The sequence below is a fragment of the Aricia agestis genome, chromosome 13, assembly GCF_905147365.1.
Source record: "Aricia agestis chromosome 13, ilAriAges1.1, whole genome shotgun sequence".
Classification (NCBI taxonomy): Eukaryota; Metazoa; Arthropoda; class Insecta; order Lepidoptera; family Lycaenidae; genus Aricia; species Aricia agestis.
Window position 1 is genome coordinate 299,775 of NC_056418.1, and position 72,089 is coordinate 371,863.

A 72,089-nucleotide genomic window follows, 5' to 3' on the forward strand; every position below is an offset into this window, starting at 1 on the left:
TTTCTTCTGTGTTTCAACTTCTATAACGAACGTATACAAAGACGGCGTGCGTTCTTTTCAGAGCGCGTTGTTTTCGTTGTTTCATCGGCGAACGAACGTAGGTACTGCTACACTATCAAGCGAATTTTTTGTGAGTAGGTTCATATTGATCAGATGAACAACATTTTTATTTGCAATAAATCTCGAAAGTGGTAGCTAACACAGATAGAAAGGATTTCATACTTTGTCCTAAAATATGGACTGTTTTATTTGTAGGACAATGTTACTCCTAAATTAAATGATTATTAATCTATCAATATACAAAAAATGAGCTCGTTAGGGGTCCGTTATAGGTTTCTGTAATCAAAAAAACTTAGTAGACTACTAAACCCTAAAACGGAACCCTAACAAGCAGATTTTTGACTGATCGTGCTCTACAAGCTACGTACGTCGTCTGTCGTACTGCGTACACTAATACCACTAACATGTTTCGTTGTGTGAGTGCAATGCGTAGGTATAATAATCACTCGGCGCTGCTTCACCATTTTTGATACGCTTGACTTTACGTATAAATACGTTTCGCTGGAGCGAGCGATGATGGGTGGCGGCTAGGGTCGCCAGCTCGGTGGTACGGTCCTCAAATGTAGGGACTCGTCTCCATCCAAATACGAGTAGAGTTTGAGAGAACAGAGAAAGATAATAATTGGTGACTTTCTAAAATTGTTTTTTAAATTTGAAGACATATAATTGGCTCAATTAGGTGATCTGGTTCCCTCTTGTTTTGTTTGTATTTTGTTTTGGTCGCTGCTTTCAGTAACGAAAATTGGTTGAAAATTATCATGGTCGTCTACAGCTCTACTCTCTAGTAAGCGAGTTCGTAACATGATGTTGGCAACACTGGGGAGTGTGTGCGCGCGCGGCGGCCGGCGGCAGTCGGCACACCGCCCGTGCGGGCGCCACACGACCGGAATCTGCGCGAGCGAACGGCGACGCGAATTATTATTTCAGTGAAATAAACGCGATAACGCCAACGACCAACCCGGCAGCGCACGATTCTGGTGAGTAACCGCGCGATCTAATATTAGTGGCGGTATTTTCGACAGCGAAATTCATTTCCGTCCGAATTTTCACACACGAACCTGAAAGTGTTATGCATCGCGGCTCGTTAGCGATTTCCAGTCGACTAATCGGTTTAAGATAAAATAGACTGCTCCGTCGACCGCTGGCCTAAATACCGCGCGTCTTGAGCGCGCATTCAACTATTATATTCCGGCCGCGGCACAATAGTCCGGCGGTAACCTTGTCTATCACTCCGTTTCGATCCACCCAAACTTTGTATGGGTGGCTACAACGCTACCAATTTAATATACTTAATAATTATTATGTTACGAATTCACAGCGTAATACAGTGGAACCTAGGTCAATTTGTTTCCAATACTTCATTTTGCGCAGAGTAGGTAACACGTTTTTAATTCCCACTGTCTAGGAAAATTGACGTCTATTTTATCTTCTAGAGGGGCGGAGGGGGGGCAGCTGCGCCTCCCCTTGCCCCTACCTGGGTACGCCCATGGATGGCTGTAATTATTATTGTTTACAATCATGATCGGTGAATTGAAAGGGATTATAGCTGTGCCGTGTGCCAGTGCGGATGCTACACGCTGCACGCATGAGTGGCTGAACTGGCTGTGGGCTGTGGGCTTGCAACAAATACTTCGCTGATTGGATGTGTAATTGTGTATTCACTTCATACCACTATTACTTAATACATACAGATTACAGTTGTACAATGTACTGTACATAAATACATATCTAGTATTCTCTGTTTCGACTAATTTTGATCTAAACGTAAACATTAAACTCGAGCAAATAGTGTGCAATATTTAAAATTTTAATCGACTTTTAAAAAAGGAGGTTATCTATTCGACCCGTATAATATGTAATAATTAATATATCCGGAACTACCAGGTATAGTTTTTATGCTTTTAATATACCTCTACAACTTGTTGGATATTATCCGTTCATAGTCCATGCTGAGATTTGTTTGACTCTACATCGAAGTGAATTTCAAATAGAAAGTATGAAAGAGTTTCAAAAATATTTTAATAGAAATTAATAATATATAGCAGAGCAGGCTACGGGTTACGGGCTACCGCGGGCTACGAATTACGGTCTACGGAAGGGCATATAATATTATCATATAGAGCAAGCTGCACTCAGAGGCATTTAAACATCAATTTAATGAAGAGTTTGACATAATATAATATTATAATAATATGGGGCTTCGTCGCGAAAACTTCATTTAATAATTACAGTTTTGTAATTAAGTACCTACATAATATTCGTCTCTAAATTCTGATGTGCGGCGGTAAGTGACTGAAAGTGGCGAAGATGATTATATCTTAAAGAAGCCAAAGTCAATAGAATAATTACTAATTATTAAGTTTAAAATAACATTTCCACTGTTCACAAATAGTACATAAACATAACCTTCTAAAAGATTGCACTTACAAGAAGACAGATAACTTATTACTTATTATTAGGTAAGTACTAACTCTAACTTACTAATTCAGTTTTATTAGAATTTAGCTTAAATTGCTAGTAACCTCAAAAAATCTATGACAGTTAACTAAAAACAAGGTTTATTAATAATCCGATGAACATCATCGCATAATTTTGGAAATATTTTCCGGCATTATAATGTTGACTTTGCGTCATGCTCATACCTACAGCGACTAATCAAGGACAGCTCACATCTAGATGACACATAAGATGCATTATGTATGTATGTACAGCCACTTGTGTGTTTATCAATCCATACTAAGTAATATAGTAATATTATAAGTTAGTCTGTCCGTCTGCCTGTTACCTCTTCACCGCCAAACCGCTGAAGTGATTTTGCTGACATTTGGGATGGAGATAGCCAGGAAAGGACAAACTTAATATTATACTTTTTATCCCGGAAAAATTTACGGTCCCCACCCACGTGATAAACACATTTTGGCGCAATGGAGTTACGGGCTTCATCTTTTTAATTAATGTCAATTTGGAACTAAGATAAGTAAAAAAATAGGATTTTGGTGCGATCTCGGCAAATGTATGGTCAAGGTCGTTTGCTCGGGGGATGGTCTTAATATGAAAACTAATAATCATTAAATCCAGAGACATTTTCCGCCGTAAATACACTATAATATTTCATTTGACTGTACATTCACACGTATATATCTGTTAATGTGATTTTAATGTAAAGTTGGTGTTATTATATAGGAGATTTTCACGAGGCTTTGTTAGTTTCCATACTAATTATATATTAAAATGTGTCTGTCTGTCTGTACTAGCTGTCTGTTACCTCTTGCACCCATCACGTTCTTTAAACCAAACACGGCTATAATTCAAAAAATATCCATAGCCGAACGTATAACCTCTTCCTTTTACGAAGTCGATTAAAAAGAGATACTTTGAGTCCCGGGAATGGGCAAGCCAAATGTACGATACCCGCGCTATAATTGAGTTTCAACCAAATTGCGGATAAGATCTCGTTATAAATTAATATTTTCGATTGCTCTATCTGCTGAAACTTAAAAGATATTCGAGCGTAGAATTTCTTATATTATAATGTACCTATAACCTAAGTATATTTATTTGATTTGTAAAAAAACATTTGTTTCAAATGTCCGACTAATATACTTACCTACAGATTTTACAAATCCATACTAATATTATAAAGTCGAAAGCGTGTCTGTCTGTCTTTCTGTTACCCTCTTGACGCCCAAACCGCTGAACCTATTTTGCTGAAGTTTGTATAGACTATAGAGATACTCGAGTCCCGGGAAAGGGCATAAGGATACATCGGGGAAAAATGTACGGTTCCTTGGACTATTTCGGGGCAACGAGTTGCGGGCGTCATCTAGTTATAATAATAGCTCCCACACCGATTTCGGTGACGGTGGCCGGTTTCATTGAAACCAGGCCAGCTACGCAGGAGTAATTTTATAGTGCCCAAGTGTGTGCGCAGTACACAAGAGCACTCTCTAATCCTTTACTCTCATAACCCAGTGGGACGGAAGACCGACACGACTGGCGAGAGATCAGGCGCAGGACCGACTTTTTACATGCCCATCCGACGCATGGATCATCTTACTTGTCAGACAATCAGGTGATCAGCCTGCATTGTCCTAACCAAACTTGGAAATAACATGTTTCCAACGCGGGAATCGAACCCACGACCTCCGAGTCAAGAGCCGCGCTCTGTACCACTAGACCACGGAGGCGTGTAGTTATAATATACAGTGTGTTCGGTCAGGTATACTAGCATGGTACTAGCATGGTACTAGCATGGTACTAGCATGGTACTAGCACGGAGCTAAGGTACTAGCGATATTTTAAGCAGTCATGTATATGTACTTGTTATGCAAAAAACACTAACTACTAAGGTCTAGCCCCCTTCGCCTCTGTGTGGCAGGCACTTTATTATTGACTCTACCCGGTTAGCAAAAAACATTCTTTCTTTGCGAGGTTGAATGAAAGGTTATTAGATAGCCTACCATAAAAAAAACACAAAAAAGGGTTTTTTTATGAAAAAAGTTTAAATAAGTCATAAAGTTTTTTTTTATGAAAAAAGTTTAAACATATTATGTATTTTTAACAGAAATAGGCTGTTTCTGTTAAAAAATACATAATATGTTGTAAATTTTTTTAGAAAATTTATGACTTATTTAAACTTTTTTACGGTGGGTTACGGTTTTAAGATGGCGACATTCAGCGACTCATTTTTATATTATAGATTATATCCAAAGAAGCTTCAATACAACAATTTAATTACGTCCATCCGTATGTCAAATACTTTTAAGAGCTATTGTTCTTTGTACATTGGTTGAGCGCGAGCGCAAAAGGTTTTTTTGAGCATTTTGAACAAAATTTGTAAATTAAGTCTAATTAGACAATAAAAATACTTATTAAAATGTGCAGTGTTTTTTTTTATCATGACTTCGTTTTAAAGTTGCGCACAATCGTTTTTACTGCTTACTGCTTAGGTACTGCTTACTGCTTACTGCTTACTGCTTACGCATGTTCAAAGAATAATAACTTTCGAGGAATTTGATTTGACATACAGACAATAAATTAACCATTGTATTGTGCAGCTTAACTCAAATTCTTTGGATACTACAGTAAATAATAAAAATGGGTTATGGGGGCTTTTTCTGTAAAAAATACAATAGTTGTAAAATTTGCACTTGTTTTCTCAATTTTTTTTTTATAAACTATGACTTTTTTAAGCTTTTTGAATAAAAAGCACCCTTTTTATGGTAGACTATCTAATTACTTTTCATTTAAGGCTATTTTTATGACAATAGGACGAAACCTCGCAAAGAAAGAATGTTTTTTGCTAACCGGGTAGAGTCAATAATAAAGTGCCTGCCACACAGAGGCGAAGGGGGCTAGACCTTAGTAGTTAGTGTTTCTACTTTTTTTGCATAACAAGTACATAACATAACAAATACATGACTGCTTAAAATAATTATCGCTATTACCTGACCAAACACACTGTATATTATTTCTCTCGCACAAATTAAGAAACACACGAAGCTAGCTGCTAGCAGTTAGCACATCAAATTAAGAAAAGTATTATAGTTAATTAGCAATTACTGTCACCTTAATAATCTCGTACTTCATAGAATAACACTCATCACATTTTAATGATGAAACTAATGAGTTTAAGAGTCGGAGAAATATTTATAATTTATATTATATAGTTTGTTTTTAAATACAGATTTTCCTAATTTGTGAAACACAAAATAATAAATGATAATAATATTTCTATGGACGCTTCACACCACGTCAGTCCGGCCCCGTGCTAAGTACCTGAAGGACTTGTGTTACGGGTACCAGACAACGGAAATATGTATATTTAATACCATACATATATTTAAGATTTTTATTATATTATACATATATTTAATACACATACAAGACCCAGGAACATTGAAAACTTTTTGTTCCGTCGGCGGGATTCGAACCCGCGATCCCCGGCTTGAGCTACCAACTCGCTCACCAACTGAGCCACCAAATGACACACATACATATTATATAATATGCTTTCTCTGGGATTGATAACGTATATTTCTCTGGGTTGTGACTTGCGACCCCAAAGGAGCTATGACTATGAAAAATCTAATATCTGTTGTTAAAATTTTATAAGTTACTTATAATAAATAATATTATATTTATTATTTATTATAAGTAATAACTTATAATAATATTATTTTTACAACTAGAACCTAGTAAACGGAGGACCCTACTTATATAAATTGTTGCAAATTATTCGTAATATTAACCAAAAAATAAAAATTGAAAAGTTGCGCACAGGAAAACTTCTTGCATAAAATAAAATTATCACCAGGCAGAAGCACATAAGTACATGTCGTTACTCGTTATGATAATGTAGTTTTAAGTACGTACTTAAGTATGTCACGAGAACTATAATACTAATTAGTAATTACCTAGGTAATAGGTATGAACAGCTAAGATTAAGGCCAGCGACATCAGGCGACCCAACTGCTCGTTTATGTACTGTCTGAAGATGACTGTCCAGCAAAACGAACTCTATGTATGCTCCGTAAACAAAGTGATATTGGTAGCCACCAATATCAGTTAGGTATATCACAGATAATCCTACCAATTTAAATGTAACGCTTACAGTAACGCACAAAATATGACCTAGGTAGGCTAGGTAGTATATTATAGGTATGTAAATAGCTGGAGTTATAAAGCTGATTTATTACTTATTATTAACCGTGCAATACAGAAAGGGCTTATCTTAAACAGCTAGTTATATCTTTAAACGAGCAATTCTTGTACATATATATAATAAAATTATATATAATTGGAATCTCGGAATCGGCTCCAACGATTTTCATGAAATTTAGTATATATAGGGGGTTTCGGGGGCGATAAATCGATCTAGCTAGGAATCATTTTTAGAAAATGTCATTTTATTCGTGGTTTATCGAATACCGAGCAAAGCTCGGTCAAATAGCTAGTTAGTTATTATGTTATTAATTTGGTAAAGTTTAAATTATCTTTTACATTTCAAATAAAGGTAAGTATGCTTTCCCTAAAGGCCGAGGTGTGACATGTTACAATGCAATCCTACTTCCTACTAATATTATAAAGACGAAAGTTTGTTTGGATGTATGGAATTATGGATGTTTGTTACTCTTTCACGCAAAAACTACAGAACGGATTTTAATGAAACTTTACAATAATATAGCTTTATACATCAGAATAACACATAGGCTACAATTTTAACCGACTTTCAAAATGGGGGAGAATTTTAACTGACTTTCAAAATGGGGGAGGTGTTATGTTCGTTTTTTTATGTTCAACGATTACTCCGCCGTTTGTTAACCGATTTTCAAAATTTTTCTTTTGGTATATAGGATATCATCCCAATTTGGTATTACATTCACAAAAGTGGTGATCTGATGAAGGATCGAGGGAACTCCTCAAAATTTATCGGGTAACGTGTGGTGACTTTGGTTTCGTGAGAAGTAATCTAAGCACATGCTACCAACAAGTAAGATTTTGCACCGAGATATACCTGGTATACCGTGGTTCGGAAGGTGCTGAGAGAACTCCTGATTCTTTATAGATGTTACGCTCAAAGACCGAAATCGCTCAATGAGCGAAAAAATGGCTCACAACGCGTTGTGGTCACAGTGAAACAGCCACGACGCGAAATTCGCGTCGTGGCTCTGATGAAAACGGCCACGACGCGTTCTGGCAATCACAAAAAGACCATAACGCGAAATTCGTGTCGTAGCTGATATGCTATTCGTTTTTCTTGATTTGTTCTTGATTGATTAATCGTCCATAGGTATGGAAGATTATATTTGAATTACCACGCGTACTACAAAATATTTTTTCTTTTACTAAATCACTGCATAACGTCTTTATCATAATTAATAAAGTATCCATAGTTCCATACTATCCGTACTAATATTATTACTGTATGTCTGGCGCAACGTAGTTGCGGGCATCAACTAGTAGTAATATATTTAAATCTATACATATAATAAAACTGTAGAAATGACAATTCTGTACATTAAAGATATCCAAAAAATAACAAGCGGGGGCTGTTACTACATCGATATAGAAGCCAAAACTGTGGTTAGTTTTTTGTCTGTCTGTCTGTCTGTCTGTATGTTTGTTCCAGCATCACACGAAAACTACTGATTTAGTTTTCGACCGAAGCAACTCAGGAAAATGTGGGAAAACGGGGGAAATATTAAAAAGGGTTTATCTCACGAACTACTAGAGAAATTTTTATGGCAATATTTGGCACAGATATAGAGTAGACCACGTGAAGGGAGTAGGGGCATAAGCAATTTTTTATGGGAAAATGTACGGTTTCCGTAAAATTCCTAATTTACTCGGGCGAAGCCGCGCGGGACATCTAGTAAACTATAAAGTATGTTTATATTGCGTTCATTGGATTGACCCTTAATGTGGCACAGATGTGGAAGCCATTTTATTTCCCTACAGTCACTGTGTCAGATCATTTTAGTGAACCAACAACGGTTTATTGAAGACTAGCTGTTGCCCGCGACTTCGTCCGCGTGGACTTCAGTTTATAGCGCGCGATGTCAACAAAATTGGTGTCAAAAGCTTTTATAAAAAAACCCTGGTACCCCTTAAATCAATACAGCTGTGCAGTGTGCAAACAATAAGTACTTCATTTTTGTATGTTAAACTTTATATATTATGCCAAATTTTAAAGCTTATTTAGCCCCCCAATTACACAACTTTACCCATAAACTATTTATCATTGATAGGTTTAGCCCCAATTTCACCAACGTCTGTTAGTGTTAACAGCTTGTTAAAATATCCTGTCTTCTCTTTCATTCATATGAAAAACGAAACAGCTAACGTGATACTAATTCGAGCATTAACTTTAACAGTCGTTGGTGAAATTTGGTCTTAAGGTTACGTCACTGCCTGCACAGATAAAGTACTGAGTTATTTAATACCGTAGAATAGATATAACAATCGATAAAAATCGAGACTTAAATGTAAGATGATACCACCTCTTATAGAAAGACTTTTGAGCAAGCGTCAGCGCGATGTAGAAGACGCACGGCGCCATCTATTATGAATTTTTTGAACAAATTTACGACCCTTACAACCCTTTTTTCCAGTAAAAAAGTAGCCTATGTCCTTTCTCAGGCTTTAGACTATCAGTATACAAAATTTCATTACAATCGGTTCGGTAGTTTTGGCGTTTGGCGTGAAAGCGAGACTGACAGACAGACAGACAGACAGAGATACTTTCGCATTCATAATATTAGTACAGATTATGTGCACACTGCACAGCTGTTTTTGGGTATTTTGATTAATTAAGGGCCGCGCTACACCGGCGAGGCGAGCACTTTCAGCGCTGCCATTCCGGTGTAGCGCGGCCCTAAGAGGGGTACCACTTACCAGGGTTTTAAAAAGTTTTTAAATTTGACACACATTTTGTTGACACCGCGCGCTATAAACTAAAGTCCACGCGGACGAAGTCGCGGGCAACAGCTAGTTATGAATAAAAACAATAATATATAATAAAGTAGGTATGATTAGTTCTGTTATAATAATGAAGTAAAAAATAAAGCGCCATCTGTTTTCATATATTAGAATTAAAATGTAAAAATATTTTCTGGATGGAATATAGGCCAACACAACACACTCGAACTCCTTAGAAATGCAGTAGGATTTCTATAAGATAAGATAGATTGATTATTATTATAGCAAGTGATAATATTATTAAACATAATATTCTAACGTATTAAAAACTATAAACAAAAACATAATAACTAATAAGTATGATTAGTTCTATGTTACAACGAAGTAAAAAAAAGCGCCATCTGTTGAATCGTATTAGAACTAAAATGTTCATTGCATCGCGTCGATATATTTCTGGATTTTTTATAATATTATACATAAAATATATTTAAGATTTTTGAAATATTATTTAATACACATCCAAGACCCAGGAACATTGAAAACTTTTTGTTCCGCCTGCGGGACTCGAACCCAGGACCCCCGGGATGAGCGCTGGCCACGCGCAATGCGAAGTAATTTTCATCGATATTTTCATGGAAATAAGATATTTTCCCACATCAAAATGTAGCCTATGTCCTTTCTCAGACTCTAGAATAACTGTGTACAAAATTTCATTGCAATCGGTTCAGTAGTTTTGGCGTGAAAGCGAGACAGACAGACAGACAGACAGACAGACAGACAGACAGACAGAGATACTTTCGCATTTATAATATTAGTATAGATTAGTATAGATGGCCACATTAGGTGAAAAGAACTACTTAAAAAAGTGATAAATTCCATAAAGTTTAATCAGAGAAATGAAGGACTTTCTTATTGCATATTTTGGATACATTATTTCCTGCCCTCGTCTTAAAAATTTTAGCAACCATTGCGTAACTCTCTCTACAGGTACAAGCTACAGCAGTGGTTCATATAAAATATTAGCAGCAACCGATTTTTTTCTTCTTACACTTATGACTTACATTATAAAACATAATACTACCTAAACCAAAAGTAAGACATTAGAAAACAACGCGGGCTTTGAGCGCGGCGACCGAAGACTTCGACTTCGGCACGGTATTTGTGTGTGTGCGACTAGACGTATGAGAATTATAATAATTTTAATTCGCATATGTTAATAATAATAATCGGCCAAGTGCATTTCTGATTGTGTATTTCTGTTGCCGCTATAATAGGCTCGCATACAACAAATGTGATTTTTTACTATTTTTTGCTCGATATCAATAGTTCGGCAACACATAGGCACTTGAAATATTCACGAAACACTCAGTTGTATTTGCACTTTAATAATGAATAATAAAATTTAAATAAATTTAATCAGAATTGTCAGCCTTTTTTCGCTCTATTTTGGTAGGTACGGAACCCTTCGTGCGCGAGTCCAACTCGATTCCAATTTTTATACATAGTTAGTATCGTATTCTCTTTTTGAATGTCAAGTCCTAGCCTTATTAATCAAAGTGAAGTAGTACCAGTATATATTATGTCTATGAGTAGTACCATAAACCTATATATTATGTCTATGAGTAGTACCGACAATAAGTACCAACTACCAAGTAATAACAGCAAATAGTGCACAAATTACTGACCAGCCAACAGCTAGCTCGAGAAATGCATGTCAGTCGTCAGCCTGCGATTGACGTCCAACTTTCTCCTCTATTTGCTTTGATACGGCTTTGTTCGTATAATCCAATACCGAGTACGGCTACTTGTACTATTATCTATTCTGTTGTACGGCCAACATTATAGATACGGGGGAAATTTTCACTTATAATACGTCGTCAAGTTTTTCAGGAAAAATCACTCGCGCTTCGCGCTCGTGATTTTTTAACCTGAAAAACTTGACTCCTTCATTTGTTTGCAACGAACCTATCGGGAAATACCCCATAATTTTAAAGCTCGTGTGGTATTCGGGGGATTATTTTTCCGTCCCAAATGTCGGCCAATAGAATTAGAATTTGTTTTTTATATATAGCAACTACCAGAGAAAATTGTCAAAAAATTATCAGTATAATAACATGAAGGTATGTATATGTACCACGTGACGTCGAATGGTGCAATTCTATTGGTCGATATTTGGGTCGGAAAAATAATCATTAAAATTGACATGTTCTAAGTTTTATTGACACTCGACGAAGTATATAAGATAGAAAGAATGAAAAACATTTATACGTGCCTCTAGAGTCTAGCCTGCGAATGTGTAATGTATGTTTACTACTTACGCTTAAAATTATATTTTAGATTTTAACATACATCTAAGACTCACGAGGAAGTATAATAGCTCCCACACCGGTTTCGGTGACGGTGGCCGGCTTCATTGGAACCAGGCCAGTTACGTAGGAGTAATTTTATAGTTCCCAAGTGTGTGCGCAGTACACAAGAGCACTCTCTATTCCTTTACTCTCATAACCCAGTGGAACGGACGACCGATTGGCGAGAGATCTTGTACATGATCGACTTTACATGCCCATCCGACGCATGGATCATCTCACTTGTCAGACAATCATCTGCCTGTTGTCCTAACCAAACTTTGAAATAACATGTTCCAACACGGAGATCGAACCCACGACCTCCGAGTCAAGAGCCACGCTCTAAACCACTGGACCACGGAGGCGTCCACGAGGAAGTATATTATAATATTATCATGTAACATGTTTCCCCAAAAGATAAACTGTATCCCCATAAACGAATTTTTGTTACTGGCAACATCTAGCTTTACCTATAGAGCTCGTGCCTATTTCATAACATCCTCTTTATTTGTTTAAGAGTTGGGCAAGCTAGTGTTTTCAGTGAGCTAACACCTACCTGTCTGTAGGCTATACTCGAGGTCACTCACCTCGCGCCTAATTACACTTTTCAATTGATTATTGCGCTCGAAACTGATATAATGGTGTTGCTAGGGAAAATATTAAAATGGTGATGTTCGTAGAGGATCATAGGTTAAAGTTTTTTTGTAACTATGGTAAATGCGAAGAAATAAAGAATCTGATAACTCTACCATGACGACAACTCGATTTGTCGACATAGTACAGTTCTAAAATTCTTTATTTCTTCGTTTTAACCTTAAAGTTTGTTACTCGTTAATAAAATTTTAACCAATCAACAATTTTAAATAGAAACCCCAGATATGTAGCATAAGACGTACTAACATATTATTTCGTATACTTACCTAATAGTACGAGTACATACGTATTGGAAACATAGTGCATATTAGAATCTGCACATTTAGCACTTACCATTTAGGCGTGCTCACGCTCGTTATTCGTTTCCAACTGTATTTTTTTCTATACACTGTTTAGCAATCTGTGTTTCTATTACGCCTAAATCTACCAACGAAATGTTGCATCGCAATGTTTGCATATGAATAATATGCGCGGGAGTGGCGTTAGGCGTGGGTTGCGAAAAAGGCGGCAATACAGTTCACAGTTATATAACCTTGGAGACACGAGAGCGGTCCTTATGTCCACGGCATAAAGGTCACAAATAACTAAAATTAAATGATAGTATACTGTCCACCGAGGCCGTTGATACTCCTTGATAATTAACAAATAAAGGCGTGCCTATTCTTAGGGGCCGTCCACTAGTCATGTGATTTTTTTCAGCGTTCAAATCAAATGAAACACACACAGTTTTGTTATACCCTACAAAGTACAACTAAGTGATAATACTTTAGGGTGTGTATGTGTTCCTTGTAGAGAGTTCACTGTGAAAGTAGCAGCGCTGAAACACCAATATTTTTTTCACTTTTGTATGGGCAAGCGCCCCAGCATGCCAGCACGATTCACGAGTTGTTACAGCCTGTAAGCTGTATAGTTATTCCTAAGTATACTTACGTTGTGAAGTAATAAATCACATGTGTATCGGTGAATTGGTATTTAATTGCTTTATATTCCATTAAATAAATTATGTAATTCAGTTTAGGAAATAATTACATAGCTGTATTCATTAATAATTTAATTGTTTAGAAAATGTACTTGAACCATACAAAAGACTGCAACGCGCTGCATACCCAAAAAAATATTTTGTTGATGATTAATTTCACAGCAGTAATTATTTAATTTAAAATTTTATGCGACTTTCTAAAGCCTGCAGACTGCAGTTTAGACTCAAAAAATAAATAAAACAACAGGCACGAATAATAATTGACAACAACGAATTAATTTTTTGTAAATTGCTTGAAAACGGAGAAAGCGCCTAAAATTTCTTCACACGGTAGCGATTAAATAACGAATAAGTACATTGTTACCAAAAGTACATGCTAACATTAAATTATATATAAGTAATAGTCCTTTAGTATAAATAAAAAGTATGGAATTCCTAAAACTTTTGTTTTTGGGGGACCAAATTTTTAGTACCTTAAAATTAAATGTTACCATCTGTTTGCTCCTATGGTGATAACACCAATGGCACGTTGCAGCAGGTACCATCGAAGAAACTTATTCCTAGACAAGATGGTGGACCTACGTCATTTGATCGGGTTATGTCAATTCAACGTTTGTCGGCTTATTGTCGGCTGGGTTCACGATGTGAACAAGTTACGTAGCTCCTCCATGTGCCATATGAATCGACGTATCTGATGGTACGTTTAAAAGTTAAAATCTGCATACCAGTGGTGTAGAATATGTCAGGATGTGCATCGAAGGTGATCAGCTGAGCGGGACCTTATCAATTGATCTGACCCTCGCATCAATTGTCCATGTTGTTGACCCAAAACGAACAAGGTTAAAGAGATTTTATAACATAATAATTCGATTATGAAATCAGTGCTGAGTGCTGAGATATTTTCACTAAAATATGGATAAATGCGAAAGTGTGTCTGTCAGTTACCTCTTCACGCCCAAACCGCTGAACCGATTTTGCTGATTTTTGGCACGGAGATACTTTGAGTCCTAGGAACATAGGATAGTTTTTATCCTGGAAAAATGTACGGTTCCCACGCGATAAATTAAAGAATACAGAACCAAAAAACCAATAACTTCTCCAAATGAGTACTTACGTAATAATGTATGTATGGTACATATTATTATTCACAATAATTAACCTAAATCAAGACAAAAACGTCAAACTTTTTTGCGCGGTGTGTAGTAGAAACAGTAGAGCTCGACAAGGCTTTAAATGAACGTGGCGAAAACAGGAACTAACGCTGCCATCATACAAAAACAACATTTTTGACAGTCCTCCTCTACCAGCAGCGCCCCGCTCACGTTCTACTTTAGTTATAACCAGTAGGTTATAACTTTTGTTTTTAGGGTTCCGTACCCAAAGGGTAAAAACGAGACTTTATTACTAAGACTTCGTTGTCTGTCCGTCTATCTGTCTCCAGGCTGTATTTCAAGAACCGCTATAGCTAGAGTTCTGAAATTTTGGCAGATTATGTATATCTGTTGTCGCTATAATAACAAATACTGAAAACAAAATAAAATTTATATTTAAGGAGGGCTCCCATACAACAAACGTGATTTTTTGGACTTTTTAATCGATATCAATAATGACAACAGGCAGGCAGTTGAAATTTTCACAGAATATGTGTACTTTAATAATTAATAATAAAATGAAAATAAAATAAAAATTTAAGAGGGCTACCATACAAAAACAAAACTTTTGGCCTATTTTCGCTATAACCCTACGTGCGCGAGTCGGACTCGCACTTGGCCGTTTTTTATTGATGTTGTACCTCGTAATTCGTATCCATTACAATTTTTTCTGCATTCTGAGTTCTGACTCACTGTTTATTTTATAAGGCTTCTAAGGTTTCACTAGATAAGTTTTATACTTAAGCAATAAAAAAAGTATGGTAATTTCTATTTTTAAATTACTATCTGATTCTATCCTTACTTAAAAGCTGCAGAATGACCACAGTAGAAAAGCGACAAGACAGGAAAGTGGACGTAAAACGACATTGCTTTATAACCACATTTTTTTCGAAGTCGGTTAAAAACTTAATGTAGGTCGTACAATAATAACTTATTATAATAGGTAATATGATGATTAATGAATAATATAGTTAGTTGCGATGTGAACAAAATTATAAAAGAGTTATGACGTGACTAAAAATCGCTATCGATAAACAATGGATCATACCATAATTTGTCGTTACATTTCCTAATAATATGATTTTTCAAGGATCTACTTACTTATTTAAATATAAAATTATGTAGAGACTAGAGTTGAGACTTCGTGACTAGACCAAGTCTATACCTATTTCTTGACGGCTTTTTGTACTTGATTGAAATCTAGTTAACACTACAGACTCTATAGGTATCTTAACTTTATGGTGTAAATAGAACACAGGGTTCATCTTGGGATGAATCACGCCTTGACTATAACCACACTTACATTACAATAATTCCAATAACAGAAGATCCATTGTTCCTTATCGCTATCACAATAACGATCAATTTCCCGCGTCTTATCGTCAGTAAACAAATGATGTCATCCGACAACGCCCACAAATGCGAAAATTTTGTGCAGCGGCTAGAAAAGTGATTATTATAATATAAAAATATATGATGTAATGACCAGCGTTTGCACGTTACAAGGCTGTTTGTCTTATGTGTGTGCCGACACATAAGACAAACAGCCGAGTATATAAATAAAAGGTTAGCTGTCAAAGAACAATCACGGACATTAGCATTTTATCAGATTTAACTCTCATTGCCATTGTGAAAGGTGTGCCTGTGATGATTGTCGGTCGTGGCTGTACCACGCTCAATTTTTAGGGTTCCGTACCCAAAGGGTAAAAACTGGACCCTATTACTGAGACTTCGATGTCTGTCCGTCTGTCACCAGGCTATAACTCAAGATCCGCTATAGCTAGAATTTTGAAATTTTCACAGATTGTGTATATCTGTTGCCGCTATAACAACAATACTAAAAAACCAAACAAAATTAATATTTAAGGGGGGCTCCCATGCAACAAACGTGAGATTTTTGGCCTTTTTGGCAACAGGTAGGTACTTGAATTTTTCTCAAAGTCCTTATTTATATGTGTACTTAATTATTTTATAATAATATTAAGATAAAATAAAAAATTAAGGGGGGCTCCCATACAAAAAACACAATTTTTGGCCTAATTTTGCTCTATAGTGGTACGGAACCCTTCGTGCGCGAGTCCGACTCGCACTTGGCCGATTATTATGATAAAAGATGCAATTTTACTACTTACTATATTGTTATAATGATCAAGGTTAATTGTGGAAACATGTTAATAGTGCATAGAAATTAATTAGCTTTAATTTTAATGTATGTTTTTCACTGTATGTTTTCCGTGCAAATAAAAATAAAATAAAATATTAGAGTAAAATATCACTAGAATTTATACTAATACATATTATAAAGCGGAAGAGTTTGTTTGTTTGTTTGTGTAAAACCCAGGATAAGGTTTCACGTTACTATGGGGGAGAGCTGTACCCTAGCACTAGGATCCCTAACACCTACCACCCTAATGCCCTAAGGTCCTAGCCCTAACCATAGGTTTTTGTGATAAATATATTTAATAAGTCCAGGAAACCTGCTACCATGAGACCTAAGGTAGCAGGCGGATAGTTGAAAGGAATAAAAGGATGGAAATGATTTTCTCACTGTCAATCACCCAGGCTCAGGTGACTTGGCCACAGTGAGAGGTTGTCGGTAGGGATTTGGGAGTCGGTCGGAACACTTCCAGAGAGTAGCCCTGGACGAGTGTTTAAGGGTAGGAAATGGGAGATGAGTGAGACACAACTAGAAGTTGATATCTGATTTATTGTAACTAATTCTTACAATATATACTTCTTCACTTTTACGCACACAAATATTTACAAGTCTCCTAAACACAACACATATAATTATGTACGAATTATGCTATTCATCACTTTATTTAGAGTAGGTTGAGTTCAGTAGTTTAAGAATGTGATGAGTGTGCGACAACGCGAGCTAGTTCACATGTTCAATGCTGAACAGTTTGTTTGAACGCGCTTATTTCAGGAACAGTACTGGTCCGATTTGAAAAAATCTTTCAGTGTTACTGGATTGCACCAACTAACTTTAACTGTAACTTTGACTTTGACTACAGTGCAAAATGTCAAATCTTTGGGTAAAGTTAAAAATGGACGCCATCAAGACGCCATATTTAACTATAACCATAGAGCTCGACAAGGTTTTAAATGCATGTGGCGAAAAAAGGAACTAACGCTGTCATTATACAAAAACCGCAAATTTTGACAGTTCTCCTTTACCAGCAGCGCCCCCGCCCACGCGCATGTCATCTGTCACCTTGTTGGATCAGCTGTCATCTGTCAATTTCTTCGGGCAAAGTTAAGGGTAAAGTTAAAGTTAAAGTTAAATTTACCTTAACTATAACCATAACTTTAACTTTAACTTTACCCACGCCTCTGGTGCAACCCAGTCTTAGATAGCCAATTTATTGAGGAAGGCTATAGGATATATTTTATCACGCTAAGACTTATAGGAGCGAAGAAATAGAGGAAAATGTGGAAAAACGGGGGGAAATTATTGGAAATGGCTTGTTTGAACGCGCTAATCTCAGGAACTACTGGTCCGATTTGAAAAATTCTTTCAGTGTATTTATCGGGGAAGGATATAGGCTATGTTTTATCACGCTAAGACTAAAAGGAGCGAAGAAATAGAGGAAAATGTGGAAAAAACGGGGGAAATTATTTGAAAGGGCTTATCTCACGAACTACTGGAGCAATTTTTCTGTTATTATTTGGCACAGATAAGAAGTAGACCACGTGAAGGATTGTAGGCTATATTTTGGGGACTAATTTGTCTGTGAAATATCTTATTTACGCGGGCGAAGCCGCGTGGAACGTCTAGTATGTACAATCAGAGAAGTTGATGTCGAACTCAAATCTATCTATAATATAAAAATGAGTCGCTGAATGTGTTGCTAAGCGCAAAACTCGAGAACGGTGGGGCCGATTTCGCTAATTCTTTTTTAAAAATATTCCTTAAAGTACGAGGATGGTTCTTACGGAGAGAAAAATTAAAAAAAAATTAAATTTCCTGAAAAAGTCTAAAAACAACACTTTTCTATACTCCCATACAAAAGATTTGTGATAATACTTAAAAGTCAAATATATAAAAATGGATTTTCAATTATGTTAGTAACGCTAAAACTCGCAAACGGCTGAACGGGTTGGGCTAATTTTAGTCTTAAAATATTCGTAGAAGTCCAGGGAAGGTTTTAAAGTGACACGAAGTTCACCGGGACAGCTAGTAATAATATAATAAATACTTAACTACAATTAAATGAAGATTTTGACATAATTCCCGTGGGCCGTACATTATCTTTATCAGTCAAACTCTCAGTCAAACTCTACATGTCCGTCAAGAAAGTTAAGAAATTAAAAAGTGGCAACATCGTAGTATCATCCCTTTTTTCTTACATCGATTTGAAAGGCATGACACTACGATGTTGCCACTTTTTAATTTCTTCACTTTCTTTACAGACTATAAATTGAAGTTTAATTATAACAAGCTATTTGACCGAGCTTTGCTCGGTATTCGGTAAAACATGAATAAAATGATATTTTCTGAAAATGATTCCTAGCTAGATCAATTTATCGCCCCCGAAACCCCCTATATACTAAATTTCATGAAAATCGTTGAAGCCGATTCCGAGATTCCAATTATATATATATATATATATATATATATATATATATATATATATATATATCAATTATTGTATATATATATATATATATATATATATATATATATATATATATATATATATATATATATATATATATACAATAATTGCTCGTTTAAAGATATAAGATATCTATAGACGCTTACACCACGTCAGTCTGGCCCCGTGCTAAGTACCTGGAGGACTTGTTGTGGACTTGTGGATTATTACATAATTCATAATTCATTTATAATGTCTCAGAATGCGAGAGTTCTAAGTGGTAGATGAGTTAGATCAATATAATGACTATTATAGATTATTGAAAACATCTTAAAATATGGAAGTCTAGACTCGGCTTAGCAAACTAGACACGTGCAGTACCTAGGTAATTGGATTTGTAGAGGCATGACTTGAAGATTGTGACTTAGCGGTACATCGCGCATCACTATTCACTATGCATAGCTGTTTACTAACCCATTTCTATACCCAATCAACCATAGCCATAGGCAAACTTGGTCAAATTATGAACAATATATTTTAATGTCATTGTTTTGTTTTAAAAAAATAACTTTTTTTTATTTGAGGGGACGTTTTCCGATCCTGAGCAAAATATTGGACGTGAGCTCTACAAAACAGCTGGTATTGAGTGTTGCGTCCTTGATTGGCTCGCGCACGGAAGATCCTACTAATATTATAAAGGCGAAAGTTTGTTTGGATGTATGGATGTGTGGATGTATGAATGTTTGTTACTCTTTCACGCAAAAACTACTGAACGGATTTTAATGAAACTTTACAATAATATAGCTTATACATCAGAATAACACATAGGCTACAATTTTAACCGACTTTCAAAATTGGGGAGGTGTTATGTTCGTTTTCTTATATTCGACGATTACTCCGCCGTTTTTTAACCGATTTTCAAAATTTTTCTTTTGGTATATAGGGTACTAGCTGTGCCCCGCGGTGTTATCCGCGGTTTAAGTGATATATCATAAAAGACTATGAAAAGTATCAATAATAGGATCAAAACGGGACGACACATGGTTCTATAACGGTTTATGGTAGTGACGATGATTAAGATGAAGATAATTTGCATAGTAGCATATGCTTTCCGCTCTTAAAACAACGTCGAATCTTCCAAACTTGTATCTATAAAGAATCAGGAGTTCTCTCAGCACCTTCCGAACCATGGTATACCTTGTTGCAAAATCTTACTAGTTGGTAGTTTATGCTTAGAATACTGCTTAGTGCTTACGAAACCGAAATCACCACATATTTCCATATACATTTAGAGGAGTTCCCTCGATTACTTATGGATATCTTCATCAGGTCACAACTTTTTATGAATATGGTATCAAATTGGAATAATATCCTATACACTAAAAGAAAAATTTTGAAAATCGGTTCACAAACGGCAGAGTAATCGTTGAAGAAAAAAAAACGAACATAATACCTCCTCCATTTCGAAAGTCGGTTAAAATTGTTGCCTATGTGTTATTCTGATGTATAAGCTATATTACTGCAAAGTTTCATTAAAATCCGTTCAGTAGTTTTTACGTGAAAGAGTAACAAACATCCATACATCCACACATCCATACATCCAAACAAACTTTCGCCTTTATAATATTAGTAGGATCATCCCAATTTAGTATTATATTCACAAAAGTGATGATCTGATGAAGGATCCATAAGTAATCGTGGGAGCTCCTCAAAATTTATAGGGAAACATGTGGTGACTTCGGTTTCGTGAGAAGTATTCTAAGCACATGGTACCAACAAGTAAGATTTTGCACCGAGGTATACCTGGTATACCGTGGTTCGGAAGGTGCTGAGAGAACCCCTGATGCTTTATAGATACAAGTTTGGGAGTTTCGGCGTTGTCTTAAGAACGCAAAGCATATTATGCTACTATGAAAATTACATTTATCATCATCATCATTATCACTACCATATTATACCATTTCATAGTCTTTTAGATCGAGACTCGAGTTTGTCAAGCGATAATTAAAAAATCTATACCTACCTAATATTATAAACCTGAAGAGTATGTTTGCTTGAACGCGTCAATCTCAGGAACTACAGGTCCGATTTAAAAACTTATCTCAGTGTTAGATAGATCATTTATCGAGTAAGACTATAGGCTAAGACTAATACGACCGAAGAAACTCAGGAAAATGTGGGAAAAACGCGGGAAATATTAGAAATTACGAAAAAGCTGCCAAGTGCGAGTTAGACTCGCCTATGAAGGATTCCGCAGCAGTTATAAGGTTTATTTTAATGAAATTAAAAGGTTTTTGATTTATTTTCATATTTCACTTGATTTAATGAAAATTAATTTAAGGTTTACCATTTATGACGTATAAAAAAAAACTACTTGCTAGATCTCGTTCAAACCAATTTTCGTTGGTAGTTTTTATAGTAATAGATACGTACTCGTATAGGTTAGATGAAAAAAAAATTTTTTTGTTTCAGTTGTACCTATGACCCCTAAAATTTTTAATAATTTTTCCATTTTTGTATCAAAATCTTAATGCGGTTTACAGACTACATCTACTTATCAATTTTCAATAGTATAGCTTTTATAGTTTCGGAGGAAAGTGGCTGTGACATACGGACGGACAGACGGACAGACAGACAGACAGACAGACAGACAGACAGACAGACAGACAGACAGACATACAGACCGACAGTAAGACATGACGAATCTATAAGGGTTCCGTTTTTTGCCATTTGGCTACGGAACCCTAAAAATGAGTCGCTGAATGTGTTGCTAAGCGCAAAACTCGAGAACGGTTGGACCGATTTCGCTAATTCTTTTTTTTTAATATTCCTTGAAGTACGAGGATGGTTCTTACGGAGAGAAAAATTCTAAAAAAAATTAAAATTTCCTGAAAAAGTCTAAAAACAACACTTTTTATATATAAAAATGGATTTTCAATTGTGTTAGTAACGCTAAAACTCGAAAACGGCTGAACGGATTGGGCTAATTTTAGTCTTAAAATATTCGTAGATGTCCAGGGAAGGTTTTAAAGTGACACGAAGTTCACCGGGACAGCTAGTTTTTAATAAAATTATTTCAAATTGTTTAAATATGTAAGGGGGAATATTAGGCAACGGTCGGAGCAGAGGGCGCTACTAGCACAGTAAATAACATAAAGCACAGTAAATAATATACCTAGCGCAATAGAGAAACAAAGGCCTGAGCAAGAGAGATGTCACTATCAGTAACACTGCGTGGTAAAAAGAGACGTGTGATACATGACAGCAGCACTCTTTTTAGGGTTCCGTACCTCAAAAGGAAAAAACGGAACCCTTATAGGATCACTTTGTTGTCCGTCTGTCCGTCCGTCCGTCTGTCAAGACCCTTTTTCTCAGGAACGCGTGGAGGTATGAAGCTGAAATTTATATCAATTACTCAGGTCTACTGTCCCTTGAAGCTGTGAAAAAATCAAACTTCTAAGCCAACGCAATCAAAAGATACAGCCGTTTATGCCGCAAATTTTCGACACTTGCAAGGGAATCAAAACCTACAGGGTGCTTCCCGTGAACTCAGAATCTTGAAATTTGGTACGAAGCAACGTCTTATAGCATAGATAAAGGAAAAATTACGAAAACCATAAATTTTTAGTTACATCACATAATATATATTTTTTTAATAATTTTAAACTTACTACCCATTTCCTCATAAACGCGTAGAGGTATTAAATTGAAATTCATACCAAATACTCAGGTCTATAATACCTTTAAGCTGTCGGAACCCTCGGTGCGCGAGTCCGACTCGCACTTGGCCGGTTTTTTTGATGTCCAGTCGGCACGTGTCGCACGTTGGCAATAATATAATCTCATAGAATTCATGTTCAATCATGCTTGTGTAAGTGTATACGTACACATATTTTTCACACAGATGAAAACCAATTTTGGTTTCCTTTGACAGCTTATTAACTTTATTGGTAAATAATATTATAGTGTTGCACTAGTTTTTATTATTCGTAGGTTGCACACGTCATATCAGAATATCGACAGAAACGTTGTCAAACGTCGAGCAAAACTTTTCATTTACGAGTATTGTCGGTCGGTGCTGAAAATTAAAAATGAAAATGATTTTTGTCCATTTTTTTTAATTTTTTAAACTTCAGCCACTTCGTTGATTTTTTTAATATAATGATTTTGAATTTAGAATAACAGTCGGCATTTTTGTTTCAGTGAAACCTATACGAGTGAACGAGTCTCGAGCGCAGAAAGCGGCAGGCGCAAACGAGAGAGCGGTACCGCCTACCGGGTACGTCTAATAAGTCATTATATAATATTATATAAAAATGGATTTTCAATTGTGTTAGTAACGCTAAAGCTCGAATACGGCTGAACGGATTAATTTTAGTCTTAAAATATTCTTAGAAGTCCAGGGAAGGTTTTAAAGTGACACGTAGTTCACCGGGACAGCTAGTTACAATATACGGTACATATAATAATATTATTGGCTATTACTTAGTAGTAATATACTTACTATCACTAATGATATTATTAGGAAGATAATACTAGTTAAGTATATTATATGTAATAAATAAGTACATAATTATTTACTTATAAATAAACTAAATTCATGACACAAAACACGTAGCTAGATGGTAGCTAGTACCTTAGTTGTTTTTTGGCAACGTGTAGAGGTGTAGCAATAATCCCAGAATTAAGTACTAAGTTTTGTGTTTAAATTCCTATTTCCTTATTAATTATTATTATTCAAACTTAACAAAATATATAATATTAATTATATAGTTATAAATAACTATACCTACCTACTTCATACATTATTATATATTTTATTTCATTTTTTAATTTTTTGTGCAGCAGCTGGTTCCTAAAGTTCATTGTACTTACTTTTTTTGTTCAACATTCGGTTTAAAATAATTTGTTCATAGTCCAAGAGGCAAAGAACTAAAATATGTCTTTAAAGTTAACTTTAAAAATAAATAGAATTGTCTTGAATTGTCACATATTATGAATACTATAAATTCGTCAGTTTTCATCATACACAATTTATTAAATCGTACCAACTGTTGCCATCCTAAAGATGAATCTATAAGCTTATCCGCTTAGCTGTTTAACTGAGTAGCTAATTTAACTAAATGTCTGCAACCTTCCAATACTATACTATTACATCTTTATGTGCCAAAACAATTCATGATAAGTACTATTTGCTACACTCACTTCGTAACGTGGTAACTGTATGACTGGTGCAGATAATGCAAAATGCTAATTATGCAAACTATCAAGATACAAATGCAAAATACTTTTAGCATGAGGCATCGGATGGTAGTATTTTCAATGCCAAGCATATTATTAGTGACTGAATTTTAGTATTTGGGTTAATAAAATGTAAAAACGTTTAACTGACTATACACAGTCCTGGGTCAGTGACAATTTCTAACCATTTGACTGATTTTGATAAAATATATGTTGCCGTCTTCCGCCTCCGTCGATGAGAAAAATTAAAAATAGTATACGCACCATGGGCAGTAAATAAGAAAGCCTCAGATCACAATATGTGTGTTGAGTGTTGATTACATGTGATCTGAGACATTTCTTATTTTCCTGCCCAAGGTGCGTAATGTACTATTTTTTGCGAAAACACGGTTCCTGCGATTTTGTTGTGCTTAAAGTCCCGGACAGTATCTGGTGAATAGTGATACACAAAACCTACATTTTAATGAAACAAAAAATAATTGGCGTATTTTTGTTACAGATAGGGAGGAAAACGAAACGATTCGAGAAAGGCTCATCAGCCGGGCCCTCGAAATAGCCCGCTCCGCCGCCGCCTGCCCTCGCGGCCGTCAAACGACCTCGACCCCCCCAGTCCCCGGCCACGACTGGGGTTACGGATATATGCATATATCGGGATCTCCGAAGTGACGTCACAGTGATATATTCGTCGTTAAGTTTAAGCACGCGCTTTGTAAATATATTAACCAAATCTCACTTCTCCTAGTCATTTTATCTAGTGTATTTATTGGGCCCGAAGCCCGACGCCGAAGCGGAGCGTCGTAGTGTAGTTAGCCAAAGAACCGTCCGAGATGCAGACCCAGATGGTGCGGGGGGACCTGCAGAGGAGCTACCGGGTGCAGGACTTCGCCGCGCCCGGGGTCATCATGAGGGAGCGCAGCTTCGTGCGCCCGCAGTCGCATCACAACATGCATCATAACCAGGTAACTAGATAAAAATTTGTAGTAGCTTGGGTAAGACGTGGGTGTAGAATGTATATTCTTCACACTATTTACCCTTGCCCTGGCGAAGGTACGATTTGTTAAAGAAAACTGGTCAACACTGTTTTTGTCACACGAACTTTGTGATGATTTTTGTTCATGTTGGAGTATCCTTATTAACAATTTGTAGTAATTTTGTTTCTTTTAGCCTCAGTTTTATTCATTTTTTGTTGGCCAGTGAAATTAGAACAATTATTAAGTATAATAGTGTTATAATATTGTAATAAAACAATCTTGAACGTCACTAGTCCGATAACTGATTTAGGTTTACCCAAATCAGATTTCAGGATTGAATAACTTAAAGACCTAAAGCTTGCATAATTCTGTATAGAATTTTTCTAAGTGTGTCGGTATATACATAATATCGTATATCATAATAATGTCGCAGTCATCTGGTTGAATCTGCGGTAAGCGATTTAGCCAGGTGACTGCGCGCGAAAAATATCAACACAGTGCTATCAGCTGTGCGAACTGTTTGACGCCATATTGGTTTAGTGACTACTCGCGTCAGCGTTGACAGACGTCCCGATTTTGGCGGGACGTCCCGATTTTTTCATCAAAATTAAATGTCCCGCGCGGGACAGGCTCAGTCCCGCTTTTCGGGGAAAGCCCGAACGTACGTGCAGCGAGCTGAGAAAGAAAGGTGCGTAATGAAGATAAAAGTGTGGGAGGTAGAGGGGTGGATTTTCTTTGGCTACTTTAGCTATCTATTGTCACGTAACCGTAATTTTATCGCAAATAAAAAGATGAAAACTTCAAAAAACCTTTATACCTTTTTTTACTTTGTCCCGCTTTTCACTGAAGAATCCCGCTTTTTCACTCTAAAAGTTCCAAAGTCCCGACTTGGCACAAAAAAAAATCTGGCAACGCTGACTCGCGTCGCAGTGGGATCAAAAAGAAATACATTCATGTCCGCTCTCTTCAAAGGGCTATGTTCTTATGTTACAAATCGCTAACTAGTTGGACGTTGAATGACGATTGTTCAATCAACGTTCGGCTGAGTCATTCAATAAATGTGCTAGTCATTCAATAGTATCGCAAATTGAACCAGATGACTGAGACATTAGACATAATATATATACCACCACGCTCGGACGGAAGATATTCCTTTGGAGTCGCCATTCATATATCCCACAATACTATTACAACTCATCTTTAACAGAATATTAGAAACTAGCTGTTGCCCGCAACTTCGTCCGCGTGAATGTATGTTATTAAAATCGAGATTTAGAAAATTGAACACCCGTCTCTACGACTATTTTATTTGGATCTAATAATATTACACACGAAATTTTTAATTTACATCAAAGACCCAGGAAACTTGAACTTCAAATACTTATCGTTTTGAAAAATTCTTTCTTCGAAGACCGCTTGGCGTGGAAAGGGGATGAGGGCCACAGGACAGGGGAAAGGAACATGTGACGGAGGTAGACGATAGACTTCAGAAGACGGGATTTAATGTAGGCATCTATCCCTCTTTAACCTACCTCTTATTCTCAGATTCATAACCTAAACCAGAACAAAATAACGCTTGAAGTTGTTTAATGACTTACTCACAATGTAATATCTTTATGGGCGTTGGCCCACCGGCCACCACACATTCCCGCCACTGTATCTCCTATGTCATCAGTATCGACAGCGGTATCCAACTACGAAAGCCCTTTGATTTGATCTCAGGGAGCCCGAGGGACAGGCTCAAGAATAAACACGCCAAACAGCGGCGGCGGCAGCGCCTTATTTACCCAAATGGTTAACTTCTTTATGGGCGTTGGCCCACCGGCCACAACACATTCCCACCACTGTATCTCCTGTGTCACCAGGATCGACAGCGGTATCCAACCACGAAAACCCTTTGAAAAACATTGATATGATCTCAGGGAGCCCGGGGGGCATGCTCAAACTGGCCGCCGCTGTCAAGTCACCGTTTTTAGGGTTCCGTACCCAAAGGGTAAAAACAGGACCCTATTACTAAGACTTCGTTGTCTGCCCGTCTGTCTGTCTCCTGGCTGTATCTCAAGAACCATAATAGCTAGAGTTCTGATTTTTTTACAGATTGTGTATATCTGTTACCGCTATAACAACAAATACTGAAAACAAAATAAAATCAATATTTAAGGGGGCTCCCATACAACAAACATGATTTTTTTGGCCTTTTCGAGCACGATATCAATAATGACAACAGGCAGGCAGTTGAAATTTTCACAGAATCCTTAATTATATGTGTTCTTTAGTAATTAATAATACAATCAGAATATAATTAAAATTTAATTTCCCATACAAAAACACAACTTTTGGCCGATTTTTTCTCTATAACGGTACGGAACCCTTCGTGCGCGAGTCCGACTCGCACTTGACCGATTTTATTGTAAACATGGTATTGGATTCGGGCAATCTATACAACAAAAAAAGAATTTTGAAAATCTGACCACAAACAGCAAAGTAAACATTAACTCCTCCTTTTTTGAAAGTCGGTTAAAAAAAAGTATCTTAGATGTTGAACAGGGGTGTAAGGTATCATCATGCCAAATTTCATTGAAATCGGTCCAGCGGATTCAGAGATTAGCCTGTACAAACAGACAAACAGACAGAGAAACAAAAATTTCAAAAACAGTTAAAATGTGTTCTACTACTCTTCTTACATGCCCCTGAATCGGTTTTTTCAAGTTTATTTTCAATGTACAAAAATTTTACCTCTACGATTTTATTATAAGTATATAGATTATTACATACACCAAACTCTACAATACAATTTTTATACTAATAATGTAAATTTATAATCATTGTTTACATTCAACGTTGAATCGCTCGCTATGCGTTGAATTTGGCAGCATATTGCTCTACTGCCAACTCGCACTTGGACTTATTCCAGAAATATTTATTGATTAATATTCCATAAAATGTATTCTTAGATTAACAAGTAAGTCATGTTGCATTGTTTATGATTGGTCCTGCTAGGTATGAATTTGATTGGTATATTATATCGTACTGTTTTCAATCCGAAAATAGAGTCTGAACTCGAAAGTATGTAACCACGTGATAAGAATAATTAAACGACGAAAAGGTAATCCTTATAATATATTCGAACTATCAGAGTAAATCTCCTGGGACCAATTTGTTTAAGTTATTAAAATATTTAAACTATACTCTACATTATAAAATATAATAAATTATAAATAATACTTAATAAAAATAATATGAATATGTCAACTAGCGTAGGCGACGACAATCTAAATTGTGAGCCCACACACAATTATTAACTAGTTGGCCTTACTTCTTACGAAACGACCATTATTGTGCATTCTAAGACGGATCACAAATAAGTTTTAATTACTTGGCTGGATTAAAAAGCATATTCTGTTACAATGCAAATAAAGTTATCGCGTTTAAAAATAAAATAATTTAATTACTATTAGCAGTTGAGTTGACTATGATCAAAGGAAAAAAAAACAATCGTACAATTAAGTACTTAATAGTAATTTTTTGGTGCGATGCGAGCTCTTTGACTATAACCTAATGCAAAAATGTTTGTGAATGTCAATAGGATATATTACTGCAAATGCAATGTTTTCACGATAGAGGCAGCACAGTACAGACAGTAAAGAAAAAGTTATGTTCGACGTATGTCAACGTTTCTGTCAACATTCTGATATGACGTGTGCAACATATCGGATTTTGGTCGGATTATTTACTGTTTGTGTGAGTGGCGCCCCCTGCTCCAACCATTTCGTAATATTCCCTACTAATAATTCACTTGTTATTATATCTAAGTATGAGCATATACTGACATTATAATTGTGATGAAATTATACTTGTGCGTATTGTAAATGGTATTTTTTATGTTACAGTTTCCAAACAATGGGAAACGTAGGAGTATGATACTGACCAACGCCAAGGGAAAACCGACGCTGGAAATATACAGACCGCCAGGTGAGACAAATAAAAATATTTAAATAAGAATTATCGCTAGAAAAGTGTTTAGGGGGGACCTCCTTGATAAAAAAAATGGCACAAATATAATAATTATCCACTTTAAAAGTCGGCTCTACATAATAGTCACAATAATTTTTGTTATATTTTCTTGGTACTTTATAGAAACGATATTAAATATTATCGCGAAACAAATGAATTACCTACATTTGTTAGGTTATAGTTTGCCGAGTAATTAAAATTTTACATAAAACCTTTGCATCGTAATAATAAAATACTTTTGTTATTCTGCAACACAAACACAAATATGTAAATATAATATATGAATAAAGATGAATAAGTATTTTTTTGTTTTCAAATCACTGACCGGATAAAAAATAAATGAAAACTCCTTAGCACGCCCGTGAATTTGGCGCCAAATTTAAAAATAAACAAACAGTCATAATTGGAACGCGCAGACAGTGTTCTGTTTTGACGCCTCTCGTGTCAACGCGATTTTGTGTTTTCGATGAGAGAATCAGTAAATATTGTGAAAAAACGTACAAGAATAAGGAAAATACGGTTTAGAGAAGATAAGAATGTCGCATTGTGTTGTGAATCCGTCTGTAATGCCAGTAACTTCTGCGCTGGTGCAAGCGACTGTGCCTAGAGCCGTTGAGGTTGTCAAAGATGTAGTGCCTGAAAAACCTCAAGTAGAAGATAAGCAGGAATCAGGTCTGCAAGCAACTTAGAGGAGTAATGAAAAATGTAGAGCGAGTTTGGTTAGGAATAGTATCTTGTGTACTCACACACTCGAAGGAATGCTTAGCAGTTGTTCATACTCCTGAAATGTTAACTTTGTATGTACATTGTACAGCAAGCGTACATTGTTTACATCACGAACAAATTATGGTGTAACTACTAAGCATTCGTAAGACTACTAAGTAATAGTTAATTCTTACTCTACAAACAACAAATGCTCGTCAAATGTCATTCCCTCACTCATCTTTCCTTCACACATTTCATGGCACCCCTCACCTATGAGCAAACTACTCGTATCCATCTTTAAAAAAAACTTCAACCTCTCTGCGACTTTAAAAAAAACCTCAGCTGTACCTCTCACCTGTCCTATCATCTCTTCTCTTGACGACCACCGTTGACGCACAGGTGTACGCACAGACGCGGCGACCACCACCACGGCGGCCAACAAGCTCAACGTCCACGCGAAGGAGTTTACCATGGCCAAGCCCGCTGACCTGCAGAATAGGTGAGTTTCTACCCTTTATTATATAATAGTACTAGACTATAAGGGCCTGTTTCACCACTTCCTGACAAAGTCCCGGATAGGCTATCCACAACCTTTTTGACAGATTCTCCATACTCTGTCAAGTTAAGTGGTGGATAGTCTATCCAGCACTTATCACTTATCAGTTATCAGGAAGTGCCGGCGCCTGGCACTAAATGTCGCCTGCAAGTCGCAACTCATGTTTATGGATGACGCCCGCAACCCGCAAAATCGTTTATCCCGCGGTAACCGTACATTTTGCTGCGATAAAAACTAGCCTATGTCCTTTTCCGTCTCTTATACTATCTACTATCTCCACACCAAATTTATCTACAGCTAAATCTACAGCTTAACACTTTTTCATCAATCTGTACTAATATTATGTATAAACGCGAAAATGTTACCTCACCGCTGAACTGATTTTAATGAAATTTGGTACGGAGATACGTTGAGTCCCGGGAAAGGCCATAGAATCCTCTCGATTACAGAACAAAGTGAATCGCATTCGTTCGACGTGTATCAGAAAACTATTTTGCTATTTGATCATATCGGGATTGAATCGAAGATGTACTTAAGTTGGATTAAAATATCAGGAACAGACAACAGTGCTCAATATAATACAATATGTGGAATGTGTATTATATAGTAGAGCATATACATACTGTGCTAGTTGTCCAAGGCCTTACTGCGGTGGTGTTATGACACTACATATGCGGTTACATACAACTACATTACTAGGTTTTCAGTTGTCTCTACATAAGCGGTATAGTTTATAATTTATGAGAGAAAAATTACAAATTTCTATTTTGGACCACATAGAACTGCTAGATTTTAAGCGTCCGGAGCCATCCCTTCCCATCAGGTGGTCCGTTTGCTGGTTTCTCCCCTAGTCTCATAATAAATACTCCACTCTACATCTAAGGTATACTTATGTACACTGTATTATTGCACTTGAAAATAGTTTTTCTATGGATATGCTAATGAAAAGCAACACGAATGACGAAAATGATAAATACTGCAAACTTTCGTAACTCTCTACCGCGCACTGTAAAACTCTGGAACGTACCGTCACCAGCAGTATTTCCGGACCAATACGACCTGCAAACCTCCAAGAAGAGAGCGTATTCCCTCTTAAAAGGCCGGCAACGCACCTGCGGCCCTTCTAATGTTGCGTGTGTCCATGGGTGACGATAGTTTTCTCCGTTTTACTCCTTTATTTTATAATATAAAAAAACAGTACGATTGCGGAGCACGTAGAGTTTCGTAAATTGACGCATGACTAACGGAAACAGAGATATTTAGTGGTATTTCGAGTGAAAGAGACAAGTAGCGTACAAGGCGTTTTTCAGAATATTTTGTAGATTTCGTGACATTTGATTTTCTTACAGTAGGTAGATACTAGATAAACATATTAAGTAGTTTTGAAATTGCCTATCTTCAATTTACCTCACCGAGGTAAATTGAAGATAGGCAAAATAGGCTGATAATAAAAGATGATGATGATGACTTTGCAATAGAAATTGAGTAAATAGTTACGGTTACCTTAATTATTGACTGCGCTCGAGCATTAACTGTTGCTGCCTTGCTGGGTAATTGATCGGTATGTAGAATATTGATCTATAGTTTTCCCTCTCTATATTGAGGCGGAAAGAGCTTATTGGGATTCCCGGTAAGCTCTTTTCACCTCAACATATTCCCAATCAATTCTCAATTTGGGAATGTAATAAAGAAATAAAAAGCTAAGATCATTGGGAGGGGAAAATGTAACCTCTACATTAGTTCAAAGTCTGCGTTTATCTACACTGGTCACTGGTCGCTGGTCACTGTACCGAAAATAACTTTGTTCCGGAAACTATTTTCCTTCCGGGATATGAACTTCTCCATGTAGGTACTTTCCTACGACTCAACCTATCTTGATATCCATCAAAGATCGTAAACAGGTCAACATGAGATTATTCAGACATCTTTCTGTGAGATCGGCGCCTCACGCTCTTCCCTGCTCCTTTAGTCTATTCGCGTTTAAATATTTTCACTCCCCTTTTGATTTACTGCTATAGTGACATAATCGTCGCCCAAAATAAACATCGTCAGTAGCACGTACCGCGGATGTGATGTAATGTTTTGGACGCCGACTGCGATGTAGACATGTAGAGTCTAGGCGACGACAGCGAAGCACCCAGCCTTGACGTTGAAAACATGACCTATTGTCTTGTATCGACTAATAAAATGCTTCATTAGTTTTTAAAGAAGCGAGATGAGTCTGTAAATTGAATGAAAAAACTATGCATCGGTTAACAAAGGCGTAGAAATTTTGAAGGCCTAGCGCATTATCGCGTATCGTTTCTTTTGCCTAATAAAGATTTTCCCGTCATCCCATAGCTAAACGAGATAGCCTTTGCGCATACTTTCAGTTGCAGAGTGCAGATAGAGAACTAAAAAAAAACAAACAATGTGTAGGTAAATATTATTTGTGTTGATCTAAAATGTGGTTATGAGAAGTCGTTAATATATTAATACTGAAAATTGCAACACAATAATAGAAATATTTTAACACTCCATTTGAAATGAATATGAAAATTATACAGAAGATGAGCATTTCTAAATATGTGGATTAGTAATGAATAATGAAACTTACTCACGCAGCTAAGTACGAGGAATGCTTGTAAATCATCAGACTACAAATAGAAGGGGCAATCGGAAAAATAATGACTCTACATTTTCCAGGAGGTTAAATATGCACAAGAAGGCTATGCATTGCAGTTTGCTTAAATAATTTTGGAATGTAATAATATTATTCTGCACAATTTTAAGGTCTAGGAGGGAAAGAGCTCAGCGTAGTCGGTAAATGACAACAACATATCATAATATTATAAGGTTTGGTACTCGGTGTATTGTGTAGTAAGAACGCCCTTGAATCTTGATGTAAATATAGTTTATATTTTGTATGAGCAGAACGTGACTTGTATTTTGTGTTGAGATATTAAACCGATCTCGTTAAAAATACCCAAAGTGTATAACGTTTATCGTGCCATAAATTTGTGAAATAATGCTCTCGGGATGTTCCAAATACAGGGAGATTGAGTCGGTTTCGTCGTTGGCGAGCATCCAAGCGGACTGGAAACTACCGACTACGTTTTGCGTAGTAGTTATCGTGCGGATTTTGTTATCATTCCGCAGTCCGCTACCGTCTGCTCTGACGACAGCGCGAGCGCGCCAAAAGCACGCGTCTAGCGCCCAGTGCGCACGCGCCGCCACGAAAAACAAACACCGATGACCGAACCGAACGAACGACATTCGAATTTGGAACTCTACATTTTTAATGTGTTTTTTTTTATTTGTAACAAATATTGTGAAGGATAATAGTGCAATGCCAAGTTTGTTTGTGGATTTGTTTATCGTCATGCAAATAGTGTCGTAGTGATAAGTGCGAGATGGTGCGAGGAAGGTTTAGCACCTCCGATATGTAAGTTGCTATGGTCTATGATGCAGATGATCTCAGCACACAAAAAGTACTGCAGGATTTTTTGCCTTACTTTTGGAAACAAATAGAGGATTAATTTATTTTAAATTGCGAACAAAATTATTGTAGTTTTATTAAGTACCTACTCACTACCTAGGAGAGGTGTTTAGTAAGAAGTAGAAATGTAGAGATTGTCTTGTAAGTACTTAACTGAAATCATTTGCAGATAAACCTATAGTTCACTATTCTCACTCGAAGTAGAGTATTCCTACGTATAAGAACATTACTTACTTTACATATTACAATCTTTTTATTTACTTCACTATTTTAAAATACAATTATTATTTCGATAATAAAAGTCAAAGTTGCTTATTCTGCTTACTCAATACTCAGTCTGTTTATAAATATCACAGTTAGTTAGTTTCCTTTAAGTTACATTAACTATTTACAAAGTACGAAGACTACGAGGGTTTTAAGTTTACCTACTGTTAAACTGTATCCGGTCTGTAGTTAGAACCAAATTCCACGATGATAGATGTAAACAATGTACCCTCATTTGTTCTATATTTGAATGTTTGAAATAAGAGTGTGCTCTGTTCTGTCAACGAATTAGGGAGTGTCTGCTGTTTATCTATTCAATAACATTCTTGATTGGTTCACGTTTTGACGCTAGCCAATCAAAAGCATTGGCTGGCTGCATACATCTCTATAATTCTATCTTAACTCCGTCAAAAAATCTTAGAAAACGGGTCATTAGGTAGTTTACCAAGAGTAAGAGAATTTAAACGAAGAAACTATTGCCATCACGCTTCACCCTGCGCCAGCACGTGTATTGTGATAGAGACAGAAACAGTAAATCGAGGTAACTTAGTCCTCTGATTCCTCCTTCAAAATAGAGCCTATCTAATTTATTTATTTTTAAATGTCTTCAGGAAGAGTGCGTCTATGCCTCTACGTTTTTATTTTATCTTAAAGATCTTTCAATTTGTTTTCTGGTCGGTGATTGGCGGGGTACGGGACATTCATTTTTTACGATTTTCGAAGGGTCATATTTATTTATTTAGTAAAATTAGAAAAAATTTGAACGTAGAGGCATAGCTTCAACAGATCCCAATATTGTATAAAAAATAATTTGTCTAGATGCATTGTCCAGGGAGCAAATTGGGGAATGCGTTTGTATGGAAAAACAGTGTTAGCGTAGCGTTAAATGAAAACATCTCGCTTTCTAACTTATTTAACAGATCGAGAGCTAGCCTTGACTCATACCATATTATTATTTGTTGTTATACCGACTAAAAATATTGTTCTTCTAGAGTCTAGAGTCTCTAGCAGATAGAGCTCTCTATTCATGCGGAACTGTAGGAGTTCACCATTCAGACTTCACAATTTTTAAAATTTTAAAACACAAAGTGAACATATACATGAACTAAATAATAATATGCTGTACGATGTATCAGACAAACGAGCGTATGAATCATGTAATGACGGTCGCCGGGCGCGCTTGTCGCGATGACTGTCTTCCGGTACAATGGAGCCGGTTAGAGGGAATTAACGTAAAACGGAGAAATGACAAGAGTTTATTTATTAGACTGGGTTGCACCGACTAACTTTGACTTTAACCTTAACTATAACCGGAAAAATTGACAGATGTCGTATGAGAATATATTGGGGTGTTTGGACGCCATATTTAACTTTAACTATAACCACGCCTCTGGTGCAACCCAACCTTAGAGTATAATATGCTCAACAGGGAACGTACGCCACTAACGTACAATCCTGTGCGTTCTCTTATGCTAGCGACAAAAATCTAAAACTTTATTATTTCCTTCATTCCTAGTCGTATGATGACTGAGGGACGCGACCACCAAAATTTGCTTTCCGAGATAGGGCTCTCCACTTGTTTCTATTACTATTTACCTGGCGTGGGATTTCCACATGCAGTTTCTGCATGTTCATAGTGTTCACTACCTGGAACCGTATGGTATAGGTGGTATAGAGGAATACTGGTAATCTTCTATACCACCTATACCATTTTGTTTGAAATGCTCATGAAAAATTGCACATGTGGTGAGAGGAAAGGCGCCACCTCTCACCACATGTGCAATTTTTCATGAGCATTTCAAACAAATTAACAAAGGAAATCTGTCAATTTTTCTCTAAAGTCTGTCAGTATTTTTAATCTCACGCATTCCTCCTGTGGTCATAGGTACTATTACTTACTATAATTACCAGGTTGGGTTGCACCAACTAACTTTAACTATAACTGTAACATAAACTACAATGCAAAATGACAAATTTTTGGTTAAAGTTAAAAATGGACGCCATCAAGACGCCATATTTAACCATAACCACAGAGCTCGACAAGGTTTTAAATGTACGTGGCGAAAAAAGGAACTAACGCTGTCATCATACAAAAACGCCATTTTTGACAGTTCTCCTTTACCAGCAGCGCCCCCGCCCACGTTCATTTATAACCTTGTTTGACCAGCTGTCATCGGTCAATTTCTCCGGTCAAAGTTAAGGTTAAAGTAAAGGTAAAGTTAAATTTAGCCTTAACTATAACCATAACTTTAACTTTAACACCAGAGGCGTGCTCTGGTGCAACCCATTACTCAACCTAAGCCTGCTACTCGTAGTGTGCAGTGACTTCGACTTTGCTTTGCAATTATTATTTACTCGAGCATTTTACACACACCTACTTAAATTATATAATTTATATAATCTTAAAAAAATTGTTGAAACTAACGAGTACAGAATACATGCATATTAAATAACATTTTTATTTTTTAATGATTACATTATAAAATGTAAATGTGGAGGCGAAACCTTACGTAATAGTATTGTTTACGAAACTTCAAATGAGTTACCGAAACTAATTTTGAGGACATTATTATATTAGTAACTGTCTTTCTTAACCATATTTGATATTATAGAATCTATCCGTCCAACTATCAAAGGCAGCATCAAAATTTTGACGGATCCGGCCGGTCGCGGTGCACCGTGCACTGCTCCGCGGAAGCACCCTTTGAGAATGGCTGATTGAAAGAAAGTTATTCAGTAGTCCATTAGTCCCGTCAGTTAGAAATATCAAATCCTCCAAGAACTACAGCTTGAAGATCACAAAGCGGTGCCTGTACTAGCTAACTGTCCAACAGCCACTGTATACCACGCAGAAGTTAACGTGATAAATCAAAAAGCCAGGTGTCATCACATGTGTGTTGTATCTTGTATAAGGGCTCTACATTTTACATATGTTATGCAGGTTCAATCTACAAATTACAATAATATATATCCGGAACTGTCTGTAGACTAGGTATAATGTAAATTGTAATGTGATTTAAACTGTACCTAAAGTTAAAACACCTGTGCAAATAGTTTTTGTCAATCTTTGCTTCCTATCTATACTATATATATTATATATTATATATTTATATATAATATTATAATAATATAATATTATAAATGCGAAAGTATCTCTGTCTGTCTGTCTGTCTGTCTGTCTCGCTTTCACGCCAAAACTACTGAACCGATTGTAATGAAATTTTGTACACAGATAGTAAAGCCTGAGAAAGGACATAGGCTACTTTTTAACTGGAAAAGGGGGTTGTAAGGGGGTGAAAATGCGTAAATTTGGTCAAATTAAGTTAGTTCCAAAAACTCAAAATAGATGGCGCCAAGAGTCCCCTAGATCGCGCTATTGCTTGCTCATGCGTATTTCTATAAGAGGTGGTACCATGTCAAACTAGGTTTTTCGATTCTTTCGATTGTTATACACGTTATTAACTAAGAACTCACCTACCAACTTAGATAGATATCAAATTCAAAAACAACAGCGCCAAAACTACTGAACCGATTGTAATGAAATTTTGTACACAGATAGTCTAAAGCCTGAGAAAGGACATAGGCTACTTTTTAACTGGAAAAGGGGGTTGTAAGGGGGTGAAAATGCATAAATTTGGTCAAATTAAGTTAGTTCCAAAAACTGGAACAGATGGCGCCAAGAGTCGCCTAGATCGCGCTATCGCTTGCTCATATGTATTTCTAGTACCTGGATGACCGAGCTTTGCTCGGTATTATAGCAAACGCTCATTGACTTCGTGTTACTTAATAACGCCATCTGCTGGTCGATAAAACAATTAGTTGCTCACATAATAGTATTATTATTCGCCAATAGCTGTCAGGAAGAGTCATATTTTTCAGTTTATCGATTATCGATAAAACACGAGTAAAAAGACATTTTCTGAAAATAATTCCTAGCTAGATCGATTTATCGCCCCCGAAACCCCCTATGTACTAAATTTCATGAAAATCGTTGGAGCCGATTCCGAGGATTTCGATTCTTTCGATTGTTATACATGTTATTATATAACTCACGTACCAACATAGAAATCAGAAACAACAGTCTACCAATAATAAATACTAAATAGTTTATGGCCTATGGGTATTGGCTATTGGGCAAAGCTAAAGTTGTGTAATGCATTATGCAGCTAAGTTGTGTAAAGCTAAATAAGCTTTAAAAGGTATAAAAAAGTTTAATTTAAAAAAAAAAACATATTATGTGCACACTACACGGCTGTTTTGGGTAGGTATTTTGATTTAAGGGGTACCAGGGTTTTAAAAAGCTTTTGACACCAATTTTATTGACACCGCGCGCTATAAACTGAAGTCCACGCGGACGAAGTCGCGGGCAACAGCTAGTAGTTATTATAAATTACAGATTACTGAAAGCGACTGATATTGTCATACTGTAGTATGTACATTACATAAAATAACAATACACAGTCACTAACAATTGACACACTTGTCTCTCGCAAGCGCATTGCTGTATGCTGTACAGCAACCAAGGTCGATGATACACCAAGTTAAATTCGTATTGACCCCTCCCTCTCCCCTCCTGCGCCCCCGTCCGCATGAATCAGCGATTGACCATTTTTTGTGCGACAGTGTTTTAAAACGTTTCCATGTTCCGCTGTACCGTGGACTGGTTGACCATAGTCCATAATGCGTAGTTTTGTTTGGCTGAAAAATGTATGGGAGCCTAGACAGGTCAAGCCTCAAAGGTTTGATTACAGCCGTACTTTCGTGCAAGGAATATGAAGCGGAAAATGTACGATTCCCGCGGATATATCTATAAGTGCGGCGAACTTACCGTCATCCGCCTGATGTTTCGATTTTCCTGCATTTTAGGGTTCCGTACCCAAAGGGTAAAAATGGGACCCTATTACTAACACTTCGATGTCTGTCCGTCTGTCCGTCTATCTGTGGGTCTCCACTCTCCAGGCTGTAACTCAAGAACCGCTATTGCTAGACTGCTGAAATTTTCACAGATTGTGTATATCTGTTGCTGCTTTAACAACAAATATTGAAAACAAAATAAAATAAATTTAATATTTAAGGGGGGCTCTCATACAACAAACGTGATTTTTTTGCTATTTTTGCTCGATATCAACAACGGCAACACACAGGCACTTGAAATATTCACGAAATACTCAGTTGTGTATGTAATTTAATAATTAATAATAAAATTTAAATAAATGTAATAATTAAGGGGGGCTCCCATACAAAAAAACACAATTTTTAGCCTATTTTTGCTCTATTGTGTTACGTAACCCTTCGTGCGCGAGTCTAACTCGCACTTGGCCGATTTTTTCGGGGACACGTCGGGAAAAGGTAGCGCGTGCCGCGTGGTCCGGAAAAAAATTCTGAGTTGCATGTCCTAATAAGTAGCAGCATATTGTAGCAAGAAACAGCCAATAGGCAGTGTCTAGACTAGACTTAGGTAATCTAGGGTTTATATTTCAAAACTTAAAAAAGCTATGACTCATCTAGTAAGATAATATTAGAACATTAACATTACGAGTAAGTATTTAAAATAGGACGTAACTTTATACAGCCTTGGTGTGTTTTAATACTTATTTTTTATCTCATATAATATACTATTTAATATGTCATTATCTCGTACGAGTCGGGCCTCGGGGATCCTCAAACAAAAGATATAAAATTAAATAAACGTATATGGGTAAGGAAGATCATGTTATCTAGAGAAATATTATCATGATATATAAATTGGTACAAAAACGTTTGTAGTAAACTAAGATAAGACCCAGACTTACGATATTATTTACGGCACACAGTGTGTGAATTTACATTACTTATTTAAAGAAATTAATTTTCGTTAATTATTCGTAGAAAGAAATTGAAAATGTTTTCGTTTCATATAAGTAAGTAACTTTTAAATAGTCGAAACGTGTCCATGAAAAAATTAACGAATAGTACCTAGGTGTAGGACTGTAGTCTGTAGGTATACATAAGAGGATACACCAGGGGCGAGAGAAATTGAAAATAGGTATTTGAAAATGTATTGCTGTCTCACCAATCTCAAGTCTCCCACCGCAGAGCGCGATAGAGACAACACGACAAAAGTTCTAATAAAAGAACAGAAAATCTTCGATTCGTTGTCCGCTGATTCCTTCTCCAAAACTTAACCGATTTAAGTACTTTTTTCATTGAGAATTAAAGCAAGGCTTGAGCTGTGTTCCTGTTTTTTTTTTTGTATATTTTAGCCAGTTTTGTTTTCTGGGTGTTTGAACACAGAGGAAAATCTTGCCATTTTTTTGGGTTTTTGGACGTTCTTATCTTTTTTATAGTTTGTGCGTTCTAAGATGATATGGGTGACAGTTTTCATGTTCCTTGCTACGGGTTTTTTTTACAAGAAAACAAAAAAAAAATCAAAATGTAATAAATTATTTTCCATCTACAAAAACAAATGTTTCCTATAATTGTAATGAATAAAAATGAAAAGATGCTAAATGCTAACTTATTAATAAAAATTATAAATATTAACTGTGAAATAGGAGTATAAAATTATTGTTACGAAAACATTTGAAAAATGTCATATGCATGAAACGGAACTTATGTCAATAGAGATTGACTCGGTTGAATCGAAATCAAATCGATAAAAAAGGGCGGCCATCTTAAATCGCCGGCACCACTGAAATGTCAGTACGAAATCGATAATTTCGATTGCAATTCCTTTACGAAGTGATTCGATATTTTTAAACTATCGATTAATTTTTGTTAGGTAACTTCCCTACTATTGTCAATTATAATGTGTCACGCATATCATCATAAAACGCACAAACTATAATAATAAAATTATGAAAAAAAAAAAAGAAAACATAGAGACATGCTAATAGTGGCCATAGATATTCAGGAAAAAAATCATAACTCTACCGGCACTATCCAGGGAGGAAACAGGGAACAGCGTTTGTATGGAAAAACGGCGGTGTGGAATCCTCATAAGAGCCAGTCCACAGCGCGTTGCGTCAGCGTTGCGTCGACGCAGCGCTGCCGTTGCGTTGTTTTACATACAAATAACCAATTACCAAGGTGTTTAAATAACCAATCACAGTGTTTAGGTAAATAAGTGTAGCAGTAGAGTTCCTTGCTCTATTATCAGCGTTTTAAAATTACTATGTAGTATGTACTTATGAAGACAGAAGAAGATACCCTAGTAGACATTTCCTCGTGTATAAATAGGTATGAATAATTGCTAATAAAATATTCTGTAACAATATGCTATAGCACGGCCGTTTTGAATGCTCGCTACTTGTATGGAAGAGTGTTGCGCGCGCACGGCAGCCGGCAGGATTCGACGCCTAAAACGGGCGAACGTGTGACCCGCATACAATGCCCGCATTGTTGTAGCTATGGTGCTACTGATATTGTTTTGTAAGAGTTAGGACTGAGAATTATTTTAAATAGCTAGCTATACAGACCGATCGGCCTCTCTCCACTTGGACACATGATGTATAAGTAGCTTCACAATCATGATGGCCATGATGATAATGCCAGTTGCCATCATGATTGTGATAGTTACTTTGTAAGGCCGAAATATGTTTACCAGGCCCGGGGTTTCAATTCTTATATCGGCTTTACTTACTACGTACATTTTAGGGTTCCGTAACCAAAGGGTGAAAACGGGACCCTATTCATGAGACTTCGATGTCTGTCTGTCCGTCTGTCTATCCGTCTGTCTGTCCGTCTGTCTGTCTCCAGGCTGTATCTCAAGAACCGCTATAGATAGAGTTCTGAAATTTTCACAGATTGTGTATATCTGTTGCTGCTATAACAACAAATACTAAAAACAAAATAAAATTAATATTTAAATGGGGCATTTTTTTGGCATTTTTTGCTCAATATCAATAATGGCAACAGGTAGGCACTTGATATTTTCACAAAGGCCTTAAATATATGTCTACTTCAATATTTAAGAATAATATTGAAATAAAATAAAAAATAAGGGTCCCATACAAAAACACAATTTTGGTGTATGTTTGCTCTATAACGGTACGGAACCCTTCGTGCGCGAGTCCGACTCGCACTTGGCCGATTTTTACATTATTCATCAAACCTATTATTACCTATATATATATACATATTATAGGTATTAAGGTAGCCTTTCGAAGCGAACGTCTATAGCAGGGGTCACCAATCAGTTTCGCTCGGGGTCCGTTTAAATAAATAAATAAATAAAAAATGTTTTATTTCTGAGTAAATTTGAATCAAATTTTTTCAGAATGTCTACCTGATGCCTACCACCGGTTCGGGAACTACCCCGGCGAGAAGAACCGGCGCGGCGTAAGAAACTCGCACGGGTTCCACTTTTTACCAAAAAAGTGAGAGAAAAATTATTCTTTTAAAATAAAGTTTACAATTTTGTAACTTAATATTATATACAATGTCAACATACATAATTGTAAGTCATAATATAATAATGTAGAAGTAGCCTTGCAAGAAGCCATCCTACTCCCAAGATGTGCCATCTTCTATGAAATCATTGACCTTATAATAAGCTTTGGCACACAAACGCTCTTTGACTACTTTTTTAAATTTATTAATGGAAAGATTTTGAACGTTTTCTGGGATTTTATTGTAAAGGCGTATACATTGACCTTTAAAAGATTTACTGACTTTACTAAGTCTGATCACTGGCATGTCCAGCTTGTGCTTATTTCTAGTATTTCTACAGTGAATGTCACTTTTAACTTTAAATTTATTTATATTTTTTCTAACATATATTACATTATCCAAAATGTATTGAGAAGCAACAGTTAGAATACCAATTTCTTTAAATTTATCTCTCAGAGATTCTAAAGCAGACATTTTATAAATAGAACGTATGGCTCGCTTCTGCAGCACAAATATTGTATTAATGTCGGCAGCGTTTCCCCATAAAAGGATTCCATATGACATCCTACTATGAAAATAACTAAAATATACTAATCGTGCCGTGTCTTCGTCAGAAATTTCTCTAATTTTTCTGACTGCATATGCTGCAGAACTGAGCCTACCTGCTAGATTAGCAATGTGAGGACCCCACTGTAATTTACTATCAAGTGTAATACCTAGGAATACAGTTTTAAAACATGAAATAACCTTCGCGGTCCACACATTTTATATTAAAAAAAAAAAATTAAACAAATTTAATTACGGAAATTACAAAGGTATTTTTTAGATATCAATGACCATTTTTTTGTTGCTAATTATCTCGTCATTAATTATATATATTCCTTAAATATATATTGTCTTTAATTGTCAATTAAAAGGTTATGGAAATCTCACTGTTTTTTGTTTTATGCCTAAAGTGTTAAGTAAATAATGTACAGTTACAATAATCATAGCATTAATTTAATCCTTACTAAACTACCTTTCAAACGATACTTAAAGTTATTTAATACTAATTATATTTTTTGAGTTATTGCCGTAAGCCGTTTGAATCATAAAGAGAGAGGTGGGTCGATTTTTTTGCACGCAAGTTTATTATGATATGTATTATATTTATGTATGTATCTATATTATATGATTATTAATTATTATTATATGCTTTATATGTGTAAATCGTAAGTATTATGTAGTTTATTTTATACATATAATACTACGAAGAATAAAAACATTACTTTTATATGTTATATCTTTTACGTAAAAAAACTTAGTTTTAAGAGACTTTGTTTGTCATAATCCTTTTATTTCTTTTAAATATCCTTTTTTATGGTTGTCTGGAAGAGACCGCTTAAAGCGGTAAGACCGCCAATTTGCGCTCTTCCTAAAAATTGTTTCTCTTTCGCATTTTGTATTTTTTTATGTGCAAATAAAGAGTTCATTATTATTATTATCTCTCTGAAGTTTGGCGTGAAATATTGGTGCAAGCTATAGATATTGACATTAAATCCTAGAGATGTTGAAGTCCTAAGATGAACGAAGATCATCTCTGAACATGCTCGGTCCGCACACAATGGGTCGGCGATCCGGATGCGGACCGCGGCCCGCCATTTGGTGACCTCTGGTCTATAGCGTCAGTGACGCCGCGACTGTGAAAAATGTATGGTTTGAGGTCGAGCGCAATGAGTAATGACGCTAACGCGGCAACTGTGACGTCACTTACGTCACTTACATACATTTTTACAGTCGCGGCGTCACTGACGCTCACTTTGAAAGTCCACCTTTATGTTGTTAATTTATAGGCGAGGGTTTCCCTCTGTAGGAGAATTCTACCTTGCTATAAAGCGATTAAATCAGTAATTCCAACACTAAATAGGATTTCCTCTTTAGAGTTTAGACGAGTACGTTACCTAACTCTACAAGCGATTCATTGGTATTGCATTAAGTAGCGAGGGGCCTGTAGCGTGATCCGGGGAAAAAATCAAATATGTCTCCACTCTCCAGTCGCAGACTTGAATTTCGCACACTTATATTTTTTTTTACATTATCTGTGGCTTATCATAACTCAGTTATATTTTCTTTACCGGGCCAACAAAATATATAAAAAAAACTGTGTCCCATTGCAGGTCGGCAGTAGGCGTGGGGTTCACGAGCGTGGGTCTCCAGCACTCGCGGTCGGCGGTGCTGCACGCCGCCGCCGCCGGGCCCGCGCCGCACTACCGCCCCCACGCCGTGCTCGTCAGCGCCTCCAGCGGGAACGTGCCGCACGCCACGGTCACTACGCTAAATATAAAGAACCGTACATTTTTCTGGGATTAAAATTATCCTGTGTCCTTTCTTGGAACTCCAAATATCTGCATCTAAATTTTATTTAAATCGGTTCAGCTGTTTTACGTGAAAAGGTGACATACAGACAGACACGCGTTTGCATTTCTAATAGTAGTAAGTATAAGGCTGCGTCTCCACTAGAGATGTGTTGCGAGGAATGTGTTTTGAGAACCAATAGAATCGCTTCATTGACGTGACCTTGCTCAGCGCAGCGATTCTATTGGTTCTCAAAAACGCATTCTTCGCAACACATCTCTGGTGGAAACGCAGCCTAAGGCTAAGGTATATACACAGACAGAGAGATTAGAGACAGTTAGAAAATCCGAGAGTTATTAATGTATTTAGCAGTGAATACATGTCAATTAAAAAAAAAGATATCAAGTTACTCGAACCATAGAGAATAGAACAATAGTGAAGTCAGTTACTTGTAGGACTGAATGAATACACTCTCTCGTTCAGAGTTATTTTATTCACTCACTTTCGTCTTTCATTATCTTGGATTAAAAAAATATATGCGAGACAAGTGGAACACCCTGGGGAAAGCCTTATTGCCCAGCAGTGGGATAGTAATGGGCATGTATGCGCTAACAAAAAAAAATTAAATTGTATTATTCTGCTAATTGAGTGTCACTTTTAAAGTGTACTTAATTTATAGAAATAAATGGATCTATTCTAGGGCGGGCCGCGGGTACATTTCAAGCTCCAGCCGCAGCAGACGATATCGGAGAAGAAGAAGTCTCCGCCCTCCTCCCTCGTCAACGGCAACGGGAAGAGCGTCAGACCGCAGTCGTTCACGCCGGGCCTCAAGCGGTCCAAGTCCCTCACCTCCGCCGACGCCCTGGCCAGCGGCATGGCCGCGATGGGGCTGGCGGCGGACGCGGGGGACCTGGGCAACTTCCCCCCCGAGATCCAGGAGTGTATAGACCGAGCTCTGGAAGGTGAGAGTAATGGTGTGTAACTTTTTTTTTTATTCCAGCACAATGGCACGGGCATTTCGATGGAACGGTATATTGGTCTTGAAGGTTCTTGATTGTGGGTACGTGATGAAAAATGTACTGTCTATGTGTCTACGCTATGTAAATAAGCTTGTTAGACTTGCATGAAGACCAGTGCGGTCTATGAAGTGTATTCTGATGACCGATAGTCAATACATTTGTTGCACATAAGAACGGCAGTCGAGTCTCAGAGCACGTAGAATGTCATCCCTTTTACTCTCATTTACTCGCGCACGAAATTATTGCTGTCACGCTCTCGCGTACCTGTGGGAACGAGATAACAATATAATCGTGCGCTTGTACTAAACGAAAAAGTAGCAATGATTCTTTTTTGAGCATTATCAAAGTGAAGCAACTTTTGCTATTTTTCGTTCTCGAATAGGGGGTGTACATAAAAATAAGGTATTTCGTCTCATCTACCCGCAAGGTGTGTATATATTATCTAGCAACACAATGCACCTTTATAAATGTCTCAGATAATTTCCACCAGAGTTCCACTAACGTGCCTACCCATCAGATCCGAACTCGGTATGCGCGCGGACGCTGATGGACGCCGTGGGTCACCTGGTGGCGCGCGCGGTGGAGTCCCCGCGGTACGCGCTGCCGGCCGCGCGCCGCTGCATCGCCGTGGTGGAGCGCGAGCAGACCGAGACCTTCCTCGAGTCGCTGCTCAACACGTGTCAACAGTGGTACCAGGATAGGGAGAAGGTGAGGCGTTTGAAAAATGTTAAAAGGCAGATTACTGTAAAAATACGTAGTAAGTATAGCACGGGAATATATAACACACGGGTGGCCATAAAGTCTGAATTTGACATTCATTACATAAGAACGACCGTGGGCAGGTTAAGTCTACGTAGAAAAAAATATAAGAGATAAGCCTCTTTGTATAGGTAATGAGTGTGTTTTATATTATATTTGCCACCAGGTGCCGCTATGTAGCCTTCTATCGTGTCAAACTGCAGACATATGTCACGATATAGCTGTCATGTGTCACAATAATATGCCTATTTGACACGATAGAACCTAAGCCCTAAGGGCCGGGACACAAAAACACGGCACGACGTCGTACGGCGTCGTACGGTGCCGTACGGCGCCGTGTCGTACGCGCGTCGTAAAAAACCACGGCACGGTGCCGTACGGCGTCGTACGACGTCGTGCCGAAGAAACTCATCTTGAATTTCTACGTGAGTTTCTACGGCTCGACGTCGTACGACGCCGTACGGCGCCGTGCCGTGGTTTTTTACGACGCGCGTCCGACACGGCGCCGTACGGCACCGTACGACGCCGTACGACGTCGTGCCGTGTTTTTGTGTCCCAGCTCTAAGGTTACATAGCGGCACCGGGTGGCAAATTAATATCAAACACCCTCATTTGACTCCATCTAAATTCAATGACTATAATTCCAGCTGCTGAGCGCGGTGGTGGGCGGGGGGCGGCCGCGGCTTATGGCGTTCCTGTCGTTCCTGCTGGAGATGTACTGCCAGCTGCGACGCCGGGCTATCCAGCGGCGCGGCGCCAGCGCCCAGCCCGGCCACGTGCTGCTCGCGCTCATCTGCAAGTGCTGCGAGGACTGCATCCGCCAGCCGGTGCCCTCGCCGGGGGATGTGAGTACTTTGACACATACTTCTGGTGTTCATTTAGCCCTGCAGTGAGTATGAGTGATGCGTGCTGCTGCGAGAACTGCATACGCCGGCCACTAAACGTATAAAGTATTTTTAAGTATCGCCTTTGGATCGACCGTGACTTCTCACCACTGCCACTTCAATTCAACAAAGTTCCGTAGAACTCGTTCTGCGGTTAAAACCTTAGCTGATGTGACCATGAAAATTATTACCTATTTTTGCTTGGAGGGCGGCAAATTGGGATTTTGCTCCCCCACGTTTTAAAACGTAGATCCGGGCCTGCAATAATTACGGCTTAATAGTGGTTTAGGTATCACAGCAGCGTTGCCGTTTTGTGAACTGTCACGTCACCTAATCAAAGCGCTGCTGAATACATAAACTCCTGGCAAACAACCTCAGAATCCGAGAAATGTATACTCGAGCCTCCTCTTCAATTCCAGACGGAGAATCTGTTCTTCGTGTTGACGTACATCGGTCGGGACCTGGAGACGCAGCTGCCGGGCGACCTGGAGCGGCTGCTGTCGGCCGTCCGCGACGCGTTCATCAACTCCGCCTCCGCCCCCTCCATCCGCCGGACGCTGCTGCAGCTCATAGAGCTTCACGCCTCGCGCTGGCAGCTGCCCGGCTGCGCGGTGCTCTACTACTACCCCTCCTCCAAGTAGGGAATATAACGCACCCTTGCAGCATGGTGCAAGATGAACGTGTGAACGTAACGGGAGAAATGGGCACGTTTCGTAGTAGGAAATGATATGATATTCGCCATATGTGGACTACATGTCAAATAGACGAATACGTCGGGAGGAAAAAGTCTAGCCCACATTGAGTAGTAAAAGAAATGATACTCGCTAGGTATTTGACGTTTGGTAGCATTGCACGTCAAAGTGCGTCGCAACTCGCAAGTACGATTTGCGTCTTGTCAAACGCATGGACTACATGTCAAATGTTCGTTTTGCGTCTTGTCGAATGTAGTTACATTACATGAATATCTCGAGTAATTTTTTTACTATGCTATGTCGGGTAATAAAGTGTAGGGACTAGGGACTCGGGAGTCCCGTTGCACATCGTGTATTTCATTAAGTTTTAGTGATCGACAAGGAAATGGTTTTTGATTTACTAATGTTCGCAGCTTTTTGTTAAGTAGTCTACGGTTTATTTTCACTTGAGTTCCTATTTTTGTGCCAGCCTCGTTTTGCAGCACAGACTATCGGTGATGGGGGAGGGGTTCGGAGGTGGTGGGGAATACAGAAAAACTGGGAGCATTTCATTATCAAGTTCAATATTGTGATCTTCGTGGCGTTGAGTTAGTTTAGACGAGGTATATAATCTTACGTGTTACTGTAGGCGACGGATGCCATAAGCTCATTTCTAGTGCCTTTGATTCGATATTTTTCAACTTGCAGCGATTTTCGTTCGATCAGAAACGAAAACCGTTTAAAGTCGTGAAAAATATGTAAAGAACATTATTTATCGTAAATTAAAATTATAAAATGCCTTAAAGTATTAATAATATATTATGTGTATGTTAGGTACCTAGTTGGCATACTGAGGGTGTACATTACTGTACGAGTTTCGCATAGTAGTTGGTGCATTGGGCCCTTTGTCCCTTCATATTTCATTCTAAAGTAACCAGTAGGGTTTTGTTGAGATAATATTTATTGTCATTTCCTGGGACTTAGAATATTTTTGTCTGTTCTATGTTCCAGGATTTCTAATGTCGATGTAAAGTATTAATGTAAACTAAACACTTAATACCTTTGTAATAAAGTAAAAAATACATAAACTTGCCTACTCGATTTTACTAGTGAGATATTTTGTCGGTCAAAGCGACCGAAAAAATCGAAGTAGGAAACAAAAAAATATAGATAGTTATAAAAATGTTATCATAGATGTTATTGTTTGACTGAAATGCGAAAATATTTATGCTTGTGATATTGTTAATTGTAAGATTTTTCGTCTTTTCTATCGTAACTAAAGACTGTAATTACATAATATTCACATAAATTATTATTATCTAACGAAATACAAACTGTTGTAACCAGCTGGACCAAATCTGTTGTATACTTGTTGAATTATATTATTTGGTTTAATAATCTGTTTTATATTACCTATGTGCTATTAGACGCACTCACATAATTTTTATTTACTCGTTGTTAGCAATTTAAATTATTTGTACTATGTTCATAAACTTCCATACTTAGGTTTAGAATTAATGTGTGATCAATATTTCAGTGAATATCAAACATTAAATTAATAATAGCTTAGGTAATACTTTACACATTTAATATAATTAAAAGACCGTAAACTTTTTACAACGCATTCGTAACTGTAAACGTTATGATATGTTTTATAAAAAATAAAAGAAAAATCCAAAAAAATGGTGCTAACAAGAATATCAAGTGTATTTTGTAATCCCTATGCATAGGGTGATAACATTATTTTCGTTATTGCTGTATCTTATACTGCAAAGAAATAAAACTATACTTAATAACTTTTTTGTTTTCATTATTTACCTTACCTTTGCACCCAGCAGTATACATTTTTGCTAAAATATTTGTCTGGAACGTTAGAAAAATCACTCAGCAGTCAGCAGACTGTAAAGAAATTATGATATTGGCTGATATTGATATAAATCTAGACGAAAGCTAATCGGTCAGGAGTCAGGACTCAGGGACATTCAGGGACAATCGGTGAATTGGCTGCTGCACAGTATATGTAGCAAGCTAGGCTGCTGCCTGCTGAGAAATGTGTACGGTAGTTAAAATTTTGTCTACAATTTGGTTGTTTGATTGGCCGCGCCTGTGATTTCTGTGTGACGCTGAATTCACAGGCGCGGCCAATTTTAACTACCGATGTAGCGCCACCTAGTATTCAATTGCGGCAATCTACTTCCTTGGGAAGCTGGAGGAGAAGAACACAGCTAATACAAATTACTCACGGAGGAGAAGGAGCTCTACTGCTCTACCATGCACAAGGAATTTAATACGGTATATATACTAATATTATTATCCGTCCGCCACTGCGGTACCGATAGTTTTCGCCTAACGCCGCTAGATGGCGACGAGCTTGCCGTCCGCCGGGCGCCGGCTATACAGGATACTGGATTATGGATAGTGAATGGTGTCGTTGCCGGCCGGCCATGCAGGCCTGCGACACCATTCACTATCCTGCATAAGTCGGCGGACGGCAAGGCGGCCTGCCGTGAATGGGCCCCTTTACTTGCGTCTCTCGCAAAAAAAAAAACTAAATAAAATGTTTTTTTATTAACCCATTGAGGTACTATAGACTGGAGAGAGCCTTATATCAGTGTATAAGCGTCAAAAGCGTGTAATATTATGTCCTACTTAGTAGGACATAACAAAGGAGTCGGTCTGCATATTTCATATTATAAAAGTGTTAATAAAGGTTTTTAGTGAACATTTAATGCTAGATATTGATGAGTTTTGTGGTTCCGCTAAATAATAAACCATAAGAATGGTCAAAGAATGCCTCAAACACGTGGATTTAACATTAAATACGTAAGTTTTTGAACAACGTTTTTTGGGCTTTTCAATCGGTATTTTTGTAAGCTAAAAAGATAATTTATAAGTTTATTAATCCCTTATTCGTGCTTGTCTTATATGCCTTATAAGGCATTAGTGCTAAAATTGTCACATCAATTAATAGTTTGGCTATAAAAATTGCATAGCTTTTTACGTGTGTTTACGGATTCTCATCACTTGAACTATAGTTAATCGATATCATGAACTAATTGACTTTCTTTCCTGTATCATAATGTGCTTCGAAATAATCGATAAATAGAAATATTCAAGAAAATAAACGCACACTACTTGTATGAAAATAGGGCTATTTCTTCCGTGAGTTTTTACTAAAACATCGTTATAATAACTTTATTATCCTATTCATTGGAATATCATCGTGTCTTTTTCAAATTGAAATGTATCAAGTTTTACCATAGACTTAATATATATTAAGTCTATGGTAAAACTTGATACTTGATACGGTGGTAGGCATCTGTGTAGCCCCGACGTTCAGAGAATATTTGAAAAAATTTATTCTGAATAAAAAATTTTGAGTTTGAGTTTGAGTTTGAGTTTATAGGTTTATGAGTTTTACATTCTTTTGCCCAGTTTTGTAGCAATTATTGATGGTATGGATGGGGTAGAATACCTTGGTAGTCGGTTTTAATTTTTTTTAAACAAAAAATTAAAACCGACTTCCAAGGTAATACTAACTACTCTTTTTAGCTGTCCTTAACGTTTTCTATACTTACAGTTGGTGTTAAAAAAAATAAAAATCTAAATTGCTTTATTTCTGAACAAATCTTAAATAAAATATATTTTCAGAATACATGGTGCCTACCACCGGTTCGGGAACTAAGCCGACGAGAAGAACCGGCGTAAGAAACTCGCACGGGGCCCACTTTTTACCAAAAAAAAGTGAGAAAAAAATAATCTTTTAAAATAAAATTTACAATGCTGTAACTAAAAATTATACAATGTAAACATAGATAGACACATAATAATTGTAAGTCATGTAGAAGTAGCCTTGCAAGCAGTCATTCAGCATTCTACTCGCAAGATGTGCCATCGTTTATGAAATCGTTGACCTTATAATAGGCTTTGGCACAAAACGTTCTTTGACTACTTTTTTAAATTTCTTAATCGAAAGATTTTGAACGTTTTCTGGGACCATATGTTCCCATTTGAATATCAAGGAGTCACCTCGATTTATCATGGTTTCCATCACCAGACCACCACTTTTGTGAACATGATACCTACTCGGAACAATACAATGTACAACAAAAGAAAAATTTTGATAATCGGTTCATAAACGGCGGAGTAATCGTTGAACATACATAAAAAATATATCCACAGCCGAACGTCTAGACTCCTCCTGTTTGGAAGTCGGTTTTTATTTAAGAATTTAATTTAAGAATAAAATATAATATACTCTGTGTGTTGTTTACTTTCAACGTTTACTTTCAATGTAAGGGATGATTTACCAGATAGATTTTACCTGAGTAATAAATAAGCAACTTTATAATGTGTTATGTCTATATTATTTACCCCTATAAGAACCTCATGTCATAACATATCCGACGATTGAAAAATCATTCCAAAAGAAAATGTGTATCTACTTTTCAATCGTCACCAAAATTTATGATACCTAATTTGAAATACAAATCTGTCAAAGTTGTATATTATTTATTTCTTATAGAAACTGAGGTAAAATAACTTGAACGGACTATACTATCATATCGATAGCAAAATACTATACTATCGATAGTAAAATATACATCACTAGCACACGCACACATTGACAGATCGAAAATGGTCACGCATTTTCGGGTTGTCAGGTGGTCTATACGACAGTATGTCTATGATGTCTACCATAGACATAATATATACGATGTTTACGTTATTGACAGACAGTAATGCCAACATGACGGCAAAGGAACTATTCGATGAAACGCACTCTACCGATAGTTGTCTACCCATACGCCATCTAGTTACTAAAATGGAAACTGTTTGACAATCAAATTAAAAAAATAAGAAAATGCCTCAATTTTGTCTATGGAGCGGAAATACTGCAACTCGCACGAACTTCGCGCCACTTTAATCTGTGGCGTTAGTAAACTCACAACTGTCAATTTTGACGTTTTATTTCTACATGACAGATGACAGTTCCCGGACCCCGGTGCGTTTTTTGTTGTAAATTGTTTTGTGTCTCGTACAGCGCGGTCGCAGTTTGGTTTGTTGATGTGGTTTACGGTAGGTATCGCACCCGCCTTGTGATAATGTGAATTCATCATAGTTTGTGTTTTGTGTCGCTCGTGCTACGATGACTTAATAAGTTTCGTGGGAGCAAAATATGTTCGATAGTGTCAGTTGAGTGTATCGTAAAATGGGCTTGATAACTTCGAGGGAGCAGACAATGTTGGACGGGCCGGTGGGACCGACCAAGAGCAACCATGTCCGCCAGCCTTCGACGCGGAGCCGGGCCAAGCCCCCTATGCCGGACAGGGATGAGCTGGAGAACAGATTTATCAAAGTTCTGGTGAGTAAAACGCTTATTTTACCGGTAATCTTGTTTACAAACACCTTCTTTGTTTACGTACAATACGGCTTCTTATTTAAGCGCGTGCTCCTTAAGACGACTGCTCTAAACTACGTACATTGCGAGGAAACTTGTAAGATGGAACTTTTATAAATGTTTAATGTAATATTTTAAAAATTAAATTAAATATTTTTCTTATTAGTAATAGGCATACATAAATAACTCAAATCTCAATGCCAGAGTTTTATGTTCATATGTAAATCTTATGTTTATCTTGTAATTATGACTAAAACTAAAAGTATTTGCTTTGTTTCAGTAATAATATGAATAAAAATAATAATAACTAATTAAATTATCTTTGTCTTTGCTTTAAATTTTTCTTTTATTTTTTCTTTTATTTTGTTTCATTGAATATCCCATATTGAGCATTAAAATTATGCCTTTAATTTAAAATAATGTAAAATGGAACCATAACCCTTACAAATACCATTTGAAACGTTACCAGATAAAATTATCATCAGGTTAAAAGTTCATATTTTGACATGTTCTCCGTATCATATATTACGTTCTCCGTATGTAAACAGCTGTTATCATGGAATAAATCATCTGTCCTAGGAAGTTAGATAATGCCGTCTAGTATTCATTTCCTGTCGATAACTTTTTCGGGTTTGTTACAACATTCTGATACAATTTTTGTTGGAGTTAGATAAGAAAACAATACTTTTTTGAAAACAACACTCTTATCAGTTTATTTTATTAAATTTTTTAAGCAGAAACTTAATCCATCAATCCCCAAGCGGCACCTAGCTGTCACATAACAATTGAAAATCTATTGTGTCTGTGATTCTCACGTTCGAGGTATTAAACATACAAAAACTACATTACAATAATTTTTTTTATTCCTAAAATTAAGTAGGTATGTATTTGATGTTGCATTCAAATTATTTAATTATGTAAAAAATCTTGACATATCTTCATTGAGTTGCCTCATTGAATTTTCCGCAACCATCCCTTTACCCTTACACCTGGGTCTCTCACCTGGGTGGGTCCTGGGTGTATATATGTATAATATAAAAAGTATTAAATATATATCTGTTGTCTGGTACCCGTATCACAAGTCCTTCAGGTACTTAGCACGGGGCCAGACTGACGTGGTGTGAAGCGTCCATAGATATTATTATATTATTATTATTGAAGAAATTTATTCATAGACGGTTCATGGGCCTACTACATTTGGTCAGATTATGTCAATTTATTATAGTGGTGATCTGTCAGCCGACAGATCACCACTATAATAAATTGACATAATCTGACCAAATGTAGTAGGCCCATGAACCGTCTATGAATAAATTTCTTCAATAATAATAATATAATATTATTATTGAAGAAATTGTGTTATGTCAAACCCAGCCGGGTTTGACATAACACAAGCAAGTTACATAGGTGCACCGTCTGCCTATGAGTAAACTTCTCTGATAGTACATAACATCTCATGTATGTCAATTGTTGGTTACAACAGGAAAAGAATTGACTCAAGGTCTCTAGAACATTAATAACTAAATTACGCCTTCTGTCATCTGTGTTGACTCATTTCTGACCCATTTAGCAGAATAGGGTTAATAGAGGACCCACTCCTAACATTATTGTATGATTAGGCCTGCCTGCTGCTGCCTACATTAGAATTTTGTATACTCTATTTAATTTTATTCATCAAGCCCCGTTTTTTCAACAATCGACGGGTTAAATAAATGTTCTCTTCCGCCATTTCAGTGGTGTTAAATGTTCATTTTGATTGTGGCATAACTTTTTCTTTGTAGTGTATTAAATATTTTTTCTGTAAATATTTTGCCATCTGGAATGCCTTGTACTGGAAGTGTAGGTAGTATCAGCATGTACAATTAATATGCTACTCACAGCATGGCGTGCAAGTCATTATGTTGATTGTACACAGTGCAATACTCAACAAGTCAGCATACTTGTTTATTTCATTCTGCAGTGATATTTTCCTCTTGAAATATTTTGTATTAATCAATGTTTAATTTTAGCATTTATAAGTAATACTGCTGTAAATATTGTTTATTTAACACATTATTAAGTAAATCATTGTTTTCCTTCCTTTTATAATATTCTTCGTTGAAACTATGATTTAACAGTTACTTTACCCTAACTACAACAATTAAAATTGGTATTAATTTCTTTATAGTTTATATTTTATTTAAATTAAAATTAAACAAAATTTAGAAGCTGCAATGTTACAGAAATACATTGATTTAGAGAATACATCTCACCCCTCGACTTGTTATTTGGTTTTAAAAATACACACATGAGTTTGTTGTTCATAATTTTAAGAGAATACGATTTCGTAGTCTAATAAGAATAGAGCCACTTTAATGTTGCATTTAGTATTAGAATCAGGCTTATTCTACATGTATGTACTGTTCATCAGGATTATCATGTTATCTAAGTCAGTTGCTCCATTCAGGCCGTACCTGGACTTTTTATATATACTTTATTTACATTTAGCTCCCCGTTAATTGGCCTCGGCGTAAAACCGGTGTTCGTTTACCGAGCGTGGACCGAGTGACATTAAGAATTCCATTTTAGAACGCTACAATTTAAATTACGAACATTGTAAATTGATGGATACTGGATAGTTTTATTTTATTTCTGCAGCCAACGTCAATACTCAATAGTCTTTAGCATCGTAAGCGTTAATTGCAGATTTGTAGTAATTGTCCAATGTACAGTCGTAATAAATTCGTAAGTACTCCTATCTGCTAATGCTACGTTGAGAACTTACATACATTTCAAGAGCTCAATGCTATAAAACTAAACAAAAAAGTATATATCCACTACCGGCAATAGAACCTCCTCTTTTGGAACTGTCTTAAAACCGCCAACAAAATGTGTTAAATACGGAGAACCACTAGAGCCTAGCCTAGCCTAGCCTAGAATTGTCCCACGAATTCTAATCCGTATAGCTATGTCGTCCCCCGGTATGGCCCTCGTATATTAGAATCTGTAAAACATAGTCGGACATAACGGGACGCGTCGAGAGCCATCCATGGGAGTTATGCATACAAGATCGTATCTAGCGAGTAGTGGACTTTGGTAAGGAGTAGGAATTCTATAACGATATAATATTATGGAATAAATATTGTAGTTTCAAAGTCAATGATATTCTACTTATAGAGATCTGTTACGTCCATACTATTTTCCGACTAAAATCTCTTCCGAACAATTTTCAAATTCAAAATTGCAAACATTGCCAAATTTGACAGATAAGTGAAACAAAAGATACGAAAAACCATTTACATAAAAGAGACAATTCTATTTTTAAACGTCGAATCGTATCGCTGTCTCTTTTTTCGCCTAGCTATGACGAAAATTCAAATTTTTCCAGATTGTTTGAAAAATTTATTGAAAATGTTAATAATCGAGGTATTTATTGCAATCAAGACATGTGGTAAGAGATTCCATGTGTTTTGTTTTCTTTTGAGTCATAATTGGTACATTTTCGAAACACGCACGACGTCATTTTCAATTTATTTAGGTAAGACAAGACGCGGCACATTCGTGACTGCGCTCGATGCAGACTAAACAACAGACGGCCCAATTGGGACGTATTTGAAGCTTCTACGACATTTACACTCAGCCCTGTTGGACAGGGAAGTAGGGAGGGAAGTGGGCAGCGTGAATATGTAAATAGGTGACTCGCGCTGCCACTGCTTATGCCGCTGCCCGGCGCTCCCTCGAGTGTCGGTTTTTCGGGCGGAAGTCAAAGGACTGGCAGCGCGAGCGCGAGTGAGTGTTTACATTCAGCTCTCTCGCTCACTTGCCGCCAGGGTTTTGAACGAGAAGCACGTGCGACAAAATCCACAAAAATGTCACCGGCTTTTTTTTTATGAAATAAGGGGGCAAACGAGCAAGCTGATCACCTGATGGAAAGCAACTTCCGTCGCCCATGGACACTCGCAGCATCAGAAGAGCTGCAGGTGCGTTGCCGGCCTTTTAAAAGGGAATAGGGTAATAGGGGAGGGTAGGGATGGGAAGCGAAGAGAATAGGGGAGGGTAGGGAAGGGAATAGGGTAGGGGATTGGGCCTCCGGTAAACTCACTCACTCGGCGAAACTCAACGCAAGCACTGTTTCACGCCGGTTTTCTGTGAGAACGTGGTATTTCTCCGGTCGAGCCGGCCCATTCGTGCCGAAGCATGGCTCTCCCACGTCTAAAATACGATACCGCCGCCAACTGAGTGGAGTAACGAGAAAATCATTAAGTTTTTGGAACTTTATGAAACAGAACGGATAATATGGGATCCGTGTGATAAAAATGACTGAATTTCCCTCATCCACAATTTCCTTTTACTACGACGATGGCGTCTTCGATTCGATCTGTTTTGATTTCTTTTTAAAATATGCATATAGTTATATACTCAGCAGACATAATGCTTTCGCCGCAACAGTTTCGATATCCTCCATCGTTGCGAGACGTACGTTTAAAGGCCGGCAACGCACCTGCAGCTCTTCTGATGTTGCGAGTGTTCATGGGCGACGGTAGTTGCTTACCATCAGGTGACCCGTTTGCTCGTTTGCCCTCTTATTTAATAAATAAAAAAAAAAAATAGAGTATGAGGGCTGAGTGTGACCACCCACTCGTCTCTATAATGCCGCAGAAGTATTTGAGGCAATATTTCCGACAGCGGCAGGGGCAGTGGCAAGGGCTGAGTGTAAACGTCCCATTCGCAACGCGCGCGGTAGTAACATATCTGCTTTGAGTTTTTCATCATTGTTCAAAGTTATAATAAACCAGATGACGGACGCAACTCCGTTGCGTCAAAACTCGTTTATCGCGCGAGAACCGTACATTTTTCTGGTTTAAAAAGTATCCTATGTCCTTTCCCGGGACACAAAGTATCTCCATGCCAAATTTCAGCAAAATCGGTTCAGCGGTTTGGGCGTGAAGAGGTAACAGACAGACAGATACACTTTCGCATTAATAATATTAGTATGGAGGGTAAAATACCGGTGACGGTTACCGGTTTCGTTAAAACCAGAGTAGGTACGCAGGAATAATTTTATAGTGCCTTAGTCTGTGCGCAGTGCGCAGGAGACTCTCTTCACTTACCCTGCTCTCGTAACCCGGTGGAACTGATAGCCTACATAAATCTCCTCGTATTTAGGACGAATAGTTTTTGAAGATGATTACGATTTACGATACACATCAGGCCATTTGTACCCTGAGTTAAAGATAATCGTGGATTAAATATAATAATTTATTATTATCTCTCTTCTTCGTACGTATACTATGAAAGAGGAATGATTGATACGATTGAACGATCTGGCGCGAGTGGATCTTAGCTCCTAAATGTTAAATTAGTCGGCCATTGAGGCTAACTCGCTGGGTGAACTAAATTAATGTATTTGTTGAAATGTGCTGACTGATCACTGCTCAGCTCACATTCCGATGCTTTAGCAGTTTCAGCTTTGTGTATTCGTATTTTATCATACTTATCGCAGTAAAACAACTTTAAAGTATTTATTAAAATATGTGTCTGATGATATTTGGTACTTAATAAGGCCAAATAAACAATCCTCTTATAATTTAGCACTAGATGACCCGGTGACCTTTAATAATAATAATATCTATGGACGCTTCACACCACGTCAGTCTGGTCCCGTGCTAAGTACCTAAAGGACTTGTGTTACAGGTACCAGACAACGGAAATATATTTAATACTTTTATTATATCATACACATATTTAATACACATCCAGACCCGGGAACATTGAAAACTTTTTGTTCCGACGGCGGGATTCGAACCCGCGACCCCCGGCTTGAGCTACCGACGCGCTCACCACTGAGCCACAGAGGTCGTAACACTTTCTTTCTAATATAACCCTTCCCTGAATTTCCACGAATATTTCAACACTAAAATTAGCCAAATCGTTTCAGTCGTTATCGAGTTCTAGCCAGACTATCAAAATTTAAGATTCAATTTTATTATTATACAGGCTGTTCTCAACTGTGATGTTCGTTAAAGATACTTGGTAAATAACACCTGTGCGTAGATTTCATCAATTATTATTATTATCTTACGATTAGTAATTTGATGTAATACATCGATACAGTGTTTTGTAACGAGAGATGTTGCATCCGAATTGTGTTAGTATTGCTGCGGATGTGTCATTGTGTGGTGGAAATGCTGTAGCTCCTAAAGTGTCCATGTAAGTATTTTTTGTTCTACTTAAATCTACTAGCGCCGACCTGGGCGTATGCTTTGTTAAAATAAAATAGATTGGTGCTGTTGTGTAGTTAAAATAACATTTTGTATCGTAGTGCTTTATTTGTAAAGAATAATAATTATGAAGTGAAGTAACAAGTATGTCACCATGGCAACTTCCCCCCAACTCCTGCTCATAGATAATATTATAATGTAGAATATATTTTAATATATCAGGTGCCATTTCCACACGTAAATTATTGACAATATTCACAAGTTGATCTAGGTCCTAGACAGCTGCGTAGCTACATAACAAACAACATAATATTTGGTGACTCGTGAAGAAAATCCGTACTACTACCTATTATAAATGCGAAAGTGGGTCTGTCTGTCGGCCTGTAACTCTTCGCGCTCAAACCGCTCAACCGATTTTGCTGTTTGTTATGGAGATGCTTCGAGTCCCGGTATAGGATATAGGATACTTTTTATCCCGGAAATATATAATACGCTATCGCTCGATACAGGTATTTCAGCACAACGGACCTGCGTATATTCTAGTATTTAACTAAAGGACTCTACTAACCCTATACCTAGTAATCATGAGTGCTGTAGATTACGCACTGGTTAGCCTTTACTAAATCTCCTTAAACGTGAGTAACAAACATCCTGGATATAATATTATGATAGTTAATAAAGCAATAGCGAGCGGCTCGATCAGTGATCACATGAGCGGTGAGCCGTGGGCACGGGCGCGGGTGTGGGCGCGGGTGTTGGGTATGGAAATGCTCGCCGGGTGTCAAGGAATGCCGTCGCGACCACTGCCCGGGCGGTGGCCATGTTTGTACGGCGGCGTGGACTGTGCTCATACTCGACAGCGGTAAATACTGCGCCCTGCGGGAAAAATGAGGTGGATAGCGTGTAAATATTAAGCGTACAACTGCATGGTCGTTTGGCAAAATTGGTGGTAATAGGCGCTCGTGTATTTTACCAATAAGGTATAATAGATAATAGCAATGAAGTTCTACAGTATGATTTACCAATAGCGTGTCTTCCACCGCTCTCCCCTCTCTCTATCAGATAGACCGCGCGCAGACTTGGAGCTAACACTAGGTTTTGTTATTTCTCTCTTCCTTCGTATTCACGCAAGAGATAACTTCATAATCCAGATCTGTAAGTAAACCTAAAATAAACGAATAAGCTTATTACGCTAGAACTGAAAAAATATAAAAAAGAGTAAAAACTTTGCAATTAACAAACTTTTAATTGGCAGAAAAAAGTTAACAATAAAAATTCACAGGGGAAACTTTTTAACAAACATTGTAAGTATTATACTTTTTAGTTTTGCAAAATGTTTTGCGCATTCTATTGTTACTGTATTATTTTTTATTTTGTACGACAGTATTTTTATGGTAGCAATATATTCCTATTTTCAATGTAAGTTTTGGTAACAAAATTCCACAAGAACAATTTGTAATTTGTATAGAGACGGCTTTCATTGCGAACTGTGGAAACAGCGTCAAATGCGTGCTCAAGGAGGGTTTTCGATATTTTATTTGCCACCAGAGGGATTTCGTGTCAAATATCGCGTCAAAGCGTCAAACAGACATGTGACGGCTATATCGTTACATGTGAAAACCAAGTGAAAACTATTAATTTGTGACATATGACAGCTGTTCATCACGATACGGCTACATAGCTCCATCTGTTGGCAAATGAAATATCGTAAACCCTCAGTGAATGAGATATGTAGCGATAGGCATAACTTCTCTCCTTTTTCTAAGACCGGGCTTTATTGTTATAATATTTAAGGCTAAACTTACTTTTAAACACTTGCCATCGACATAAATTCATGTTTTCGTGACTGTCCCGCATAACGGTGTCGTGAACATGGTGACTCTACCCCACACCACTCGTACCAGTGAATAGAACCAGCGGGCATTACAGGATATTACGTTCCGCTCGGGCTGAAAGCCGATAGCTTTTTAATTATTATCGCTATATTAGCGTATTAAAGAGGTATTTGCGGGAACTGTATATTTTACCGCAAATCTTAGCCTACCTCCCTCCCCGAGGTCTATTCTATATCTGTGCAAAATAACATAAAATAGGTCCAGTAGTTCGTGAAATAAGCGCGTTCAAAGTAATTTTCCCCGTTCTTTTTCACGTTTTCCACTGATTCTTCGCTGCTATTGGTCGCAGCATCTAACACAAAAAAAAAAAAACAATTCGAACTAGCGGTTCCCGAGATTAACGCTTTCAAACACACACAGAAACTCTTCGGGTTTAATATAAGTATAAAATATAGATCTAGATTATAAAGCTGAAATCTATAGATACATCATACAAATTACAAATCAACGGGGCTGGAGTAACTGGACCGATCAAGGAACACATAGCTACAGTCTAGTCTACTACTCTCCCATTAAAGTTATTACCAGTTTGTTAATATAAATTATATTACTTTTCGTCGGTTAACCGCGATGACGATGACCCCTATTTAAGTTGCGTAACGCGACGTTGACGAGTGACGACTGACGAGTCAACCAGACCGCGGTCAAGCGCGTGAGACTGATACACTTCGCTCACGTGCCAGGTGCCAGGGCCTCATGGAAGACCGCCGCGAAGCCTCCAGCTTATGGTACTACATATTCGCAACATTATATTTTTACAAATAACTTCAGAAATAGAAAATACAGTAACTTCCGCACACGATCATTTTTCTCCGTACGACGTACGGAACGAATTCCGTACGGCAAATGCAAGCCGGCGCGTTAGCGCGAAAAAAACCAACGTTTGCGCTAGTCTCATGGAATTCCAAATACGGAAAACGAATTCGGATATAGATTATAGAACACGGAAACGTGCGTTTGCGGCCAGCCTAAACTGAAGTTTTAAGCTACATACTGATTTGTAAAGTTGGGCAGCGGTTACTCGTCTTGCAAAAAATCGGCGTAAAAATTGAACTCGTAACAAGTTAAAACTTAAAAATATTAATTGCATCTGTGCTAGTTGTAGGATGATGGGATCGTGTCCGTCAGTGGTACATCATTGGTCGGTGCCGCATTTACATTTAAAACGCACTTGTCCGGAAAGGGGGTCAAGTCAAGTAGCTTGTCGAGTCGACTAATTTACATCATTTTTAACCGACTTACAAGAAAGAGGCTGTTCTAAACTACCGCTGCGACATTTCCATTTTCCATGCAACATTGTCGCCGCAACATTAACGATAGATTTGTCAACTTTCAAAGAAATTTTCTCCCTTGGAAATAGTTGCTTCAGTGTTTTCATTCTGCAATGTTTCGAAACCACTGACCTCTATAATACTCGAAACGCAATAAATATTCACCCTGTATTTTTACTGGCACGGATATAGTAACCCTATTAATTTTTACGGTTGTTTGTAGATATTATTTAAACAATTTTCAACAGCTGTTATCGCATTGGGGCGTAAAATGGAGTTCACTGAATGTGACCTCAGTCCTCAGATAGCTCACCCTTGACTTAACAAGCGGGTCAAGATAGTGGTGAAGACTGTTTACGTTAGGTTTACTACTTCTTGTATGTTATTAAATGATTGGTTGGAAAATATGCAAGTCTCCCTGAGATCATATCAAAGGGTTTTCGTGGTTGGATATCGCTGTCGATCCTGGCGACACAGGAGATACAGTGGTGGGGCTAAACCCGATTTAAAAGTACTTATCACCTACCATACAATTAGTTTTGGTTTTTAAGGCTGGTTTAAAAATAGTTGGTTATTGTCCTACGGAAGTGTGATAAACCTTGGAGAAGGCCGTTATTCAGCAGTCAGACAGTATAGGCTTTTAAAGGAACAGAAAAAAGTATTTTGAAACTTTGGTCTTAGCTTCTAAGGTAACACGATAGGAATGGGTCACCTAACACTTTGTACCGGTCAGACCTCGGTTAACCACTAACAAATTCGACAGTTTGGTATTATTTTCAACCCACACACTTACTCAGTAACTTTACTCGGTTTGTCTGGTATGGTGGTAAAAGATTGTCTTGTACTTTCTACCCCGTTATTAAAAAACTTAAAAACCACTAGCGCCAGAGCGCCATCATGATTGGGTGATTGCTAATCGATAAATACACAAATGTCATGCCATCCCTTTCATAAATACGTGGAACGATAAAGATAACACGATTTCACCCAAGGTGTGGACCTTTATACATGGCTTTCTAAGAAAACAGCTAACGGCCCGAGACCTTCGGCTTATCGCAGCAACCTCTAACCAATAACGCCATCACAATCGACGGAAGCTACGGCCAGAGTATAACACGTAGTTGTGTAAAGTTACCGGAAGCCGTTGTATGTAAAGTCCTTTTAGAGGACGGCAATACTATTATTTTAATCTAACACTAATTGCAGATTCGATCCTTATTTGATCCAGTCTGTTTCCTATCAAATTACAATTGAAATTCGATTAAAATTCTTTTTATCACTCGATGGTAAAAAAATCCGAAACTTCATCATCGGATTGTAATTCTATGGAAGCCTTCAATATGCTACATATATCTATACGAAGAACATGCTCGGGTCCAGGATCCATTCAGATCCAATTTTTTGTTGTACTTTTTGCTGCTGACTAAACACAGAGAACAACTTCAGTCGGGATGTTTGTTAGATAAAAATCAATTAATTGCGGCCGATGACCCCGTCTCGATACTTAAATAGACGATACGATCGCAGCTCTATAATTGTATCTGTCGTTATACATGTCGTTATATTATACACAAACATACTACATTCGGTGGTACTTATGGTCGGTCAGTTGAGCGCCAAAGCTAATTTAGAAAGAGGTCCTACGAATCATGAAAAAGATTTGCAATATTACTCTAGAAACGGTCGCAATACATAATATAATATTTCAAAGAAATCTGTCTTATCTCGCTCATCAAAGAAGAAAAAAGTTTAAACAATGGCAACAAACAAATGATCGACGTAATACAAAATATATTATAGTCAGTATGGACGTGCGCAATACTCTCAGCTTATCTCACAGTTTATCAACCTCCAAAAGTCATTCGACATTGACCTCTCATATGCCTAATGCGTGATGATTCAGACCCCGACAAAAAACAGACCACTCCGATTAAAAATTATACCGCACCTTATAGTGTGATGTGGACTACCTGGGCTTCAGATTAAGACTAGTCATCAGATAAATATTTCAAGGAATAGCATTAATATTGGTTGGAAACCACACACTATAATATGGATTTGTGGACTAAAATTGTCTATCCACACAAAAAAGCAATAACCATAATCCTTGAACGTATAGAATATATGGACACTCAAAGCTCCGCGAATGCGACACAAGATTACCGAAAAAGTGATCGGAGTAGTTCCCACGCCCAGTAATAGAGCGATTCACGGCTTCGGAGACCGTGATCCAAACGCAGCGGGACAAATTAACGAGCCGTCACTAAATGTAGAATTAATAAAGTGGACAATTGGAGAGGATAGACCCAGTTGAAAGGTGTGAAGTAGAGAGATCCGTAACTGGCTACAATTTCTGCTAGCGCAAATAGCACATATTTTTTTATAGTACCATTTTTTAAGTTTTGATAAAAATGCTCCTTGTATTATTCATTAAGCTCTCGATCCGACCGATAGATCGATTTAATATAATATTTTTAGACGCCGCATTGCAGAACTGTTTTCTTCCACCCCTCCACCGTAAACGGTGCAGCAAAGGTTGGTCATAAAAATGTCAGCTCGGCGCTGGCTGCCGGCTGGTATGTGTGCAGAAGCGTGGCATGAAATGTCAGGTTGTCGCAGCTCGTAGAATGCGGTAAACCTGACATTTGGATGCCGGGACGCTTTGGGAATTGGACACCAGAGGAAAAGCTTCTCACATTACTATTAATGATGGTGGATGTTCTTCATAGATTTTTGGCAATAGGATCATTATTATCTTTAACAGCTGTACCCAATGCTTGAAGTTTGAGGGTCTTCTTGATTAGTAAAAGTGTGTTTGGTGTTTTTCTACTTTTTTTTAATTTAATATTTCCAACAGCTATTAAGTAATAATGCCCAATAATGAGTGGTCCAAACCTGGTGATGAATCTCAAGTCAATACGCCATAACGGATGTCTTAATGTCTTAACATCTGAGTGTCAGATTTAAATGCAATCGGATCCATGGCCTGTGCTGCTGTGTTTATAATAATAAGGTCACTGTTGTACATAACTGCAGAAGACATTATATACTTCCACAGCGCAATATGCGTTTTATAATGATTAATGGTGGTACTCGAATCGAATGATATTTGTTCACACAAAAGATTCATTTATCGTGAGAGAAAAAATAAACTAAAGCGGATATGTAGAGTTCCCAAGTCTGGTGGATGGCGGCCATATGTTTGCTGACGTCATTACATATCACTGCACCGCTGTGCACTGCCGCATCCCTAGTACTACGGGACAAAAGATGTAGGAAATCTTGGCATATGGTAAAACTCCACTGGCACTTTTAGAGATCATCCTACAGAAGATTGGCATCCCAAGTATGGTCAAACAAAAATCTAAACTAGTGTTAACTCTAAAAGAGTGTTAGTAAAAGGATGACTGCCAACGATTTGGTAGTCATCCTTTTACTCTCTATAATCGAACTGAATTAGTAAGGAGAATTTTTTTATTACTTCTGTTGGTATTTTGATACGGCAATCAGGAAGGAAGATATCCGATACAATAATATATTGTGTCCACACAGTCTGCGTTTTTAATGAGATTTATAAAATATAAACTACTGTATCTGACTTTGGGATCACTCAGAGGCCAAACCAACCGTGAATATACACGGGTGTAGGATTTCAATATATTTTGGTCTTGAAATGGTAACGAGATGTGTCCACCTACTAGTTAAGTCCAAAGGTATCTGTTGAACTTATGTAGTCGTATAAAGATCTAATCAAATCCATACTAACACAAATGCAAAAGTATTTCAGCTGTTTGTCTGTTCACGCTTAAACCGCCTAGTCGATATCCATATTTTATTTGATACGAAGATACTTTGAGTCCCAGGAAAAGACTTTTTATCTCGGAAAGTGGACGATGGCCACGCGATGTATTAGAATTTAGACGTAACGAAGTTGCTTACAATATCAACTTTACATTTTACTTACTTTAATTTTATGCCTGCCTGTTGATGTAAAATAACTGATGGTCTTATAATATGTATGAGTAGGTAGTGGGATGATCGGGCCGTCAGCCTCACCTGTGTGGGCACGTGACCGGTTCGTGATAACCCCACCGGTTTGAATACACCCCAGCGAGATTAGCCTCCCGAGCCGTATTATGTATCTTCTAATTGATATAGTAATGTCTTCGATACGATAACGCCGGCAGCTTGATTTAAGGACTCGTCGGATTCGTGAGATGGATGACTTTTTAGAGTCAATTAAGTTATTTTTATTCAGAGTGACTCGTTGTAGCTGGTTCTAGTTGATTGATTCTAGTTGGACGTTTCTTCAAAAATAAACGCTGGAGAACATTTATTAAGACTATAAATTTCTAGATTCAGCATTAAAAATATAATTCAATTGTGTAACATATTTACCGCTATGGCAGGGCCCGCAGCTGCTCTCGGAATAAGGCGACCGGATTTTATGACGAAATTACGATTTTTTGTGAGTGAAAGTAAATGTTTTGGATCGTGAGCATCGCACGACCGTGTACGGCATCCGACCTTGCCGGTCGGTGCTTCGGGTTTCGTAAATAAAAACGATTCATTAATCGTAATAGAGCACGCTGCACGGCTGGACGTTATCATTATAACGTCCAGCCGTGCAGCGTGCTCTATTACGAAATGTTCCTAAGAAAAGTTTCCGAGTCCAAAATTATTTCTCGATGTTAACGGTCATCCATACTACTACACTCTTATTCTTCTCTACTCATAGCATATTATATATGAAGGGTTTACTGTTTATGTCATATCACCGCTTTGAGCTTAGAGGTAAGGAACCTCTATAGGTTCAAAGCAGTGATCAAATTTTGATATAAGGGTATGAAGATACCTTGAGTTCCGAGAAAGAACATAATATGACTGTTATTATGCACCAAAAAGTATGATTTCCGAGTGATTAACGATTTTCGGTGAATAATCTAATCAACAGGCAGCCCTAGAATATTTCTTTCGCGTCAATCGAGAAGCCAGAAGGTGTAAAAAACCAACACTCGACAGTCGACACCACTCCAAGGTCCGCGTATCATGCAGGTATCAGACTCAAGTCAGTAATTACAATGTCTGATGCATATTCGAACCTGTTATACCTGACAAGCGCGAACTTTGTAATTTAAGCCATGAAGACTGAAGTTAAAAGACGTGCAAATAGGATAAAGCGTGGAATAACTTTAATGCTGAGCTATCATAGATAATATATTGAAAGTGTGAAAATTTTAAGCAGTTCAAAAATTTTAAACGCTTCTGACGGTTTTCTTACAAAGGTAAATAAACGTTTTATACGTGGGAGAACCATGCTTCGGTACGAATAGGCCTGCTCGACCGGAGAAAAACCACGTTCTCACAGAAAGCCGGCGTGAAACAGCGCTTGCGCTGTGTTTGGCCGAGTGAGTGAGTTTACCGGAGGCCCAATCCCCTACCCTATTCCTTTCCCTACCCTCCCCTATTCCCTTCCCTTCCCTAACCTGGAATAATAATATAAATAAAATAAATAACCTGGGTAATATCGGATTATCCTATTCCCTCTTAAAAGGCCGGCAACGCACTTGCAGCTCTTCAGATGTTGCGAGTGTCCATGGGCGACGGAAGTTGCTTTCCATCAGGTGACCCGTTTGCTCGTTTGCCCCTTTATTTCATTAAAAAAAAAACAAATGTATAATAATAATTGGGCGATTCCGCTACAGACGGCCCTTAACGAGAATTTTTAAAATGAGACATTAATTGCATTTTTCTATTGGAATATACGTAAGAAAATGTGTATTTACTAACAAAACAATTTTTATCGGTGAAAAATGAAATTCCAATAATTTAGAGCATTTAAGCAATATCATCTAAGGGACGCGATGTTTTTTCCCATATTCTTAAATTAAAATAGCATTTATTTCAAATTATTGTTTAGTTGTGGTATAGTTATACAGCAATATGTCGAAATCTTTTGTATAAATTACACTATTCAATCGTTGTAGTGATTTAGACGATTAATTTTGTCAGGCCAATAAACAACTGAAAATAAAATAAAACTACAATTTGGTGCAGTTTTATTACAAACTTATTAGTATATATTATATATTCCATATCGAAAATTTTAAAATTACGATTTAATTCACCTTTAAGAGATTTGAGAATTTTGATGTTGCACCCGCGATCGTAAAATGGTTAATAACTTCTAGTACTTATTATTATAATTACTTTTATCTAGTTACATAGTTTTTTTGTTTTATGCTATTTTGAAATATAGGCAAGTTATTTTGTAAAAGTTCCGCAATAACCAGTATTCACATATGAACTCATCACAGTTCTTAATAGAGGGTCAATTTGGTTGCACCCGCGATGGCACTTCAGACCTGTTTGTGGCAATTCATACATTTGATGAAGGTTTTCATTTATAAATCATTGTTAAACCAGTTAAAATGTATCCCTTCAAGGGATGTTTTATTAATAAATATGCTTCATTTTGGCTGTAGGAAGCTTTAAGTGTGTCAAACTGTTGCACCCGCGATAATGGAATCGCCCAATTCCCAAATCCCATGACACGCTCAAGTCCTGTCCTTGTCATCTTGCCAAGTAATGACGGTGACAGCCTGGAATCCAGCTCTGGATTGATGTATGGGCTATATAGGCCATGGCCATAGTGGCAGCGACCTATGGCGTCCTAGGATGGCGGCAGAGTTCGTACATATAAAGGCGCCGAAAAGAAAGTGGCCTATACTCATAAAAAATATAAAGCCGGCGCTGATGGAACCCCTGATTTAAATGAATTATGGAAAAGCATTTCCAAATTCGTTGCTTATTCAGAATTGACGACCTCCGTGGCTCAGTTGGTGGGCTGTTGGTAGCTCAAGCCGGGGGTCGCGGGTTCGAATTCCGCCGACGGAACAGAAAGTTTTTCAAAAAGTTCCTGGGTCTTGGATGTGTATTAAATATGTGTATCATATAATAAAAATCTTAAATATATGTATAGTATAAAAGTATTAAATATATTTTCGTTGTCTGGTACCTGTACCACAAGTCCTCCAGGTACTTAGCACGGAGCCAGACTGACGTGGTGTGAAGCGTCTATAGATATTATTATTATTATATTATTAATATTCTATTTAGTTATATTCTAGACCTGAAGTATGATTAAGTTGTATGCAGTATTGATGAATTTCGTAAGCTACTACAATAGTTCACAATACACTAAGTGGTACTAAGTGGCCGAAAAGCCAAGCTGCATGTCGTCTCGAAGCTTGCAATTACTTAAAGTGGAAGCTACTTTAAAATAGCAATGTAAAGGAATTTAAAAGACGCGATTTGGTTGAGGTAGAGTTTTGCGCTTGATGCTTGGGTTGTATGATGTATCTTATGTTATTTATTTCAAAGTCATTAATCTTTAAATGCCTAGTAAATGCTATCAACATACATAGGGAATTTATCGCGAAAAATAAAGTTAATTATCATTTTAACCCAAAAAACTGGAGGTTAATTGTGAATATTTAGTGAGGTCATCCTTTGAGGATTTCATTAGTGTTTCGCGTGACCGAAGCGCTTATGAGTTTATGTGAGACAATGTTAATTACTACAAGCAGACTACAAGTATGATATATGGACTATGGTGGTGACACGGCGGTTTCATGTCCAGTCGACTTTTGCGCAAAAGCGAACTTAGCCACGTCCAGAAGGGAGTCCAATAGACGCTCGTCTAGCCAAGTCATCGCAATAGTTATATTATGACGAGAACGTTACTCATAATATTTAAGTTACATGCTATCTTAGGTTTTTACTGCTCCATTAGAAATATACAATTTAAATTGATTTGGGTAATTTTCTAACTATTATCTTCTCCGAGGTTGAAGCTATAGGGGCGACCTTTTCAAAATGGCGAGGACGACAAATATTTCTTCATCGGCTTAATTAGTCACGGCGGTTTTTTAAATCTTTTACCAGAGGGATTCGAGAAACATTTGAAGATTAATTTGAAGTTTAGCATATTTGAGAACCGCTGTTATTAAAGTATTTGCTAAAAAAGAACCCGACCAGGCCTAATAACATCAGTTTACCCTGATGCGAACGGACTTCTACTAAATAGAAAGCCTTAATGCCTGTTTTTACCCACTGCCACATGGAATTCAGTGTGTACCAGCCACACTGAATGTCATAAACATATTATCTGACTTACGGCCTGTTTCACCACTTTCTGATAAAGTGGCGAATAGGCTATTCACAACTATTTTGACAGATTCTCTGTACTCTATCTGTCAAGTTAAGTGGTGGATAGTCTATTCGGCACTTATCAGGAAGTGGTGAAACAGACCCAGGGTCGTTAAGTTATTAGCGACGGAGTAAGCCAATGTCCAATCGAATCAAACCGCCAATAGTATCTTGTGCAATATGGGAAGCCGATTTCCCCATTAAGTGAAAGCATAACTACGGTCATATAAACAATGGATTACCGGCGGGTCGTGTTCCGCTGGATGCACAGGCGACAATGCAGCAAGTATTGCGTCACAACACCATGGGGCATGGACCATGGTGCAATCAACATGGGTGGCCGAGGGGCAAGATCTAATCTCTTGTTGTCTTGTCGTTTCAATGGAATCGAGAGCGTCGACTCTACGCTGTTTTATCATCAAAGGTGTAATTTAGCAAGACAAGCAAGGAAAGTGAAGTATATTATTGCAGAGGAATAAGGAAACAGTTAGGGATTTACTAGATTAATTATGCGTCCTCGGTTTTATGCTGCTACACATTAAGAGCAAATAGATGCAGTTGCGCTGCAATTAATTTATGGCGCCAGGAACATTGCGTGTTTTCTACCCTATGTCCTTTTCCCGGGACTAAAAGTA

At 37.3% G+C, this 72,089-nt stretch overlaps 2 protein-coding genes across 10 annotated transcripts in view; both read left to right on the forward strand.

Moving 5' to 3' along the window:
- The first annotated feature begins 887 nt into the window (after positions 1-887).
- LOC121732881 (CBP80/20-dependent translation initiation factor) lies at positions 888-50,270 on the forward strand. Of its 8 annotated transcripts, none has more exons than XM_042122894.1 (10): positions 888-1,037; positions 23,414-23,489; positions 24,951-25,410; positions 29,313-29,394; positions 30,541-30,640; positions 44,966-45,113; positions 45,844-46,105; positions 46,680-46,870; positions 47,569-47,766; positions 48,225-50,270. In XM_042122894.1, exons 3-10 carry the CDS (start codon positions 25,279-25,281, stop codon positions 48,444-48,446), a joined length of 1,335 nt encoding a protein of 444 aa, XP_041978828.1. In that variant the 5' UTR covers positions 888-1,037; positions 23,414-23,489; positions 24,951-25,278; the 3' UTR covers positions 48,447-50,270. The 8 variants fall into 8 exon arrangements, with proteins under 8 accessions (XP_041978828.1, XP_041978830.1, XP_041978827.1 ...); XM_042122896.1 differs by having other exon boundaries at positions 24,955-25,410; XM_042122893.1 differs by having other exon boundaries at positions 23,414-23,475.
- Positions 50,271-53,483: 3,213 nt separating this feature from the next.
- Positions 53,484-72,089, forward strand: part of LOC121732871 (formin-like protein) — a 66,266-nt gene continuing 47,660 nt past the window's right edge. For both annotated transcript variants that reach the window (XM_042122870.1, XM_042122871.1), the window contains exon 1: positions 53,484-53,841. In XM_042122870.1, the coding sequence (XP_041978804.1) occupies positions 53,689-53,841 (153 nt within the window). In that variant the 5' untranslated portion in view covers positions 53,484-53,688. The remainder of the gene's footprint in view (positions 53,842-72,089) is intronic.

Bases quoted from the DNA above. Each gene is read 5' to 3' on its own strand.
- LOC121732881 (XM_042122894.1), top strand. From the start codon at position 25,279: ATGCAGACCCAGATGGTGCGGGGGGACCTGCAGAGGAGCTACCGGGTG. The intron at 45,114-45,843 runs GTCACTACGCTA...GATCTATTCTAG, and splicing joins GGAACGTGCCGCACGCCACG to GGCGGGCCGCGGGTACATTT. The intron at 46,871-47,568 runs GTGAGGCGTTTG...CTATAATTCCAG, and splicing joins GGTACCAGGATAGGGAGAAG to CTGCTGAGCGCGGTGGTGGG.